Below are 72089 nucleotides of genomic sequence, written 5' to 3'. Positions count from 1 at the left end.
ATTGTTTTGGGCACTCGGATTGGGTCTACTTCTTTTGGTGATCCGATGCTCCCTCTGTCGCCTCCAAAAACAAAAGAAAACACAAGAACAAATATGGGCTACCTTTTTAGGATTGAGGCAAAACAAAAAAAAAGGGGGGGGAAATGCAGTGGCCTTTGAAAACAGTATGCTGAGAATAGATAGGGCTCAAGGACAGTATCTCCAATTGAACTTTTAATGAACTCCCGTAGGCGCCAAGAAGGCGGGCAGATAAGGAAGAGCATAGAAACAAAGAACTGAGTAGAAGGTTATATCTGGGAAAAGAAAGTTTGTTTTGCATTGCATTCTTTCTGCTGACGTGGGGTTTATGGAGTATAAATAAAGTGAGGCAGAGGCTCTGAGCGCGGCCGCCATGTTCTCTGTGTGTCTTTGTCTCTTGTGTGTTCTTTCATTCTCCACCACCCCCGGCACGGACCCCAACAGTTTAAAGTCTGTTTTATCAGAGACTAGGATTACAACCCCTGCTTTTTTTTTGTTTTCCATTTGCTTGATATATCTTCCTCCATCCCTTTGTATTGAGCCTATGTGTGTCTCTGCATGTGAGATGGGTCTCCTGAATACAGCAAACTGACGGATCTTGACTCTGTCAGGTAGGAGTTACCCGATTTTCCAGGTGTTGTGCGTCTCAATTTCCTTTGGCTACAAAAAGGAATTCCCTTCCCCTTTGTGCTTCCCAGGTGAGGCCATGCCTCGCCCTGCTTCAGCTCTCGGTGGTCGGGCTGCACCCACGGACCAGTGCCAACTGTCTAACATGCCCCAGTGAGATGAACCCTGTACCTCAGTTGAAAATGCAGAAATCACCCAGCTTCTGTGTCACTCACACTGGGAGCTGGAGGCTGGAGCTGTTTCTATTTGGCCATCTTGGGCACCGCCCCCCCACCCCCAGTATTTGGTTTTTTAATGGCTGCATAGTATTTCATGGGGCATATGTGCCACATTTTCTTTATCCAGTCTATCACTGATGGGCATTTGGGTTTGTTCCAATTCTTTGCCATTGTAAATAGTGCTGCAACAAACATATGTGTGGATGTGTCTTTAAAGTAGGATGATTTATAATCCTTTGGGTATATATCCAGTGATGGAATTGATGGGTCAAATGGTATTTCTGGTCCTAGACCCTTGAGAAATCACCACACTGTCTTCCACAATGCTTGAACTAATTACACTCCCACCAACAGTGTAAAGGCATTCCTGTTTCTCCACAGCCTCTTCAAGATCTGTTGTTTCCGTACTGTATTTATTTATTTATTTATTTTTGAGATAGAGTTTCGCTCTGTAGCCCAAGCTGAAGTGCAGTGGCATGATCTTGGCTCACTGCTACCTCTGCCTCCTGGGTCCTGGTTCAAGCAATTTTTCTGCCTCAGCCTACTGAGTAGCTGAGATTTCAGGAATGCACCACCATGCCCAGCTAATTTATTTGTATTTTTAATATAGATGGGGTTTCACCATGTTAGCCAAGCTGGTCTTGAACTCCTGACCTCATGATCCACCCACCTCCGTCTCCCAAAGTGCTGGGATTACAGACCTGAGCCACCACGCCCGACTGTTTCCTTACTTTTTGATGATCACCATTCTAACTGGTGTGAGATTGTATCTCATTGTGGTTTTGATTTGCATTTCTCTAATGACCAGTGACGATGAGCCTTTTTTATATGTTTTTTGGCCACATAAAAGTCTTCTTTTGAGAAGTGTATATTCATATCCTTTGCCCACTTTTTGATGGGGTGGTTTGTTTCTTATAAATATGTTTAAATTCCTTGTAGATTCTGGATATTAACCTTTGTCAGATGGATAGACTGCAAAACTTTTATCCCATTCTATAGGTTGCCTGTTCACTCTGCTGACAGTTTCTTTTGCTTTACATAATCTCTTTAGTTTAATAAGACACCATTGCCAGTCTTGGCTTTTGTTGCAATTGCTTTTTGTGTTTTAGTCACAATGCCTATGTCCTGAATGATATTGCCTAGGTTTTCTTCTAGGGTTTTTATAGTTTTAGGTTTTACATTTAAGTGTTTAATCTGTCTTGAGTTAATTTTTGTAAAAGTTGTAATGAAGGGATCTAGTTTCAGTTTTCTGCATATAGCTAGGCAGTTTTTACAGCACTGTTTATTAAATAAACATTGCTTTTTTTGTCAGCTTTGTTGAAGATCAGATGGTTGTAGATGTGTAGTGTTATTTCTGAGGCCTACGTTCTGTTCCATCGTTCTATATATCTGCTTTGGACCAGTACCATGCTGTTTTGGTTACTGTAGCCTTGTAGTATAGTTAGAAGTCAGGTATCATGATGCCTGCAGATTTGTTCTTTTTGCTTGTTTTTTGTCAAGTTTATTGAAGATCAGATGGCTGTAGATGTGTGGTGTTATTTCTGAGGCCTATGTTCTGTTCCATTAGTCTGTATATCTGCTTTGGACCAGTACCATGCTGTTTTGGTTACTGTAGCCTTGTAGTATGGTTTGAAGTCAGGTAGCGGGAAGCCTCCAGATTTGTTCTTTTTGCTTACGTTTGTCTTGGCAATACAGGCTCATTTTTGGTTCCATATGAAATTTAAGGTAGTTTTTTCTAATTCCACAAAGAAAGTCAATGATAGTTTCATGGGAATGGCATTAAATCTATAAATCACTTTGGGCAGTATGGCCATTGTCACAATATTGATGCTTTCTATACACCAGCATGAAATTTTTTCCATTTGTTTGTGTCCTCTCTTATTTCCTTAAGCAGTGGTTTGTAGTTCTCCTAGAGGAGGTCCTTCACCTCCCTTGTAAATTGTATTCCTAGGTGTTTTATTCTCTTTGTAGCAATTGTGAATGGGAGTTCACTCATGATTTGGCTCTCTGTTTGTCTATTATTAATGTACAGGAATGCTTGTGATTTTTGTGCATTGATTTTGTGTCCTGAGACTTTGCTAAAGTTGTTTATCAGCTAAAGGAGTTTTGGGGCTGCAATGATGGGGTTTTCTAAATATACAATCATGCCATCTGCAAACAGACAATTTGACTTCCTCTCTTCCTATTTGAATACCCCTTTTTTTTTTCTCTTGTCTGATTGCCCTGGCCAGAACTTCCAATACTATGTTGAATAGGAGTGGTGTGGGAGGGCATCCTTTTCTACTGCTGGGTTACAAAGGGAATGCTTCTAGCTTTTGCCCATTTAATATGATATTGGCTATATGTTTGTTATAAGTAGGCCTTATTATTTTGAGATATGTTCCATCAATGCCTAGTTCATTGAGAGATTTTAGCATGAAAAGGTGTTGAATTTTGTCAAAGACATTTTCTACATCTATTGAGATAATCCTGTAGTTTTTGTTATAGGTTCTGTTTATGTGATGGGTTACATTCATTGATTTGTGTATGTTGAACCAGCCTTGCATCCCAGGGATGAAGCTGACTTGATCATGGTGGATAACCTTTTTGGTATACTGTTGGATTCAGTTTGCCAGTATTTTATTGAGGAATCTTACATCAATGTTCATCAGGGATACTGGCCTAAAATATTTTTGTTGTTGTTGTGTCTCTTCCAGGTTTTAGTATCCAGATGATGCTGGCCTCGTAAAAGGGGTTAGGGTGGATTTCCTCTTTTCCTATTGTTTGGAATAATTTCAGAAGGAGTGATACCAGCTCCTCTTTGGTAGAATTTGGCTGTGAATTCGTCGGTCTCGAGCTTTTTTTTTTTTTTTTTTTTTTGGTTGGTAGGCTATTAACTACTGCCTATACTGCCTACATTTTAGAACTTGTTATTGGTCTCTTCAGGGATTCAACTTCTTCCTGGTCTAGTCTTGGGAGGGTGTATGTGTCCAGGAATTTATCCATTTCTCCTCGATTTTCTGGTTTATTTGTGTAGAGGTGTTTATAGTATTCTCTGATGCTAGGCTGTATTTCTGTGGGATCGGTGATGATATCCCTTTTATCATTTTTTATTGTGTCTCTTTGATTCTTCTCTTTTCTTTTTCATTAGTCTAACCAGTGGTCCATCTATTTTGTTAAGCTTTTTAAAAAACCCACTCCTGGATTCATTAATTTTTTGAAGGGTTTTTCCTGTCTCCATCTCCTGCAGTTCTGCTCTGATCTTAGTTATTTCTTGTCTTCCGCTAGCTTTTGAATTTGTTTGCTCTTGCTTTTCTACTTCTTTTAATGTGACTATAGGGTGTCAATTTTAGATCTTTCCAGTTTTCTGATGTGGCCACTTAGTGCTATAAATTTTCCTCTTAACATGACTTTAGCTGTGTTCCTGAGATTCTGGTACACTGTGTCTTTGTTCTCATTGGTTTCAAATAACTTTTTTATTTCTACTTTAATTTCATTATTTGCCCCATAGTCATTCAGGAGCAGATTGTTCAATTTTTTTGTAATTTTGTGGTTTTGGGTGAGTTTCTTAATCATGAGTTCTAATTTGATTGCATGTGGTCTGAGGGACTGTTTGTTATGATTTCCATTTTTTTTGCATTTGCTGAGGAGTGTTTTAATTTCAATTATGTGGTCAATTTTAAAATACATGCTACGTGGCACTGAGAAGAATGTGTATTCTGTTTACCTCGGGGTGGAGAGTTCTGTAGTTGTCTATTAGGTCCACTTGATCTGGAGCTGAGTTCAAGTCCTGAATATCGTTGTTAATTTTCTGTCTAATTGATGTGTCTAATATCGACAGTGGGATGTTAAAGTCTTCCACTGTTATTATATGGAAGTCTAACTCTGTTTGTAGGTCTGTAAGAACTTGTCTTACAAATCTGGGTGCACCTGTATTAAGTGCATATATATTTAGGATACTTAGCTTTTCTTGTTGAATTGATGGCTTTACCATTATATAATGTCCTTCTTTGTCTTTTTTGATCTTTGTTGGTTTAAAGTCTGTTTTATCAGAGACCATGATTGCAACCCCTGCTTTTGTTTTTTTGTTTGTTTTTTTTGTTTGTTTGTTTGCCATTTGTATGGTAAAATTCCTCCATCCTTTTATTTTGAGCCTATGTGTGTCTTTGCACGTGATATGTCTCCTGAATACAGCACACCAATGGGTCTTGACTATCTAATTTGGCAGTCCGTGTCTTTTAATTGGGGCATTTAGCCCATTTACAATTAAGGTTAATATTGGTATGTGTGAATTTCATCCTGTCATCATGATGCTAGCTGCTTATTTTGCACATTAGTTGAAGCAGTTTCTTCATAGTGTCATTGGTCTTTATATTTCAGTGTATTTTTGCAGTGGCAGGTTGGAAAGGATTTTATTTCTTCTTTGCTTATGAAGCTTAGTTTGACTGGATATGAAATTCTGGGTTGATTTCTTTTCTTTAAGAATGTTGAATTTTGGCTCCAGCTCTCTTCTGGCTTGTAGCGTTTCTGCAGAGAGATTCACTGTTAGTCTGATGGGCTTCCCTTTGTAGGTAACCTGACCTATCTCTCTGGCTGCCCTTAACATTGTTTCTTTCGTTTAAACCTTGGAGAATCTGACGATTATGTGTCTTGGAGTTGCTCTTCTCGAGAAGTATCTTAGTGGTTTTCTCTGTATTTCCTGAATTTGAATGTTGGCCTATCTTGCTATGTTGAGGAAGTTCTCCTGGATAATATCCTGAAGTGTGTTTCCAACTTGGTTCCATTCTACCCGTCACTTTCAGGCACATACATAAATTGTAGGTTTGGTCTTTTCTCATAGTTTCATATTTTTTGGAGGCTTGGTTTGTTTTTTATCTTTTTTTTTCTCTAATCTTGTCTTCATGCCTTACTTCAGTAAGTTGATCTTCAATCTCTGATATACTTTCTTCTGCTTGATGAATTTGGCTATTGATACTTGTGTATGCTTTATAAAGTTCTTGTGCTGTGTTTTGCAGCTCCATCAGGTCATTTGTGTTCCTCTCTAAACTGTTTTTTTTTTTTTTTTTTTTTTTTTTTTTTTTAGCTAGCAGTTACTGTAACATTTTATGAAGGCTCTCAGCTTGTGTTGAGTTAGGACATGCTCCTTTAGCTCAGAGGAGTTTGTTATTACCCACCTCTGAAGCCTACTTCTGTCAATTCATCAAACTCATTCTCTGTTCAGTTTTGTGTCCTTGTTGGAGAGGAGTTTTGATCATTTGGAGAAAAGTCATTGTGGTTTTTGGAATTCTCAGCATTTTTGCACTGGTCTTTCCTCATCTTCATGGATTTATCTACCTTTGATCATTGAGGCTGATGACCTTTAGAAGGGATGTTTATGTGGAAGTCCTTTTTGTTGATGTCGATGTTGATGTTGTTGCTTTCTGCTTGTTAGTTTTTCTTCTAACAGTCAGGCCCCTCTTCTGCAGGTCTGCTGCAGTTTGCTGGAGGTCCACTGTAGACCCTGTTTGCTTGGGTGTCATCAGTGGAGGCTGAAGGACAGCAAAGACTGTTGCCTGCTCCTTCCTCTGGAAGCTTTGTCCCAGAGGGGCACTGACCAGATGCAGCCAGAGCTCTCTTGTACAAGGTGTCTGTCGACCCCTGTTGGGGGGGGTCTCTCCCATTCAGGAGACACAGGGGTCCAGGACCCACTTGGGGGAGGAAGTCTGTCCCTTAGCAGAGCTTGAGTGCTATGCTGGGAGAATCTTGTCAGGATCAGATGCTCTCTTCAGAGCCAGCAGGCAGGAATGTTTAAGTCTGCCAAAGCTGCACTCACAGCTGCCCATTCCCCCAGGTGTTCTGTCCCAGGGAGATGGGAGTTTTATCTATAAGCCCCTGCCTGGGGCTCCTGTCTTTCTTTTAGAGATACCCTGCTCACTGAGGAGGACTCTAGAGAGGCAGTCTGGTCACAGCTACTTTGCCTTACTGTGGTGAATTCCACCTAATCCAAACCTACAGGCCTACTTAGCACTGTCAGGGGAAAACCACCTACTAAAGCCTCAGTAATGATGAACGTCCCTCATGCCACCAAGCTCAATCATCCCAAGTCAATTTCAAACTGCTGTGCTGGCAGTGAGAATTTCAAGCCAGTGGTTCTTAGCTTGCTGGGCTCCATGGGAGTGGGATCCACTGAGTGAGACTGTTTGGCTCCCTGGCTTCAGCCCCCTTTCCAGGGGAGTGAATGGTTCTGTCTAAAAGGGGTTCTAGGCACCACTGGGGTATAAAAATAAAATAAAATAAAAACCCTGCACTAGCTCAGTGTCTTCCCAAACAGTTGCCCAGTTTTGTGCTTGAAACCCAGGGCCCTGTTGGTGTAGGCACACAAGGGAATCTCCTGATCTGTAGATTTGCAAAAATCGTGGGAAAAGTGTTGTATCTGGGCAGGATAGCACAGTCCCTCATGGTTACCCTTGGCTGGGGGAGGGAGCTCCCTGGGTCCTTGCACTTCCTGGGTGAGGTGATGCCCCACCCTGCTTTTACTCACCCTCTGTGGGCTGCACCCACTGGCTAACCAGTCTCAGTGAGATGAACTGTGTACCTCATTTGGAAATGCTGAAATCCCCCCTCCTTCTGTGTTGGTCTTGTTGGGAGCTGCAGATTGGACCTATTCCTATTTGGCCATCTTGCCAGATCTGTTCTGTGTGTAAGAATTTATCCATTTCCTCTAGATTTTCAAATGTATTGACATATAGTTGCTCATAGTAGCCACTAATGATTTCTTAAATTGCCGTAGTGTAAGTTGTAATGTTTCCTTTTCATCTCTGATTACACTTATTTGGGTCTTCTTCATTAGTCAGAATAAATTCTATACATTTTATCTATTCAAAAAAACCAACTATTCATTCCTATTGATTTTTGTATTGTTTTATTTCTATTTCATTTATTTCTGCTCAATCTTTATTATTTCTTCTACTAATTTTTGTTTTGGTTTGTTCTTGCATTTTTAATTCTTTGAAATACATTGTTAAGTGATTTATTTGAAGTTTTTCTACTTTGATGTAGGCACTTATAGCAATAAGTATTCCTCTTTATACTGCTTTCACTGTATCTGATGCAGTGGTTTTGGTATGTTGTGTTTCCATTTTCATTTGTTTCAATAGTTTTAAATTTTTTCATCTTAATTTCTTTATGACCCATTCATCATTCAAGAGTATAGTTTAATTTCCATGTGTTTGCATAGTTTTCAAAATTCCTCTTGTGCTCGATTTCTAGTTTTATTTCATTGTGGTTAGAGAAAACGCTTGATATTATTTCATTTTTGAAATGGTTTAAGAGTTTTCTTGTGACCTAGTATATGGTCCATCCACAAGAATAATCCCCGTACCAAGAAGAAGAATGTGTATTCCGCAGCCATTGAAAAAAAAAAGTTCTATTTTTTCTATAGTGCAAATTAAGTCTGATATGTCTTTCAAATTTTCTTTCTGGAAGATCTGTCCAATGCTGAAAGTGAGACGTTGAGGTCTCCAGCTATTATTGTAGTGGTGTCTATCCCTCTCTTTAGCCTTAATAAGGTTTGCTTTATATACCTATGTGCTCTATTATTGAATGCATATATATTTCCAATTAGTTTTTTTTGCTGAATTGACCTGTTCATCATTATATAATGACCTTCTTTATCTCTTCTTACAATTTTTGTCTTGAAATAAATTTTGCCTGATAGAAATATACTTATACCTGCATTTCTTTTTGTTTCAATTGACATGAAATATCTTTTTCCATTCTTTTATTTTAAATCTATGTAAAGCTTTATAAGTAAAGTGTGTTTCTTTTTGTCAACAGATGATAGGGTCTTGTTTTTTATCCACTCATCCAGTCTATGTTTTTGGAGAGTTTAGTCAATTTACATTTAGTGTTATTATTGCTAGTAAGGGCTTACTTCTGCCATTTTTCATTTGTTTTCTGTTGTTTTGAAGCCTCCTCTTTCTTCTTTTGTTTTCTTTCTTCCTGTCTTTCTTTTAGTGAAGGTGATTTTATATGGTGGTATGATATACATTTTTACTATTTCTTTTCTTATGTATCAACTGTTTATTTTTCAATTTGAGGTTACCTTGAGGCTTACAAATATTGTCTTATAACCCATCATTTTAAATTGATAACAACCTACCAATTATTGTCTAAACACACACACACACACACACACACACACACAAATAAAACTAATGGAACTCTACACTTTAATATTATCCCCCCCATTTTTTAATTATTTGTTGTTTTCTTTTATATCTCATTGTATTCTCCATGGTGGAAAAATTGTACTTATTTTTTTGAATTGGTTCATTATTTAGTATTTCTACTTAAGGTAACAGTAGTTTACACACCACAATGACTGTGTTATACTATTGCTGGGGTTCACCTGGAACCAGATTCAGTTGAAGTGAGCCTGGTGTCTGGGGCTGCAGGGGCTGACCTGGAACATGGATTTATAGATGTGGTTCTGGAGCCTCAGCTAATACTTCTCTTAAAATTCTAATAATTAAATTGATTAGAAAAACTATATGAAAAGCCCATTTAAAGATCAGTGAATATATGGAAGGTTTTTCATGACAAAAATGGTTTTTCAGTTGAGAGGAAAAATAATGGACTATACAATAAATAAAATTAGAAACTTTGCTACCTATATGGAAAAATAAAACTAGATTTCTGTTTGATAGCACATATATAATTGAATCTTTTCTAGATTAGGAATCTGAGTATACAAGATTTTTAAATAAATGGCAAAACGTCAGAAAAATTATAATGTTGCATCAGGATAGTCTTTGATAAGAAGCAACACATCAGAAAAACAAAAGATAAGATTGAGAAATAATGTTATAATATTGGGTGCTGAAAAGAGAAGAATTAAGTTTTTAATAAATGCCAGAGTAGCTTGTATAGGAATGACCTGCCTGCAGATAAACATTATAAAATCTACACAAAATATATTCTTGAAATGACAGCAACTCCAATGGAACTGGAGGGCTACCAGCAAAGAAGTAAAGAGGATACAAATTTATGTTTAGAGAGACTTTTGCTTTTTGCTTGAGGACACATCCCAGCCCTTGTGGCCCAAAATACCTACAACTCCATTACAAAACTGCAATGATGGAACTTGTGGCTACCACGGTGGCTGAAAAGTGATATGGCAAAATCCCAGAAAATAAGAAACCACAATAAAGTCAAATATTAAATAAGCCTGTCATGGACTTCATAACTTAGGACCTGATAGCCAACTCTTTGAAGTATAAAATAATGCCCGATCTCTCAGTCTTCTGGGAGATAATGGGCCCAATTTTAGCTGTCACCTGACTCCAAACTGCAAGCTCTACTTATATCATAAAAATAGTATAAAACTAACAATTTTATTTTGAAAGCATGAATGTAATGGGTTGTATCCACTTTGCTATATACAAGTAAGTTTTCATTCTGTCTTCAGTATCTCAAGTGAATTGCCTGATATGTGTATCATAGCCTGGTTCAATGCTTATTTAATTTTAAAAAGTGTTCTTCTTTTCTACCTTTGTGAAGAGGTTTTCAGGTTGAGGGCAAGTTTTGTTTTAAATTATGTATTCCCCAAAATTTTAGTGATGAGAATGAGATTGGCAGTCATTGAATTTAGCAGAACAATTGAAAGTTTTGTGATTACATAAAAGTCAGGTAGAGCCTTAATTGTATATATTAAAAAATCTCCCTTCTATTTCCATACTTTTTAGAATACTAGCTGAATGAATCGACCCTTCCAAATTCAGTATTTTGCTATTGAAAAAGCATGGTAAAATAGCCTTTAAAATCTCATCAAGGTCATCACTAGTTTTGATCATGGAAAAGTACTGGAAGCCAGAAAGGTTACTTCCAGTTATTTCTGTTTAAGAACTAAAATAGCTCTGTCCTGGTTGGAATGAGTATACATGTGATAACCTAATCTTGCAATGGCCCAAGAATAGTTCTTTTGATTGGTATAAATTAACATATTTGTGGAGGTTCTTGGCAGGTTCTCATTTCAAGTAAATATTCAAGTAAATAAATTACTAGTATTTATGGGATTGCTACCATTCTAAGAGTGAAGTTAAAAATCATTTCGATAGCCAGAAAAAAGTTAAAGAAAATGGAAAGTATATATGAAAATTAAAGGCACCTTTAAAAAAAAAAAAAAAAAAACAAAAACAAACAAAAAAAAAAACCTTTGTACTTTTTTCTGCCGTTTCTTCTATGATGTCCCTGCATTAATCTGACTACTTTAAAAAATAGAGAGAGATGCTAATCTTTCAGATAGCTACTTCTCTTCATTAGTGCATTTCCTTGAAAAAAAAAAAATAAATGAGGGCACAAATTATTTCACTGGTAGTAAATTGTCTGCTCTGTTTGAGGACATGGTTTTGTGTGCTTTATGACCTAGCCAAGTCCACTTCATGTCTGAGCCCAGACTGCACCTCCAAGAGTCTGTTCTCATCCACACACCATACAGCTAGGAAAACAGACATAAAAAAAAAATAGACATGACCACAGAATAATTGATAATTTGAAGATCAGACTGTGTCTTCATATAAAGGCAGAATGATGGAGAGTATTTTTATTAGTCACTTGAAAAAAAGAAAAAGAAAAGCTATTAGACTGCTCACTAATACAGAAAAGGAGACCAAAGTGCCATATAACTCTATATTTTTTCTTTCTCTAGACAAAAAATAAATCAGTCCATTGTATTCAGATCACCAATAAAGCTTATGCCATTGAGAGGCCACCCACACCCATGAGGGGCAAATTAATTAAGAATACACAGGTGTGGCCAGGCACGGTGGCTCATATTTGTAATCCCCACACTTTAAGAGGCCGAAGTGGGTGGATCACTTGAGGTCAGAAGTTTTTTGTTTGTTTGTTTGTTTGTTTTGAGAGAGAGTCTCGCTCTGTCACCCAGGCTGGAGTGCAGTGGCGCAATCTCGGCTCACTGCAAGCTCCGCCTCCCGGGTTCACGCCATTCTCCTGCCTCAGCCTCCTGAGCAGCTGGGACTACAGGCGCCCGCCACCATGCCTGGCTAATTTTTTTGTATTTTTTAATAGATATGGGGTTTCACCCTGTTAGCTAGGATGGTCTTGATCTTCTGACCTCGTGATCTGTCTCGGCCTCCCAAAGTGCTGGGATTATAGGCGTGAGCCACCACGCCCAGCCCCAGAGGTCAGAAGTTTGAGATCAGCCTGGCCAACATGATAAAACCCAGTATCTACTAAAAATAAAATAAAATAAAAAATAGTGCGGCGTGGTGGCAGGTGCCTGTAATCCCAGCTACTTGGGAGGTTGACGCAGGGTTATCACCTGAACCCGGAAGGCAGAGGTTGCAGTGAGCCAAGATCATGTCACTGCACTCCACTACAGTCTGGGCAACAGAGTGAGACTCTGTCTCAAAAAAAAAAAAAGAAAAAAGAAAAAAAGGAAAAAAGAAAGAAAGAAAGAAAAGGAAAAGAATATACATGCTTTTCTCACTGGTTGGTATCAATTATCTAAAGACTTCATTTTCTGTGACCTGAAAGACTCATAGAAGTTTGCAGAAATACTGCACAGCATGTTTTCAGTTTACAGACCCAAGCATGGTTACTTACCCTGGTTGCTGCAGAAAATTTTGCAACCAGCAGACTTTCTAGCAACAAGCAGACAGTCTAAAAACAGGTCCCCTACATAAAAAGTCACTGTGACCAAGAGAGGCCTATTATCCACCACCACCTACAACTACGGAAGAATTAAGTGCACTAGCAGCCCACTAAAGGGGTTTCTTGGTGACTGTACTTGAAGGTTTTCTACAAAGGTAAGCTAGAAAATGTTATAGCATTGTACCGAGAAAAGAGTGAGTGTCTCCACTGATTTCTACAAGTGGTTTGTTGAGGCTTTTTGAAAAATCACTGGCATGGACACGGTGGAGGACCAAAATTGCACTCTAGTCTTAGCAAACTTAGTATTAGCTATCTTGACAACTATCCAAATTCAGATTGAGTAAAAAATGGCAGTATGACAAGGACAGACTATTACTCAGCAGCTACTCAGTTTGGGGACAATCTAGAGAAATATAAAGAAGAAATGCAAAGCTATTGTTTTAACCACTCAATTAGAACTTTTTACTAACAGAAGTAATTACTATATTTGTCAATTTATAAAGGGAGGAAAGAAAGAAAACTATATGTTTTTTTTTTTTTTTTAAAAGAACATTTTAGGAAAATCTATAGATAAAAATACCACAGGATGAAGAAATTTCAGGAATAAGAAAACTAGTAGAGCCTATAGAAGGATAAAACCCTCAGCTAAGAAAACTTTGCAATTGGCTCAAAACTGATAGATAAAAAAAAATCTTGGAAATAAAAACTGGTGAACCATATGTCTCAATAACTTTTCCTTATGTTAATATATCTTTTCTGGATAGACACTTGTGGTACTTACTCTGCAATTTCCATGGAAATGTAGGTTAATATATCTTTTTTGGATAGACACTGTTGGTACTTACTGTGCAATTTCCATGGAAATGTCTTGTTTTCCATCTGGCAACAGATAGATAGACATTGCTAGTATTTCAGGTCAACATTATACTTGTTCCATTTTCTCTATGGTTCCCACAAAGATAAGTATATTGCTTAGGGTAGTATAAATATTTTAACAATATTAATACTTCTGGTTCATGAACACACAGTAACTTTTCATCTATTTGTGTCATCTTCAATTTTTTTCACAAAGTTTTATAGTTTTATGTGTACAAGTCTTTCACCTCCTTGGTTAAAGTTATTCCAAGGTATTTTATGCTATTGTAAATAAGATTGTTTCATTAAATTATTTCTTATGTATAGAAATGCTACTAATTTTTGTATGTTAACTGTGTTGCTTATAACTTTACTTAATTTGTTTATTAGCTCTAACAATGTTTTAGTGGAGTCTTTAGGATTTTCCAACTACAGGATCATGTCATCTGCAAACAATGATAATTTGATTTCATTTCAAACTTGGATGAATTTTATTTTATTCTCTTGCTTGATTACTCTGGCTTGGATTTCTGGTATTACATTGGATAAAAGAGGTGAGAAGAATCATCTTTACCTGGTACTAAATCTGAGAATAAAAACTTTCAGATATTTCTTATTATCATGATAGAAAGGATGTTAAATTTTGTCAAATGCTTTTATGCAGAGACATCACCAAAATGGTAGAGTAGAAGCTAGCAGGCTTCTCTCCCCACTACCAGAAAATCAAAACCAAATATGCAGTGCCAAGCTTACCAACAGCAAAATTCCACAACTCAAATATGAGGATGAAATAGATGTTGTGGTCAAGTAGAAGTGAAAAAACTTCATACAGATAGTAAGATAATTGAACCTTTTATAGCTGTGATGCCCATCTTACATTCTGCCAGACACCAAGCATGCAGAAAATTTTTCCATGACTCAGTTACTATACTAGAAAAAGTGAAATTGATGTTGACAACGACCCTCTGTGCAATCTTGGGATCCCAAGATTTATTTCTGCCTCAATCCACAGAAAACATTGCAAGTACCTGAATGGAGAAAAAGTCCTGAAAATAGCCAGAGAAAAATGGTAGAGGCAGGATCTGCTCTGTTTCTAAGCCAAAAGAGAGGTCAAATCAGAATGGCTGTTCAGCAGCACCATACTGTAAGATGTGCATTCCACATGTCCCCTGGGTGCAAACCTCTAACCAGCCATCCCACACTGCTGTCATATGCCCTTTGGAGCCTTCCCCATCTGCGACCAGTAGCTGGGCCATTTACTAGAGCCCAGACAAACTTGGACATAAGGGGTCATCTAGTGCCAAATAGGAGGCAATGACCTAGCAAAAAAAGTATATTCAATGGTTATATTGCAAGGAAATATCAAAGTAAACATTTACAATAAAAATTTAAACAAGCCAGGGAGAGAAGCGAAGTAACTAATCCTTCAATGTGAAGATGCAGACATATGTACAAAAGAAACAATAGCAATCAGGGAACCATGGCCTCCCCAAAGAGACAACACAAGGAGCCAGTGACCAATTGTAGTGAAATGGCAATAGGAAAGTTCCCTGATTAAGAATTTAAAACAGCTGTTTTCACCTGTTTGGCATTGTCGTCACTACCTGGGTGATGTTAACATCTGTATCCCAAGCCTCAGCATCATGCAATATACTCATGTCACAAAACTGCACATGTACCCTCTGAATGCACAAAGTTGAATTTTAAAAAAACACACAAAATAAAAAATAAAAGTTTTAAGAAAACTCAGCATTATATACAATGCAAAAAAGCAACTCAGAAATTTATTAGAGAAATGCAACAAAGATATTAAAATATTTTGTTAAAACTCAAACAGAAATCCTAGAACTGAGAAATTAGTTTGCTGATGTGAAAAACTTAATAGAGGCTCTCAACAGCAGAATGGGTCAAAGAGAGAAAATAATCAGTTAGCTGAAAGACAGACTATTTGAAAATACACAGTCAGACTTCTCAAAAGAAGACATATATGCCAGCAACAGACACAGGAAAAAATGCTCATCATCACTGGTCATCAGAGAAATGCAAATCAAAACTACAATGTGACACCATCTCACATCATTTAGAATGGTAATCATTAAAAAGTTAGGAAACAACAGATGCTTTAGAGGATGTGGAGAAATAGGACACTTTTACACTGTTGGTAGGAGGGCAAATTAGGTCAACCATTGTGGAATACAGTGTGGCAATTCCTCAAGGATCTAGAACTAGAAATAGCATTTGACCCAGTGATCCCATTACTGGGTATATACCCAAAGGATTATAAATCATGCTACTATAAAGACACATGCAAACGTATGTTTATTGTGGCACTATTCACAATAGCAAAAACTTGGAACCAACCCAAATGTCCATCAATGATAGACTGGATTAACAAATTGTGGAACATATACACCATGGACTATTACACAGCCATAAAAAAGGATAAGTTCATGTCCTTTGCAGGGACATGGATGAAGCTGCAAACCATCATTCTGAGCAAATTATCACAAGGACAGAAAACCAAAAACCACATGTTCTCACTAATAGGTGGGAATTGAACAATGAGAACACTTGGACATGGGGCGGGGAACATCACACACAGGGGCCTGTCATGGGGTGGGGGACAAGGGGAGGGATAGCATTAGTAGAAACACCTAATGTAAATGATGAGTTAATGGGTGCAGCAAACCAACATGGCACATGTATGCCTATGTAACAAACCTGCATGTTGTGCACATGTACCCTAGAACTTAAAGTATAATAATTGTAAAAAAGAAAACAAAAAATACACAGTCAGAAAAGAAAAAAGAAAATAAATAAAAAATGCCTACAAGATACATAAAATTACCTCAAAATAGAAAATCTAAGAATTATTGATGTTCAATAGGGAACTGAGCAAGAGCAAGGAGTAGAAACCTCATTCAAAGAAATAAAACAAACAAACAAACAAAAAAGAAAACAGAAAACTTAAAAACTTGAGGAAGATATAAATGTCCACATACAGGAAGTCTGAGAACAGCACAGAGATTCAACCCAAATACAACTACAGCAACATAATAATCAGACTCTCAAAGGTAAAGGACAAAGAGAGGATTCTAAAAGGAGCAAGAGAAAAGAAGCAAATAACATACAAAAAACTCCAATTCATCTGGAGCTCATTTTCATCTGGATTTTATTTTTAGTGAAAATCATATAGGACTGGAGGGAGTGGGATGACATATTCAAGTATCTAAAAGAAAAAAACTACCAACCAAGTAGTTTTTCTTTACCCAGCAAAACTATTCTGCAAACATGAAGGAGAAATAAAGTATTTTCCAGACAAGCAAAAGCTGACAGAATTTATCACCACCAGAACCAACTTACAAAACATGGCAAAGGGAATTCTTCAATCTGAAAGAAAATAAAAACAGTAACATGCAAAATGAAAACATTTAAAGGTATAAAACCCACTAGTAAAAGTAAATACACAGCAAAATAAGAATAGCACTGCCATTGTGGTTTGCAATCCAATAGCAACCTAAACCTGGGAGATGGAAATTGCAGTGAGCTGAGATCACACTACTGCACTCCAGCCTGGGTGACACAGCGAGATTCTGTCTCAAAAAAAAAAAAAAAAAAAAAAAAAAAAAAAAATTAAGACAAAAAAAGAATTTTGAAGGCAATAAAAGTGAAAGGCCACATACACATAGGCTGAAATAGAGAGATGGAAAAAGATATTCCATGAAAATGGTAACCAAAAGATAGCTGAGATGGTTATATTTATATCAGATAAAATAAACTTTAAGTCAAAAACTGTTGCAAGAGACAAAGAAGGTAACTATATAATGACAAATAAGTCAATTTGTTTAGAAGATATAACAATAGTATGTATGTATGCACCAAATATAAGAACACCTAAATATATAAAGCAAATAATGAATGCAAAGGGAGAAATAGACAGCAATATAATAACAGAAAGAGACTTCAATATCCCCACTCTCAAAAATAGACAGATCATGCAGACAGAAAATCAATATGTAACATTGGGCTTGAACTATACTTTAGACCACATAGACCCAACATACATATAAAGATCATTCCATTCGATAGTTGCAGAATATACATTCTCAAATGACTTAGAACATGCTCCAGGATAGATCATATATTAGGCCACAACACAGTTTAAGATTCATAGAATAGTTTTTTTGTTCATTTGTTAGTCTTTTTGGTTGAGATGGAGTCTTGCTCTGTCACCCAGGCTGGAGTGCAATGCTATGATCCCGGCTCACTAGAACCTCCACCTCCCAGGTTCAAGCTATACTCCTACCTCAGCATTCCAAGTAGCTGGGATTATAGGTGCCTGCCACCATACCTGACTAATTTTTGTATGTTTAGAAGAGACAGGGTTTCACTATATTGGCCAGGCTGGTGTTGAACTCCTGACCTCAAGTGATCCACTTGCCTCCCAAAGTACTGGGATTACAGGCATGAGTCACCATATCCAGCCGTCAAAAACCAAATGTGTGATTTTTTTTTGATAAAAATAATTAAAATGAGGGGTTTTTTTCAACAAAGAAGAGAAATAACAATAACAGGTTATATCCTGGTTACAAGCTAATTACCACACCCTATACAATGTGGTTGTGCTCAACATGTAGTCAATGATAATATGAATAATGAACATTTGAAATTTTAAAATCCCATATTACTTGTCAATGTTGTAAATTCATAAATGTTGAAATAAATACTTACAAATAAGTATATTTTAGAGACTTTAGTTTGACAGTGCCTATATATTAACCCCAAGGTTACATACAAATAGTACAGCAAATGAATTAATATTACTGCTAATTTCCCTTTAATTTCTCTATAATATGGCTGTCTGGTGTTGCATTAGTGAACATACTTCCCACAACTATATGGGTGCCCCAGAGACTATGATAAATCGCTTCACATTATCCAAGATCATCAACAGATAATCTTAAATGTTAGTAGCTTTCATCTGTCTTAAAAAAAAGAGTGTTGTTTATACATGGTCCAAAAAATGCCAAACCCAATATCACTCAGCTTGAAGTGCGGAGCAAATTTTTTAGCACTATTGATAAGCTTTTCCAAGAGCCTTTCTCTTTCAATTTCTACTTCTTCATGTCAAACTATCATATCATTCTTGGTTTTGTGGTGTTATAGTCAGAATTATTAGTTTGCTATTAGCCACTTCTGGAAATAATGATTCAAAATCTCTTCACAGCAATTCTGGACAAGCTTGGATTGCACACTCTACTCTGGCGTTTTCAAAGTGAAAGACTGGTTTGGATCATGTGGGAAAGTCAAGGTTGGACATGCCTCATTACACCCTTCCAGCATTAACATTAACACAAGCCTTTAGTCTGATTAAAAACACTTACAGTCTATTCTCCATAAAGCCTGCTACTTGGAGGCTTCATCTACATGACAAAACCTAGGTCTCCACAACCCCTTATCATAATCAGACATTCCTTTCTACTGATAATAACTCTTTCAACCAATTGTCAATCAGAATAAGTTTAAATCTACTTATGGTCTACCTATGGGCCTGTAATCTCAGCTACTCCGGAGGCTGAGGCAGGAGAATCACTTCAACCTGTGAGACGGAGGTTGCAATTAGCTGAGATCATGCCACTGCACTCAAACCTGGGTGACAGAGAAAGACTACATTAAAAAAAATCTAATCGAAGAAAGAAAAACAACTTGAGTATCTAAACCAGAAGGACTTGAGAACATTGGACCATGGCGGACCAGACTGCTGCTCAGACTGCAGCTCCAGACAGAGCAGCATGCGGAGACTCACATTATGAATTTGAGCAAGAACAATCCAGCAATCCTGACAGGACTCACAGACCCTCTGAAGGAAGTAGACTGCTCCTGCGAGACCCAGGAGGCGCACCAAATACTGTGAGTGCTCCACCTGCAGAAGTGGGAAACTTCTCTCCGAAACACACACACCCACTGGAGAAACTGAAGGTCCGTTTGTGGGAGACGTTTCTGACCTTACCTGGAGCTGAGTCAATTCAGAGAGCCAAGTGAAACTCAGGGATAGAGGGAGCAGTGGAAAGGCCCTGGGAGCTAGCTGGGTCACCAAGCAGGCCATTTCTGCCTGGCACCACAGAGATCCATCGAGAGGGTAGCCAGAGAAGCAGGGAGTAAACTCCACAGAGAGAAGGAAGTATCCAGCCGAAATTTGTAACTTGAACAAAGCAAGAAGCCTCCTGGCCAGAACTCGGGGGAGGGCACAAATCCAGTGTGCTGATTACACCCGTAGGAGAAGAACCAAGCTCTTTTTTTTGTTTGTTTTTGCAGTTGGTAAGTGAGTACTCTGCGGCAAGTTTTCAAAGCCTGTCTTGCCTACCACCTAGAAACAGACTCAGGAGCTGTTAGGGGTTCACGATGAAAATGAGTCTGGTCCTTAAGTTTGCATGGGGGCTGGATGAGGCCTGTGACTGCCATCTTTCCACTTCGCTGACAACCTGCAGGACTCTGCAGAGGCAGCCATAATCTTCCCAGGTACACAAATCCAGACCTTGGAATCTCATCCACATCTCCCACAGCAGTTGTGGCAAGACCTGACCAAAGAGTCTGAGCTCAGACATGCTTATCCCTGTCCCCACCTCATGGTCTTTCCCTACCCACCCTGGTAGTAGTAGACAAAGGGAATATAAATCTTAAAAGTTCTAGGGCCCTGCCTGACACCGGTCCCTCTTCATACCACTACAGCTCATGCTTTCTGAAAAGCACCACCTCCCGGCAGGAAGCAAATCAGCACATAATAGAGCATTAAACCACCAAAGCTAAGAATGCTAAGAATGCTCAGGAAGTCCACTGCATCCACCCACCACCTCCACAGGAAAGGGCACTACTATGTTAATATGACTAGTTGACCAGCATTGGATCCAAACCAAGAAGAAATCCCTGATTTATCTGAAAAAATAATTCAGGAGGTTAGTCATTAGGCTAATAAGGGAGGCACCAGAGAAACGCAAAGCCCAATGAAAGAAAATCCAAGAAACAATACAAGAAGTGAAAAAAGAAATATTAAAAAAAAGATAGCTTAAATTAAAAAACAATAAAAAATTCAGGAAAGTTTGGACACACTTTTAAAAATACAAAATGCTCTGGAAACTCTCTGCAATAGAATTGAACAAGTAGAAGAAATAAATTCAGATCTCAAAGACAAGGTCTTCGAATTAACCCAATCCAACAAAGACAAAGAAAAAAGAATAAGAAAATATGTACAAAGCTTCTAAGAAGTCTGGGAGTGTGTTAAATGACCAAACCTAATAATAATTGGTGTTCCCGAGGAAGAAGAGAATTCTAAAAACTTGGTAAACATAGTTGGGGAAATAATAGAGGAAAACTTCACTGGTGTTGCTAGAGGCCTAGACATCCAAATATAAGAAGCACAAAGAACACCTGAAAATTTCAGAACAAAAAGATCATTGACTAGGCACATTGTCATCAGGTTATCCAAAATTAAGACAAAGGAAAAAATCTTAAGAGCTGTGAGACAGAAGCACCAGGTAACCTGTAAAGAAAAACTAACAGCAGATTTATCAGTAGAAACTCTACAAGCTAGAAGGGATTGGAGACCTATCTTCAGCCTCCTCTAACAAAACAATTATAAGCCAAGAATTTTGTATTCAGTGAAACTAAGCATCATATATGAAGGAAAGATACAGTCTTTTTCAGACAAACAAATGCTGAGAGAATTCACCATTACCAAGCCACCACTATTGGGTATCTACTGCAAGGAAAATAAGTCATTATTCGAAAAAGATACCTGCACACTCATGTGTATAGCAGCATAATATACAATTGCAAAATTGTGGAACCAATCCAAATGTCCATCAGTCAATGAGTGGTTAAGGAAACTGTGAGATATACACATATATATATATATATATACACACACACACACATATATGAGATAGGATACTACTCAGCCAGAAACATGAATGAATTAACAGTATTTGCAGTGACCTGGATGAGATTGGAGACTATTATTCCAACTGAAGTAACTCAGGAGTGGAGAACCAAACATCACATATTCTCACTGGTATATGGGAGCTAAGCTCTGAGGACGCAAAGGCATAAGAATGATATAAGAATGATATAATGGGCTTTGAGGGCTTGGGGGAAAGAGTGGGAGGGGAGTGAGGGATAAAAGACTACAAACAAATGTGGTGTATTGTATATTGCTCAGGTGATGGGTGCACCAAAATCTCACGAATCACCACTAAAGAACTTACTCATGTAACCTATCACCACCTGTACCACAATAACTTAAGAAAAAAAATTAAAATTTTAAAAATATATAAAAATTAATTAATTAATCTATCTATGACCTGGAAGCCCCCACTTCCAGTCATCTCACTCTTCCAGATTGAATAAATGTAAATTTTACATGTACTGACTGATGCATTATGTGTTTCTAAAATGTATAAAAGCAAGCTGTACTCTGACCACTTGGGGCATATGTCGTCAAGACCTCCTGAGGCTGTGTAATGGGTGTGTCTTTAATCTTGTCAAAATAAGCTTTATAAATTCATTGAGACTTGTCTCCAATACTTTAGGTTTTCAGAACTCATACCACAGAAATATAAAGGATTAAAAGAAACTACTATGAACAATTATAACCAACAAATTTGATAACCAAAAAGAAATGGATAAATTTTCAAAAACATACAAACTGTCAAAACTAAATCATGAGGAATAGATCATCTGAACAGACTAATATCAGGATAAGAGATTGAATCGATGAATAAAAATTTCTCAACAAGAAAAAAAGGCAAAATATGGCTTAACTGGTGAATTCTATCAAACATTTAAAGAATTAATAACAATCCTAAAACTTTTTCCAAAACACTGAAGAGAAGGAAATACTTCTAGACTCATTCGATGAGTCCAGCATTACCCTGATAATGTTCCTGGAACCAAGCTGGATCCAGCTGTGTTTTCTCGAGGCCCAGTAACGAGAAGCAGACAAACTAGGAAAGAAGGGAATTTATTGCTATTACTGGATGTAGGGAGAAGGCTGCAGATAATTTCACCAGACCAACTCAAAATGTTAAAGTTTTCTTAGTGCTTATATAGGTTGGGGTTATGTGTCTACGTGCAGTATAGCATTCGCCTAAGTCTATTGATAATTAATTTTGTTTCAACTAGAAGGTCAGAGGCAAAAAAAAAAAAAAAAAAAAAAAAATGCTTGCTAAGACTGATTAAAGGGCCCTAGTACCTTCAAGTCCTGTTTACTGTGGTACTGGAGTGATTATTTCTGTTTTATCTCCTTTACAGCTTGGTCGGGAGACATGCCTTAGACTCGCCAATGAATCTATTCAAACAGCTGCCTCTATTACCTTGACTCATCTCAGATTTCTTTGACCTGAGACAGGTCCTGGCACTAGGAATGTAAGACTGTCTGTCTCTATTATTTTGGCTTGCTCCAGGTTAGGGAGAAGTCCATGAAAGGCTCCTGCTGACCATATGTTTCATTTCTAGCTTTGATGTCTGAGCCCTGATTTCCCCAGGTTTAACTATTTGCTCAATGTTAAGACAGCTTTGTGGAAATCTGTCTGTATAACTAAAGTGTTATGCAGTCCAGTCTGTGTGATCATCAGGGAGAATTAGTCTACCACAGTACCAAAGCCAGACAATGATACCACAAGAAAAGAAACTATAGTCCCAATATCCCTGATGAACATAGATGCAAACATCCTCAATGAAATACTAGCAAACCAAACTGAACATCACATTAAGAGGGTCATACATCATGATCAAGTAGGATTTATCCCTGTGATGCTAGGGAGGTTAAAAATACACAAATCAATACATGTGACATACCACATTAACAGAATGAAGGATAAAAATCATATAATCATCTCAATTGATGCAGAAAAAGCATTTGAAAAAATTCAACAAACTTTCATTTTAAAGAGCGCTCAAAAAATGATGTACAAAAAAAGTACCTAAACACAATAAAGGTCATATATGAAAAGGGAAGAGCAAGATGGTGGAATAGAAAGCACCACTGATTGACTCCCCAACCCTACCCCACAAGGACACCAAGTTAAAAACTATCTACACAGAAAAAAATACCTTCATAACAACAAGAAATTATGTGAGCACTCATAGCACCTGGTTTTAACCTCATGTTGCTAAAATTTGCACTGAAGAGATTTAAAAAAACAGTCCTGAATCTCTGACGCCACCCCTCCCCAACCCTGGGGAGCAGCAGCATGGTGCGGAAAGTGTCTCAGGGTGCTGGGGAAGGAGAACACAGCAATTGCGAGGCACTGAACTCAGTGCTTTCCTATTAGAGAAGGAAAAACAGAACAAACTCAGCTTATGCCCGCCCACAGAGGGAGCATTTAAATCAGCCCTAGTCAGAAGGGAATTGCTAATCCCAGGATCCAAAGTTGAATGCTTGCAAACCAAGGGCTACAGTGCTCTGTATCTCCAAGTAAACTTGAAAGGCAGTCTAGGCCATAAGAACTACAATTATTAGGTGAGTCCTATTGCAGAACTAGACCCAGAGACAGTGGACTGGGGGTGGGGTGGGGGACATGACATACTGAGACTCCAGCTGGGGCAGCCAAGGGAATCCTGGCATCATTCCTCCCCTAAACCCAGACTCCATAGCTTGTGGCTCCAAAATAGACCCTTTCCTTCCACTTGAGGAGAGGAGAAGGAATAGTAAGAAGGACTGTGTCTTATGTCTAGGATATCAGCCCAGCCACAGCAGAATAGGGCACCAGTCAGAGTCATGAGGATCCCATTCCAGGTCCAAGTTCCCAGATGACATTTCAAGACACATCCAGGGCCAAAAGGAAACCTGTTGCCTTGAAGTAAAGGATGAAGTCCTGGCAGTAATCATCATATGCTAGCTAAAGAGCCCTTGAGTCCTGAATAACCAGCCACAATACCCTGGTACTATATCATGGGCTTGCGTGAGCCTCTGAGACTTGCTGGCTCCAGGTAAGATTCAGCACATAACCATCACAAGTGGGTAGAGCACCAAGTAAGCTCCTGGGGACACCAATTTCAGGATTTGACTCTTGGATGGCATTTCTGGATCTGCCCTGGGCCAGAGGGGAGTCCACTGCCCTGAGATTTGACTCCTAAACTAGGTAGCATTCACAACAAACTGCCTTGAAAGACCTTGGACCTTAAAGGATCATTCTCAGTAGTCCAGCAGTACTCTTCGTGATCTGTGAAGGCAATGGCTACAGGATGAGGCTTCTCTGCCTTTGGACAGGGAACAGTGGAAAGGACTGCATCATGTGAATTGAGTGCCAGCTCAGTCACAACACAATAGAATGCCATGCAGAATTCTAAAATTTTTGACTGTGGTTTCTGACTCCCAAATAGCATTTCTGAACCCACCTGGTAATTGAGGGATCTCAATGCCCTGAATGAAGGACACACGTCTGGCTGGCATTGCCAGCTGCTGTTTCTAGAGCCCCAAGGACTTGAGCGAACATAGGCAGTAGCCAGAGAGTGGTGACAGCAGGCCTTGAGGTGACCCAGCACTGTGCTGGCTTTAGGTCTGACCCAGTGCAGTCATAGCGGTAATGGCAATAATATCACTCCACCCCCAGCTTTAGGGGGCTCAGAAAAGAGAGACTCTGTATATTTTGGAGAAAGTAAAAGAAAGGAGTAAAAGTCTCTGCCTAGAAACCCAGAGAATTATCCTGGATCTTATCCAAGACCATCAAGGCAGTACATATATGAGTTTGCAAGATCTACGGCATTACAGGGCTTGGGGTGCCCCCTAAAGCATATACAGCTTAGATGATAACAACCAGTTTATCTGAAATATCTGAAAAGTCTTCCTAAGAAGAATGACTACAAATAAGCATAGACAGTGAAGACTACAATAAATACCTAACCCTTCCATGTCCAGACACCAAAGAACATCTACTAGTATCAACACCATTCAGGAAAACATGACCCCACCAAATAAACTAAATAAGGCACAAAGGATCAATGCTGAAGAAACAAAGATATCTGACCTTTCAGAAAGATAACTCAGTTATATTGAGGAAACTGAAAGAAATTCAAGATAACACAGGGGACAAATTCAGAATTCTATCAAATACATTTAACAAATATGTTAAAGTAATTTAAAAGAATCAAGCAGAAATTCTGGAGATTTACAATGCAATTGGCATACTGAAGAATGCACTAGAGTTCTTTAACAGCAAAATTGATCAAGCAGAATTAGGGAGCTTGAAGACAGGCTATTTGAAAATACACAGAAGACACAAACAAAAAAAGAATAAGGAACAATGAAGCAGGCCTACAGGATTTAGAAAATATCCTCAAAAGGGCAAATCTAAAAGTTATTGGCCTTAAAGAGGGCATAGAGAAAGAGATGGGGGTAGATAAGTAATAGTAGAGAACTTCTCAAACCTAGAAATAGACATCAATATTCAAAGTACAAGACGATAATAGGACACCAAGCAGATTTAACCTAAAGGAGACTATGTCAAGACATAATTGAACTCTGAAAGATCAAAGATAAAGAAAGGATTCTAAAAGCAATATGAGAACAGAAACAAATAATATACAATGCAGCAGACTTTTTAGTGGAAACTTTACGGTCTAAAGGAGAGTGGCATAATATATTTACAGTGCTGAAAGGAAAAAACTTTTACCCTAGAAGAGTATATCCAGTGAAAATATTCTTCAAACATGGAGGAATAAATACTTCCCCAGGCAAACAAAAGCTGAAGGATTTCATCAATACCAGGCCTGTCCTAGAAGAAATGCTAAAGGGAGTACTTCAATCAGAAAGAAAAAAAAAACATTAATGAGCAATAAACAATCACCTGAACATATAAAATTCACAAGTAATAGTAAGTACACACAAAAACACAGAATATTATAACATTGTAAATATGGTGTATAAGCTACTTTTATCATAACTAGAAAAACTAAACAATGAACTAATCAAAAATAATAACTAAAACAGCTTTTCAAGACACAGTAAAGACAATAACAAATATAAACAACAAAAAGTTAAAAAATAGGGGGATGAAGTTAAGGCACAGTGTTTTCTTTTTATTTGTCTATACAAATAGTGTTAAGTTGTTATCAGGTTAAAATAATGGGTTGCAAGATAGTATTTGCAAGCCTCATGGTAACTTCAAACCAGAAAACAAAATGGATATACAAAAAGTAAAAAGCAAAAAGCAAAAACTAAATTATATTATCAGATAAAATATTATTCCCTAGAGGAAGACAGAAAGGAAAGAGAAAGAGAGAGAGAGAGAGAGAGAGAGAGAGAGAGAGAGAGAGAGAGAGAGAGAGAGAAGGAAGGAAGGAAGGAAGGAAGGAAGGAAGGAAGGAAGGAAGGAAGGAAGGAAGGAAGGAAGGAAGGAAGGAAGGAAGGAAAGAAGACCATACAACAATTAGAAAACAAGTAACAAAATAGCCAGAATAAGTTTTTACTAATCAAAAATACATTGAATGAAAATGGACAAAACTCTCCAATTAAAAAACATAGAATAACTAGATAGATAAAACAACAAAACCCATTGATATGTGGCCTACAAGAAACACACTTCACCTATAAACATATGCATAGACTGAAAAAAAGGATAAAAAAAATTTCACACCAATGGAGAAAAAAAAAGAAAGCAAGAGTCGCTAAGCTTATATCAGACAAAATGGATTTCAAGACAAAAACTATGAGACGAGACAAAGAGGGTCACTATATAATGATAAACTGGTCAATTCAGCAAGAGGATATAACAATTTTCAACATATATGCACCCCACACTGGAGAACAAATATATATAAAGGAAAAATTTTTAGAGCTCAAGAGGGAGATAGGTCTCAATACAATCATAGCTAGAAACTTCAGCACCTCATTGTTAGCAATGGACTATCTTTCAGACAAAAAAATCAACAAAGAAACATCAGACTTAATCTGCACTATAGACCAAATGGATCTAATAGAAATTTACAGAATATTTCATTCAACAACTATGCATAAACATTCTTTTCCTCAGCTCACAGATCATTCTCTAGATAGACCACATGTTAGGTCATAAAACACATATTAAATCTTTCAAAAATGAGATAATATCAAGCATCTTCTCTGACTACAGTGGAATAATACTAGAAATTAATAATAAGAATTTTGGAAAATATACAAATGGAGACTCAGGATCATCAGGGTGTACAGGAGGCAGGACTAGATTACAGCTTCAACTCAGACAAACAGAGCAGCATGCAGAGGCTTGCACTGTGAATTTTAGCTCCAGAACAACTACAGAAATGAATCAGGTATCTTGAGTGGACCCATAGACCCTCTGAAGGAAGCAGACTGCTCCTGCAGGACCCGGGAGACACTCCCAATACTGTGAGTGCCCAAACTGTGGAAGTAGGAAAGGGAGATCCTCCACCTCTGAACACAAACCTTCATTGGGGAAGTTGAAGGTCTACTTTGTGAGAAAATATTTCGACCTTAGCTGGAGGTGAGTCAATTTAGAGAGCTGAGCAAAATACAGGGGTAGAGGAAGCAGCACAAAAGGCCCTGGGAGCCTGCTGAGTCCCCAAGTAGGCCACTCCTGCCTCACATCACAGGAATCCTTTGGGAAGGCAGCCAGAGATGTAGGAAAAACACCACAGGGAGAAGGAAGTCTCCAGCTAAACTTTGTAACAATTTGAACCAGTCAAGAAGCCTCCTGGTCAAAACTCAGGGAGGGCACAAATCTGGCATGCAGACTCCACAGGCAGGAGAAGAAATAAAGCCCTTTTCTTTTAGAGCTGGGAGATGGGTAGCCTGAGGCAAGTTCTCAGTCCTGCTTGCCCACTCCCTGGAAACAGACTTGGTGCTGTTATGGGGGGCATGGTGGAAGTGAGACTGGCCCTTCAAATTGTCTGGGAGTTGGGTGAGGTCTGTGACTGCCAGCTCTCCCCCACTTTCCTGACAACCTGAAGGACTCAGCAGGGACAGCCATAATCTTTCTAGGTACATCAATCCATTGACCTGAGAACCTCACCCACATAACCCACAGCAGCCGCAGCAAGACCCACCCAAAGAGAGTCTGAGCTCAGACAGGTCTAGCTCTGCCCCTACCTGATGGTCCTTTTCTACCAACCCTGGTAGCTGAAGACAAAGGCTGTATACTCTTGGGAGTTCTAGGGCCCCACCCACCACCACTACCACTCCATACTATCACAGCTGATGCTCTCTGGAAAACACCACCTCCTGGCATGAGGCCAACCAGCACAAAAATAGAGCATTGAACCACCAAAGCTAAGAACCCGCACGGAGTCCATTTCAAGACCCCCGCCAACCACCACCTCCACTGGAACAGGTGCTGGTATCCACAGCTGAGAGACCCATAGACAGTTCATATCACAGGACTGTGCAAACAACCCCCAGTACCAGCCTGGAGCCTGGTAGACTTGCTGGGTAGCTAGATCTAGAAGAGATAACAATCACTATAGCTCAGCTCTCTGGAAGCCACATGCATAGGAAAAGGGGAAGACTACTACATCAAGGGAACACCCCGTGGGTCTAGGATTGAACAACAACTTTCAACCCTAGACCTTCCCTCTGACAGAGCCTACCCAAATAAGAGGAAACCAGAAAACCAACTCTGGTAATATGACAAAAAAGAAAAGGCCCTTTAACACCCTCAAAAAATTACACTAGATCACCAGCAATGGATCCGAACCTAGAAGAAATTCATTATTTACCAGAAAAAGAATTCAGGAGGTTAGCTATTAAGCTAATCAAGGAGGCACCAGAGAAAGACAAAGCCCAGTGCAAGAAAATCCCAAAAAATGATACAAGAAGTGAAGGGAGAAATAAGAAAATAGACAGCATAAATAAAAAACAATCAAAACTTCTCAGAAAATTGGGCAAACCTATAGAAATGGGAAATACTCTGAAAAGTCTCAGCAATAGAATTGAACAAGTAGAAGAAAGAAATTCAGAACTCAAAGACAAGGTCTTTGAATTAAACCAATCCAACAAAGACAAAGATAAAATAACTTTAAAGAAATGAAAAAAGTCTCTAAGAAGTCTGAGAATATGTTAAATGACCAAACCTAAGAACAATTGGTGTTCCTGAGCAATAAGAGAATTCTAAAAGATTGGAAAACATATTGGGGGAATAATTGAGGAAAATGTCCCTGGCTTTGCTAGAGACCTAGACACCCAAATACAAGAAGCATAAAGAACAAGCACAAAGAAATTCATCACAAAATGTCATTGCCTAGGCACATTGTCATCAGGCTTTCTAAAGTTAAGAAGAAAAAATAAACTTAAAAGCCATTAGAGAAAAGCACTAGGTAACCTATAAAGAAAAACATATCAGATTAACAGAAGAATTCACAAAAGAAACCCTACAAGTTAGAAGGGATTAAGGCCCTATTTCAGCCTCCTCAAACAAAACAATTATCAGCCAAAAATTTTGTATCCAGCAAAACTAAGCATCCTATATGAAGGAAAGATACAGTCTTTTGCAGACAAACAAATGCTGAGAGAATTCACCACCACCAAGCCACCACTACAAGAACAGCTAAAAGGAGCTCTAAATCTTGAAACAAATCCTGAAAACACATCAAAACAGAACCTCTATAAAGTATAAATCACACAGGACCTATAAAACAAAATACAAGTTAAAAAGCAAAAACAAATAACAAAGGTACACAGGCAAAAAACAGCATGATGAATGGAATGGTACTTCAAATCCCAATACTAACATTGAATGTAAATGGCCTAAATGCTCCACTTAAAAGATACAGAATTTCAGAAGAAATAAGAATTCACCAACCAACTATTTGCTGTCTTCAAATGACTCACATAACACATAAGGACTCACATGAACTTAAAAGTAAAGGAGTTGAAAGAGGCATTTCATGCAAATGGACACCAAAAGTAATCAGGGGTAGCTATTCTTACAGCAGACAAAACAAAGCTTAAAGCAACAGCAGTTGAAAGAGACAAAGGACATTATATAATGGTAAAAGGCCTTGTCCAACAAGAGAATATCACAATCCTAAACATATATGTACCTAACACTGAAGCTCCCAAATTTATAAAACAATTACTAATAGACCTAAGAAATGAGATAGACAGCAACACAATAACAGTGGGGAATTAATACTCCACTGACAGCACTACACAGGACATTAAGACAGAAGGTCAACAAAGAAACAATGGATTTAAACTATACTTTTGAATAAATGGACTTAACAGATATATACAGAACATCCCATCCATCCTCAGAATACACATTTTGTTCAACAGCACATGGAAATTTCTCCAAGGTAAACCATATGATAGGCCACAAAATGAGCCTGAATAAATTTAAGAAAATTGAAGTTATACAAAGCACTCTCTCAGACCACAGTGGAATAAAACTGGAAATCCACTGTAAAATGAATCTTCAAAACCATGAAAATGCATGGAAATTAAATAACCTGCTACTGAATGAGCATTAGGTCAAAAACAAAATTAAAATACAAATTAAAAAATTATTCAAACTGAATGCCAATAGTGACACAACCTTTGAAAACCTGTAGGATACAGCAAAAGTGGTACTAATAAAAAAGTTAATAGCCCTAAATGTCTACATCAAAAAGACTAAAAGAGTAGACACTTACAATCTGAGGTCACACCTCAAGGAACTAGAGAAACAAGAACAAATCAAGCCCAAAGCCAGCAGAAGTTTGGAAACAACCAAGATCAGAGTAGAACTAAATGAAATTAAAATAAAACAAAAGAAAATACAAAAGATAATTTGCTTTTAAAAAGCTGGTTCTTTGAAAAGATAAAATAAAGTTGATAAACCGTTAGCAAGATTACCCAGGAAAAGAAGAGAGAAAATCCAATAACCTCAATAAGAAATAAAATGAGAGATATTACAACTGACACCACAAAAATAAAAAAGATCATTCAAGGTTACTCTGAACACTTTTATGCACATAAACTAGAAAACCTAGAAGACATAGATAAATTCCTGGAAAAATATAACCCTCCTAGCTTAAATCAGGACGAATCAGATACCCTGAAGACACCAATAACAAGCAGTGAGATTAAAATGGTAATTTAAAAAATAGAAACAAAAAAAATGTCCAGGACCAGATGGATTCACAACAGAATTCTATCAGACATTCAAAGAAGAAATGGTACCAATTCTATTGACACTATTCGACAATATAGAGAAAGAAGGAACCCTCCCTAATTCATTCTATGAAGTCAGCTTCACCTTCATACCAAAACCAGGAAAGGACATAAGCAAAAAGGAAAACTGCAGACCAATATCCCAGATGAACATAAATGCTACAATCCTTAAAAATATATATATCTAACCAAATCCAACAACATATCAAAAAGATAATCCACCATGATCAAGTAGGTTTCACATCAGGGATGCGGGGATGGTTTAACATATCCAGGTCAATAAATGTGACACACCACATAAACATAATTAAAAATAAAAATCAAATAGCCATCCCAATAGATGCAGAAACAGCATTCAACAAAATTTAGCATCCCTTTATGATTAAAACTCTCAGCAAAATTGGCATACAAGAAACATACCTCAATGAAATAAAAGCCATCTATGACAAACCCAAAGCCAACATAATACTGAATGAGGAAAGAGTTGAAAGCATTTCCTCTGAGAACAGGAACAAGACAAGTACACCCATTCTCACCACTCCTCTTCTACAGAGTACTGGAAGTCCTAGCCAGAGCAATCAGAAAAGAGAAAACAATAAAGGGCATCCAAATCAGTATAGAGGAAACCAAATTGTCACTGTTTGCTGATGATATGATTGTATACCTAGAAAACCCTAAAGACTTTTTCAGAAAGCTCCTAGAACTGATAAAATAATTCAGCAAAGTTTCCAGATACAAGATTAATGTACACAAATTGTTAGCTCTTCCATACACCAACAGCAACTAAACTGAGAATGAAATAAAGAACTCAACCCCTTTTACAATAGCTGCCAAAAATAAAAATAAAATACTTAGGAATATACCTAACCAAGGAGTCAAAAGACCTCTATAAGAAAATCTACAAAACACTGCTGAAAGAAATTGTATACGACACAAACAAATGGAAACACATCCCATGCTCATGGACAGGTAGAAACAATTTTCTGAAAATGACCATACTGCCAAAAGCAATCTACAAATTCAATGCGATCCCCATCAAAATACCACCATCATTCTTCACAGAATTAGAAAAAACAATTCTAAAATTCATATAAACCAAAAAAAAAAAAAAAAAAAAATCCACATAGACAAAGCAAGGCTAAGCAAAAAGAACAAATCTATAGGCATGACACTACCTGATTTCAAACTATACTATAAGGCCATAGTCACAAAAACAGCAGGATACTGGTATAAAAATAGGCACATAGACCAGTGGAACAGAATAGACAACATAGAAATGAACCCAAATACTTATATCCAACTGATCTTCAAACAAACAAACATATGAAGTGGGGAAAGGACACCATTTTCAACAAATACTCCTGGGATGACTGGCCAGCCACATGTAGGAGAATAAAACTGGATCCTTATCTCTCACCATATACAAAAATCAACTCAAGATGGATTAAGGACTTAAATCTAAAACCCGAAACTATAAAAATTATAGAAGATAACATTGGAAAAACCCTTCTGGACATTGGCTTAGCCAAGGATTTCATGACCAAGAACCCAAAAGCAAATGTAATAAAAACAAGGATAAAGAGGTGGGACTTAAAACAAAGAGCTTTTGTACGAAAAAAAGAACAGTCAGAACAGTAAACAGAAAACCCACAGAGTGGGAGAAAATCTTTGCAATCTATACATCTGACAGAAAACTAATGTCCAGAATCTACAACAAAGTTAAGTCAGCAAGATATAAACAAATGATTTCATCAAAAAGTGGGCTAAGGACATGAATAGATAATTCTCAAAAGAATATACACAAATGACCAACAAACATGAAAAAATACTCAACACCACTAATGATCAGAAAAATGCAAATCAAAACCACAATGCGATACCACTTTACTCCTGCAAAAAATGGTCATAATCAAAAAATTAAAAAACAGTAGATGTTGGCATGGATGCAGTGATCAGGGAACACTTCTACACTGCTGGTGGGAATATAAACTGGTACAACCACTATGGAAAACAGTGTTGAGATTCCTCAAAGAACTAAAAGTAGAATATTTGATCCAGCAATCCCACTACTGGGTATCTAGTCAGAGGAAAATAAGTCATTATATGAAAAAGATACTTGCACACACGTTTATAGCAGCACAATTCACAATTGCAAAATTGTGGAACTAACCCAGATGCCCATCAGTCAATGAGTAGATAAAAAAGCTGTGATATATATATCATATATATATATCTCATATATACATATCATATATATATGATATATGTATATATATCATGGAATAACTAATCAGCCATAAAGAGGAATCAATTAATGGCATTTGCAGCAACCTAGATAAGATTGTAGACTATTATTCTAAGTGAAGTAACCCAGGAATGGAAAACCAAACATCGTATGTTCTCACTGAAATGTGAGAGCTAACATATGAGGATGCAAGGCATAAGAATGATACAATGGATTTTGGGGACTCAGTGGGGAAGGATGGGAAGAGTGAGAAATAAAAGACAGCAAATGTGATGCAGTGTATACTGCTCGGGTGATGGGTGCACCAAAATCTCACAAATCACCATTAAAGAACTTACTCATGTAACAAAAAACAACCATACCCCAATACCTATGCAAGAATAAAACAGAAATAAATAAAAAGAAAATACACAAATACATGGAAATTAATCAATATGCTTCTGAATGACCAGTGGGTAAATGAAGAAATTAAGAAGAAAATTAAAAAATATATTGAAACAAATGATAATGGGAACACAGCATACCAAAACGTATAGAATACAACAAAGCAGTACTCAGAGTGAAGTTTATAGCTATAAGTGGCTACATAATAAGGAGTAAAAATTTCAAAAAAAAAACCATTTATGCATCATGAACTGGAAAAGCAAGAGCAAACCAAACCTAATAAAATTAGTAGAAGAAAAGAAATAATAAAGATCAGATAAGAAAGTAATGAAATTGAAATTTAAAAATACAAAGATCAATGAAACAAAAGTTGGTTTTGTAAAAAGTTAAACAAAATTGACAAACCTTTAGCCTGAGTAAGAAAAAAAGAGAGAAGTCAAAATTTTTTAAAAATGTATTACAACTGATACTGCAGAAAGTCAAAGGATTAAGAAAAAAATCTCTCAAGAAAAAAGCCCAAGACCCAATGTCTTCATTGCTGAATTCTACCAACCCTTAAAGAAGAACTAATACTAATCCAACTCAAATTATTCTAAAAAATAGAGGAGGGAATACTTCCAAATTTCTTCTATGAGGCCAGTATTACACTGATACCAAGAACATACCAACAAAAGAAAACTGCAAGCCAATACCCCTGAATAATTGATATGGTTTAGCTGTATCCCGACCCAAATCTTGTCTTAAATTGTAGGTCCCATAATTCCCACAAGTTGTGGGAGGGACCTGGTAGGAGGTAACTGAATCATGGGAGTAGGTCTTTCCCATGCTGTTCTTATGATACTGAATAAGTCTCACAAGATCTGATGGTTTTATGAAAAGAAGTTCTCCTGCACATACTCTCTTTTGCCTGTCACAATGCAAGTCGTGACTTTGCTTTTCCTTTGCCTTTCACCATGACTGTGAGGCCTCCCCAGCCATGTGGAACTATGAGTTAATTAAACCTCTTTCATTTATAAATTACCCAGTTTCAAGTATGTCTTTATTAGCAGTGTGAGAACAGACTAATACAACAATATTAACGCAAAAATATTCAACAAAATACTAGCAAACTAAGTTCCACAATATATTAGCAGGGTTATTCATTATGATCAAGTGGGATTTAATTCTGGGATGCAAGAATGTTTCAACAATTGCAAGTCAATCAACATGATACATCATATGAAGACAATGAAGGATAAAAGCCATATAATCATTTCAATTGATGCTTACAAAGCATTTGATAAAATTAAACATCCATCATTTTTTAAACCCTCAAAATACTGAGTATAGGAAAAAACATACCCCAACATAATAAAATTTATATACAACAGATCCACAGTAAGTATCATACTGAATGGGGAAAAACTAAAAGTCTTTCCTTTAAAATCTGGAACACAAGGATGCCCACTGTCATTACTGTTATTCAATATAGTACTGTAAGTCCTAGCTAGACTAATCAGACAAGAGAAAGATATGAAGAGCATCCAAATTGGAAAGGAAGAAGTCAAATTATTCTTGTTTGCTGATGATATAATCTTATATTTGGAAAAACCTATAGACATCACCAAAAAACTATTAGAACTGATAAACAAATTCAGTACACTTATAGGATACAAAAGCAATGTACAAATCAGTAGCATTTCTATTTGCCAATAGTGAACAATGTAAAAAATAAATTAAAAAATAATCTCATATACAATAGCTACACATAAAATTAAATACCTAGAAATTAAAGAATTTAAAATCTTTATAATGAAAACTAAAAAACACTGATAAAGAAAATTGAAGAGGACATTAAAAAATAGAAAGGAATTTTATGTTTATAAATCAGAAAAAAATCAATATTGTTAAAATGTCCATACTACTCAAAGGAATCTATAGATTCAATGCAATCCCCAACAAAATACCAATTACATTCCTCACAGAAATGGAAAAATCAGACCTACAATTTATATGGAACCACAAAACACCTAGAATAGCCAAAGCTATCCTAAGCAAAAATGACAAGACTGGAGGAATCACATTACCTGACTTCAAATTATACTACAGAGCTACAGTAACAAAAACAGCATGGCACTGGAATAAAAAGGAGTCAGACAGACCAATGGAACAGAATAGAGAACCTATAAATGAATCCATATATCTAGAGTGAACTTTTTTTTTTTTTTTTGAGACAGAGTCTTGCTCTGTTGCCCAGGCTGGAGTGCAATGGTGTAATCTTGGCTCACTGCAACCTCCATCTCCTGGGTTCAACTGATTCTCCTGCCTCAGCCTCCCAAGTAGCTGGGATTACAGGTGTGTACCACCATGCCCAGCTATTTTGTATTTTTAGTAGAGACAGGTTTTCACCATGTTGGCCAAGCTGGTCTCAAACTCCTGACCTCAAGAGATCCACCTGCCTCAGTCTCCCAAAGTGCTGGGATTATAGGTGTGAGCCACCTGACTTATTTTTATAAAGGAGCCAAGAACATACACGAGGAAAAAGACAGTCTTAGATTAATGACGCCGACAAAACTGGATATTGATATGCAAAAGAATGAAACTAGACCTGTATCTTTCACCATATACAAAAATCAAATTAAAATGCATTAAAGACATCTAAGACCTCAAACTATGAAACTACTACAAGAAAAATTTGGAGGAAATCTCCAGGACATTGATCTGGGCAAAGATTTTCTGAGTAATACCCCACAAGCACAGGTAATCAAAGCAAACATGGACAAATGAGACTACATCAAGTTAAAAAACTTCTGCACAACAAAAAATACAATCAACAACCCACAGAATGGGAGAAGGTATTTGCAAACTACCCCTCTGACAAGGGATTAATAAGCAGACTATATAGGGGGCTCAAGCAATTCAAAAGAAAAAAATATATAATGATCCAATCAAAAAGTGAGGAAAAAATCTGAATAGACATTGATCAAAAGAAGACATAGAAGTGACAAGCATATGAAAAGGTACCCAACATCACCGATCATAAGGTAAATGCAAATAAAAAGTACAGTAAGATACCATCTCACCCCAGTTAAAATGTCTTACATCCAACAGACAGGCAGTAACAACTGCTGGTGAAAATGTGGAGAAAAGGAAGCCCTTGTACACTGCTGATTAAAATGTAAATTAGTACAACCACTATGAACAGTTTGGTGGTTCCTCGAAAAACTAAAAATAGAGTTACCATATGATCCAGCAATCCCACTGCTGCCAAAATATCAAAAATATTTTGGGATATTTTTGATATCCCAAAAATCAGTATATCAAATCAGTATATCAAAAAGATATCTGCACTCCTATGTTTGTTGCAGCACTGTTTACAATAGGTAACATTTGGAAGCAACCTAAGTGTCCACCAACAAATGAATGGATACAGGAAATGTGCTAAATACACACAATAAAGTCTGCAATAAAAAAGAATGAGATTCTATCATTTGCAACAACATAGATGGAACTGGAGATCATTATTTTAAGTGAAATAAGTAAGGCACAGAAAGACAAACATTGAATGTTCTCACTTATTTGTGGGATCTAAAAGTCCAATACATTGAACTCATGGACATGGAGAGTAGAAGGATGGTTACCAGAGGCTGGGAAGGGTAGTGGGAGGTTGAGTGGGGGAGGAGGTGGGGAGAGTTAATGCGTCCAATAAAATAGAAAGAATAAATAAGATCTACTATATGACTGTACAAGAGGGTGATTATAGTTATAATAACTTAATTATATATTTGTAAATAAATAAAATAATATAATCCAATTGTTTGTAATTCAAATGATAAATGCTTGAGGTGATGGATATCCTATTTCCTACTATGATGTGCTTATTTCACATTGCATGCTTTTATCAAAACATCTCATGTCCCCCAAAACTATATACACCATGTACCCACAAAAATGTTAAAAAATAATTTAAATTTTTAAAAAGGTTTTATATGACAAGCCTATAGCTAACATCATACTTAATTGTAAAAAGCTGAAAGTTTTATCTCTGAGAAAGAGAAGAAGAAAAATGCCCACTCTTTCCACTTCTATTTAAAAGCACTGGAAGCCCCAGGAGCAAATAGAAAATAAAAAGAAATAAACAGTATCCAAATAGGAAAGGAGTAACATTATCTATTTAAAGATAGCACTGTCTTATATATAGAAGGCCCTAAGTACTCCACCAAAAAATTATTGGAATGAATGAATGAATTGAGTAAAGTTGTAAGACACAAAAGCAACATAAAAAATTACAAGCATTTTTATAAACTAAAAATGAACTATCTGAAGAAGTAATCCAGAAAACTGTCCCATTTACAATGGCTGTAAAAAATAAAATGTCTAATAATAAATTTAACCAAGGAGGTAAAAGATCTCTACACCCAAAACTATAAGACATTGATGAAAGAAACTGAAGACTCAAACAAATAGAAAGATACACCATGTCCATGGATTGGAAGAATTAACATTGTTAAAATGTCCATATTACTCAAAGTGGTCTACAGATTCAACATAATCCCTGTCAAAACTCCAATGAAATTTTCACAGAAATAGCAAAAGAAATTTTAAAATTCACATGGAACCACAAAAGATCTGAATAGCCAAAGCAATCTTGAGCAAAAATTTAAAAACTGTTTCTAATTATATTACAAAGCAACAGAAATCAAAACAGCATGGTACTGATATAAAAACAGATACATAGATCAATGGAAGAAAAGAGAAAGATCAGAAATAAACCCAATAGTTTATGGTAATTTGATCTAAAAAACAGCCAAGAAAACACAAGGTGGATATGACAGTCTCTTCAATAAATACTGTTGGCAAAAGTGGATATCCACATGCTGACGAATGACATTAGATCCTTATTCACCTCATATACAAAAATCAACTCAAAATAGATCAAAGATTCAAATGTAAGATTTGAAAGCATAAAATTACCAAAAGAAAATAAGGCCAAAGCTTTATGACATTTGTCTTGGCAATAATTTTTTTTAATGACACCAAAAGCACAGGGAACAAAAGGAAAAATACACAAGAGGTACTTCATCAGTCTAATGTTTCTCCATAGCAAAGAAAAAAATGAAATCAATGGAAGCTTAGGTAATGAGAAAAAATATTTGCAAGTCATATATCTGATTAGAGGTTAATATCCAAAAATATAAGAAATTCATACAACTCAATAGCAAAAAAAAAAAAAGAAAAAAAAGAAAAAAAATTGTCAAAGAACCTGAATAGAAATTTTTTCAAAGAAATGCAAATGGCCAACAGGTATATGAAAAAATGTCCAACATCACTAATCACCAGACAAATGCAAATGAAAACCACAATTAAATATCACTGCACACCTGTTAGAATGGCTATTATTAACAAGTCAAAAGATAAGTGTTGGTGAGGACGAGAAGAAAAGGAACCCCTTGTATGCTGTTGTTGAGAATGTATTATAAATTGGTAAAGTCATTATGAAATATAGTATGGAGGTTTCCCAAAATCTTAAAAATAAAACAACCATATTATAAGGCAGTCTCACTTTCTGAGTATATATACAAAGAAAATAAAATCACTTCTCAAAGAGATACTGCACCTCCAGTGCTCACTGGAGCATTATTCACAATAGCCTAGAAAACAAATTACATATTTATTGATGGGTAAATGAATAAAGAAAATATGGTGTATATATGTACACACACCATATATATATATACACACACACCATATATATATGATAAAATAATATTCAGCCTTAAAAATGAAGAAAATTCTGTTATTTGTTACAACACATATAAACCTGGAGGGCATTATGCAAAGTGAAATAAGCCAGGTAGAGATAGACAATTACAGCATGATCTCACTTATATGTAAACTCTGAAACAGTTCAACTTATAGAAGCAGAGAGTAGAAGGGTGATGGCCAGTGGCTGGAGTGAAGGAAATGAAGAGATAGTTTTCAAAGGGTACGGACCTTCAATTGTAAGATGAATGAGTGAGTTCTGGACTCCTGATGTACAAAATGGTGACTATAGTTAATAAAGTATTGTATACTTGAAATTTAAGAGAGTTGATCTTTAATATTCTCACCAGAAAAAACTAAGTGGTAATAATGGGAGGTGATAGGTATGTTAATTAGCTTGATTGTGGTAATCCATTCATAACATATTGTATATACGTATCAAAACATGTTTTACAACTTAAATATATACAATTTCATTTCACAATTATACCTCAGTAAAGCTGGCTTAAAAAAAGAAGTGTGCAATTAGAAATTCATTGGGTAACAGAGTAACAATGGGAACCTGTTTCTAGAATTTGATCAATGAATTAGCTGAAATCAATCATATGCATGGGAGATAAGAATAACTACCTACTGTAACAGTGACTGGGTAGGTAATCATCAAAACATTTTTCTCCTCATTTTCCTGGGCACGTGCCTAGAATAAATTTCCCCCTCTCCTCTTCAGTCTTCTTGCAGGGGACTGAGTTATATTTGAAAGAATGTGAGTAGAAGATACAGATCAGTTCTAGGACTGGCCAATAAAAATCTCCCATGTAAAATCCTCCACAGGCAATTAGACAAGAGAAATAAAAAGAAGGTATCCAAATAGGAAAAGAAAAAGTAAAATTACTTCTCTTCACCGATGATACGATTTTATACCTAGAAAACAATAAAGACTCTGCCCAAAACCTCCCAGAACTGATAAATTACTTCAGTAAAGTTTCAGGATACAAAATCAATGTACAAAAACCAGTAGCATTTCTATATACCAATAACATTCAAGCTGAGAGCCAAATCAATAATGCAATCCCATTTGCAAAAGCCACAAAATATAAAATTCCTAGGAATACACCTATCTAAGAAAGGAAAAGATCTCTACAAGGAGGAGACTACAAAACACTGCTGAAAGAAAGAATAGATGACACAAAGAAGAAAACATTACATGCTCATGGATTAGAAGAATCAATGTTGTTTAAATGGCTATACTACACAAAGCAATCCACAGATTCAACACTATCAAAACAGCAACATCATTTTTCACAAAAATAGAAAAAAATTCCAAATGAAGCCAAAAAAGAGCCTGAATAGTGAAAGCAGTCCTAAGCAAAAATAAAAAAGCTGTAGGCATCACATGACACAACTTCTAACCATACTACAAGGCAACAGTAACCAAAATAGCATGGTAATGGTACAAAAACAGACACATAGACCAATGAAACAGAATAAGAGAACCCAGAAATAAAGCTGCACACCTACAACTAACTGATCTTCAATAAGTTGATAAAAACAAGAAATGGGGAAAGAAGTTTCTAGTCAATAAATGGTGCTGGAATAGCTGGCTAGCCTTATGCAGAAGAATGAAACAACCCCTTCCTTTTACCATACACAAAAATTAACCGTGTTGGATAAAACATTTAAATTTAAGACCTCTTACTATAAAGATCCTAAAAGAAAATCTAGGAAATTCCCTTCTAGATATCAGCTTTGGTAAAGAATTTATGACTAAGTTCTCAAAAGCAATTGCAACAAAAACAAAAATTAACAATTGGGACCTAATTAAAGAGTTTCTGCACACCAAAAGAAACTATTAACAAAGTAAACAGGCAACCTACAGGATGGAAGAAAATATTCACAAGCTGCATCTGACAAAGGTGTAATATCCAGAATCTATAAGGAAATTAAACAATTGAACAAGCGAGAAACCAGTAACTTCATGAAAAAGTGGGCAAAGGCACAAACAGACACTTCTCAGAAAAAGACATACAAGTAGCCAACAAATATATTTTTAAAAGCTCATCATTAATCATCAGAAAAATGAAAATCACAATGAGATACCACCTCGCACCAGTCAGAATGGCTGTGAAGAAGTAAAAAAATAACAGATGTTGGTAAGACTGTGGATAAAAGGGAATATGTATACACTGCTGGTGGGAACGTAAATTAGTTCAGTCATTGTGGAAAGCAGCTTAGAGGCTTCTCAAAGAATTTAGAATTACCATTCAACACAGCAATTCCATTAATGGGTATGTACCAAAGGAAAATAAATTGTTCTAGGCCAGGTTTGGTGGCTCACACCTGTAATCCCAGCACTTTGGGAGGCCAAGGTGGGTGGATCACTTGAGGCCAGGAATTTGAGATCAGCCTGGCCAACATGGTGAAACCCAATCTCTACTGAAAATACAAAAATTAGCCGGGCGTGGTGGTGCATGCCTGTAATCTCAACTACTCAGGAGGTTGAAGCATGTGAATCACTTGAACCTGTGAGGTGAAGATGGCAGTGATCCAAGATCATGCCACTGCACTCCAGCCTGGGCAACAGAGTAAGACTCTTGTCTCAAAAAAAAATTATTCTATCAAAGAGCCACATGCATTCATGTTCATAGCAGCACTATTCACAATAGCAAAGATGTAAAATCAACCTATATGCCCATCAATGGTGGTGGGGATAAGGAAAATGTGGCACATATACACCATGAAATACTACACAGCCATAAAAAAGAATGAAATCATGTCCTTTGCAGCAATGTGGTCTCACTTGTAAGCAGGAGCTAAACATAAAGATGAGAACAGACACTGGGGACTACTAGAGGGGGAGAGTAAAAGAGGAGGTTATGTGCTGAGAAACTACCTATTGGGTACTATGTTCACTATTCAGGTGATGGGACTATCTATACTCCAAACTTGAGCATCATGCAATATACCCAGGTAACAAACCTGCACATGTGTCCCCTGAATCCAAAATTTAAAACATTTCAAAAACTAGCCAGTTATATAGTCAAGTGGCAGCAGTGTAATTCAGGAAACCAACAACATATTGACAGTTGTAATATTTTCACAATTCTAGAGATAGAAACATTTAGGCAAGGCAAAATGACCATTTACATAACATACATACATGTCTTTATTTTTGAACAATCAGTTACGATGCTATTTATCTGAATGACGAATTTGTGAAAACAATAATGATGTAGCAAAGTTGGGTAATGAGAATTGTCCACACTGAGTGCAGGCTATAAAAAAGGTGTATTCTCTGTAGAAAATTTAAAAACAGAAAAACCAACAAAAACCTTGTCTGCTTAAATTTTCATCATGCTCTGGCAATTTTAAACAATGTTAATGATAAAATATTTTTCCCCAGAAAAATATTTTCCTGGTCCAAGTTCTATACAATTGATGAAGTTACTGTTGAGTTTTATTAATATGTATATATAAGCTTCAAATTAGCACATTCTCTTTAATAAGAATCCTATTGTCCATAAAGGTAAATTTAGAGAACTTCCAGTTATATCAATACCACCCGACACACACAAACTCAGCTATGGGAGTTCCTGTGGAGAGTAAGTTAAAAATGGTTTACAATCATTCAAGCTCACTTTGTATGCAGGTTATGCCTTCAGTCCTCTGGTACAACATATCCCTGTGTTTATAGTTTCAAAATAAACAAAGACAGTTCAGTCAATGTCTCTACTTTTGGGGTAGTGCTCAGCATGTCTTTATTAATTTCCTATTATTGATGTAACAAATTGTCACAAATTCTGTGACTTAAAACTTAAATATGGCTGCAGTTTTCCCTTCTGCAAGTGTAAAAGTTAGTCTTTGCCTTTTCCCTGCCTCCAAAAGATGTCTTATTGGAATGCTACCACATTCTGAATAAATAGTTGTTTGCACACTTATGGTAAGCCCAAATAACATCTTTCAAATAATTCAGAACAAGGGCTCAAATCTCGAATTTCCTGCTCTCTAACTACAATGCTACAATCCCCCTTCCTCTACTTTCCAATAATCTGTTCCTTACTTCTTTCTGAGCCCTCATCAGCAGCATCCTTAAAGTCCTTATTTCTACTGCAAGTCTGTTTAAGACAATTGGGGCTTTCTCTATCATGCTCCTCAAAATTCTTCCAGCCTCGATTCAGTACCTGATTTCAAAGCTCCCTTTCACATTTTAGGCATTTGTTACAGCAACACTCCACTCCAAGTACCAAAGTCTGTGGTCGTTTTCTATTGCTCTGTAAAAAAATTGCCATGTAATTAGTGGCTTAAGACAGCACCCATTTATTATCTCACAGTCCTATGGGTCAGGAGTCCAGGTACAGTTTAACTGAGTCCTCTGTTCAGGATTTCACAGGGCTGAAGTCATGGTATCAATTTCATCTGAGGCTTGAGGTCTTCTACAAGCTCACTGGTTGTTGGCAGAATTCAATTACTTGCAACTTAAGAGTGAAATCCTGTTTTCTTGTTGTCAGACAGGGAACAATCTCAGGTCCTAGAGAGCCACTCTCACGTCCTTACCACAAAGTACCCTCCTCTCACAACATGGCTGTTTGCTTCTTCAAGGCCAACATGAGAACATCTGCTGTGGCCACTTGTCTAAGAGCTCACCTGATTAGGCAAGATCCACTCAGGATAATCTCCTCTTTGATTAACTCAAAATAAAATGATTAGTAACTTAATCACAGGAATAAAATTTCTTCAAATTCACAAGTCATGCCCACACTGAAACAGATGGGAATTATAAAGAACATGTATGCCAAGCGGTGGTTACCTTAAGTCCATCTTAACAATTGCCTACCACACCAGAGCACCATTCTGCCCACTCCTTCACCTCTAACTTTGGATACTGCCTTGAATTCCTGGCCCCTTACAGTGCAGCTGCAGTATTCTGTGTATTTCCCTCCCTTTCCCCAGATTTCATCACCCAGTCTTTGGACAGATGCCTCTTGCTTTAAAGCACTCTGACTTTCAACTGCATGTTTCTTATTCTCTAAAACCAATCAGAGAGAAGTCAATAGGCACATTTTCTTACTGGTGAGCTACCTGGAAAAGGCCATCAGGGGCACAGCTGTATGTGACCAATAATCTTTATTCTTCCTCAGCCTCAAGCAATGTATATGTATGCACTTTTGTGAATATTTAGTAACATATGAACTAGAAAAAGTTAATACAGTAAAAGTTCTTAATAACAAAGTCTGTCTAGTATGAAGTATTTAACATTGTCCTACCCCTTTTAAAAAAGACATTTTCATAAAATGAAGACTCTAACAAATGTTTTAAATATTTTTAAGAATTTGCCAAAGACAATTAATGGAGAAACCTATTTGCTTTGTGCACAATTGTTGCTGCTAGATATATGCATCTACAGTTCAGCTCTTGCCTAGGGCATAACTTGTCAATTAGTTTTCATTTTTATTTTTTCCCTGTGTTCACTGGAATAAAAAGGCCTCATTTTTCCCTTCTCTGCTTGGTAAATCCTTTCTTGCATCATGATGCTGTGGTTAGCCTTGTATTTACTGTATGTACTATAAATATTGTGGTTTCTTCTAACCAGTTTCAACAATCAAGCTCAGTGTGTCTATGAGGTAATGAATAAACTTTTATATACATGTGGAGATAACTGAAGCATGTACTCTTAAAAGCCATTAGATGGTGGCTGGCAAGATGGCTGAATAAGAACAGCTCCGGTCCGTAGCTCTAAGCGAGATCAACACAGAAGGCAGCTGATTTCTGCATTTCCAACTGAGGTACCCAGCTCAACTCATTGGGACTGGTTAGACATTGGGTGCAGCCCGTGGAGGGCAAACCGAAGCAGGGCGGGGCATTGCCTCACCTGGGAAGGGAAAGGGGTGGGGAACTCCCTCCCCTAGCCAAGGGAAGCCATGAGGGACTGTGCCCTGAGGAATGGTACACTCAGGCCAAGATACTATGCTTTTCACATGGTCTTCGCAACCTGGAGACCAGGAGAGTCCCTCCAGTGCCTACACTACCAGGGACCTGGGTTTCAAGCACAAAACTGGAATACTTTTTGGGCACACAAGCAGCTGCCGTAGGAGTATTTTTTCAAACACCAGTGGCGCCTGGAACACCAGTGAGATAAAACCGTTCACTCCCCTGGAAAGGGGACTGAAGCCAGGCAGCCAAGTGGTCTAGCTCAGCAGATCCCACCCCCACAGAGCCTAGAAAGCTAAGATCCACTGGCTTGATTTCTCACCACCAGCACAGCAGTCTGAAGTCGACTTGGGACTCTCAAGCTTGGTGGGGGGAAGGACATCTGCCATTACTGAGGCTTCAATAGGTGGTTTTCCCTTCACAGGGTAAACAAAGCCTCCGGTAAATTTGAACTGGGTGGAGCCCACTGAAGTTGAGCAAAGTCACTGTAACCAGACTGCCTCTCTAGATTCCTCCTCTCGGGGCAGGGCATCTCTGAAAGAAAGACAGCAGCCCCAGTAAGGCGCTTATAGATAAAACTCCCATCTCCTTGGGACAGAGCACCTGAGGGAAGGAGCAACTGTGGGTGCAGCTTCAGCAGACTTAAAAGTTCCTGCCTGACAGTTCCGGAGAGCAGTGGATCTCCCAGCACAGCGCTCAGGCTCTGCTAAGAAACAGACTACCTCCTCAAGTGGGTCCCTTATCCCTTTGCGTCCTGACTGGGAAGACACTTCCCAGCAGGGGTTGATGGACACTTCATACAGGAGCGCCCCGGCTGGCATCTGGCGGGTGCCCTCTGGGATGAAGCTTCCAGAAGAAGGAAGAGGCAGCAATCTATGCTGTTCTGCAGCCTCTGCTGGTGATATCCAGGCAGATAAGAGTCTGGAGTGGACTTCCAGCAAACTACAGCAGACCTGCAGGAGAGAGGGCTGACTGTTAGAAGAAAACTAAAAAACAGAAAGGAATAGCATCAACATCAACAAAAAGGACGTCTAGACAGAAACCTCATCCAAAGCTCACCAACATCAAACAGCAAAGATAGATAAATGCACAAAGAGGAGAAAAAACCAGCACAAAAGGCTGAAAATTCCAAAAACCAGAATGCCTCTTCTCCTTCAAAGGATCACAACTCCTCCCCAGCAAGGGAACAAAACTAGATGGAGAATGAGTTTGACAAACTGAAAGAAGTAGGCTTTAGAGGGTGGGTAATAATAAACTCCTCTGAGCTAAAGAAGCATGTTCTAACCCAATGCAAGGAAGCTAAGAATCTTGAAAAAAAGTTTAGAGGAATTGCTAACTAGAATAACCAGTTTAGGGAAGAACATAAATGACCTGATGGAGCTAAAAAACACAGCACGAGAACTTCGTGAAGCATACACAAGGATCAACAGTCAAATAGATCAAGCAAAAGAAAGGCTATCAGAGATTGAAGATCAATTTAAAGTGTGAAGACAAGATGAGAGAAAAAAGAATGAAAAGAAGTAAACAAAGACTCCAAGATATATGGGATTATGTGAAAAGACCAAACCTATGATTGATTGGTGTACCTGAAAGTGATGGGAAAAATGGCACCAAGTTGGAAAACACTTTTCAGGATATTATCCAGGAGAACTTTCCCAAACGAGCAAGAGAGGCCAACAATCAAATTCAGGAAATACAGAGAACACCACTAAGATACTCCTCGAGAAGAGCAACTCCAAGACACATAATCGTCAGGTTCACCAAGGTTGAAATGAAGGAAAAAATGTTAAGGGCAGCCAGAGAGAAAGGTCAGGTTACCCACGAAGGGAAACCCATCAGATTAACACTGGATCTCTCTGCAGAAACGCTACAAGCCAGAAGAGAGGCAGTACTCAACATTCTTAAAAGAATTTTCAACCCAGAATTTCATATCCGGCCAAACTAAGCTTCATAAGTGAAAAAGAAAAAATCCTTTACAGACATGCAAGTGCTGAGAGATTTTGTCACCACCAGGCGTGCCTTACAAGAGCTCCTGAAGGAAGCACTAAACATGGAAAGGATCAACCGGTACTACTCACTGCAAAAACATACGAAATTGTAAAGGCCATCGACACTATGAAGAAACTGCATCAACTAACGGGCAAAATAACCAGCCAGCATCATAAAGACAGAATCAATTTCACACATTAAAAATATGAACCTTAAATGTAAACTGGCTAAATGCCCCAATTAAAAGACACAGACTGGCAAATTGGATAGAGTCAAGACCCATCAGTGTGCGTAATTCAGGAGACCCATCTCACGTGCAAGGACACACATAGGCTCAAAATAAAGGGATGAAGAAATATTTACAAAGCAAATGGAAAGCAAAGATAAGCAGGGGTTCCAATGCTAGTCTCTGATAAAACGGATTTTAAACCAACAAAGACCAAAAGACACAAAGAAGGGTATTACATAATGGTAAAGGGATCAATGCAACAAAAAGAGCTAGCTATCCTAAATAGATATGCACCCAATAAGGAGCACTCAGTTTCACAAAGCAAATTCACAGAGACCTACAAAGACTTAGACTCCCACAGAATAATACTGGTAGACTTTAACACCCCACTGTCAATATTAGAAAGATAAATGAGACAGAAAATTAACAAGAATATTCAGGGTTTGAACTCAGTTCTGGAACAAGCAGACCTAATAGACATCTGCAGAACTCTGCACCCCAAATCAACAGAAAATATATTCTTCTCAGAACCACATCACACTTATGCTAAAATTGGCCACATAATTGGAAGTAAAAGCTCCTCAGCAAATGCAAAAGAATGAAAATCATAACAAACAGTCTCTCAGACCACAGTGCAATCAAATTGGAAGGTAGGATTAAGAAACTCGCTCAAAACCACACAACTACATGGAAACTGAACAACTTGCTCTTGAATGCCTACTGGGAAAATAACAAAAAGAAGGCAGAAATAAAGATGTTCTTTGAAACCAATGGGAAAAAAGACACAACTATACCAGAATCTCTAGGACACAGCCAAAACAGTATTTAGAGGGAAATTTATAGCACTAAATGCCCACAAGAGAAAGCAGGATAGATAGATCTAAACTCGACACCCTAACATCACAATTAAAAGAACTAGAGAAGATAAAACAAATTCAAAAGATAACTAAAGACAAGAAATAACTAAGATCAGAGCAGAACTGAAGGTGACAGAGAAACAAAAAACCCTTCAAACAATCAATGAATCCAGGAGCTGGTTTTTTGAAAAGATCAACAAAATAGACTGCTAGCCATACTAATAAAGAAGAAAAGAGAGAGAATCAAATAGACGCAATAAAAAATGATAAAGGGGATATCACCACTGATCCCACAGGAATACAAACTACTATCAGCGAATACTAAAAAGACCTCTATGCAAATAAACTAGAAAACCTAGAAGAAATGGATAAATTCCTGGACACATACACCCTCCCAAGTCTAAACCAGGAAGAAGTCGAATCCCTGAATAGACCAATAGCAAGGTCTGAAATTGAGGCAGTAATCAATGGCCTAGAAACCAAAAAAAGTCCAGGACCAGACAGATTCACAGCCAGATTCTACCAGAGGTACCAAGAAGAACTGGTACCATTCCTTCTGAAACTATTCCAGACAACAGAAAAAGAGGGACTCCTCCCTAACTCATTTTATGAGGCCAACATCATCCTGATACCAAAGCCTGGCAGAGACACAACAAAAAAAGACAATTTTAGGCCAATATCCCTGAGGAACATCGATGGGAAAATCCTCAATAAAATACTGGCAAACCGAATACAGCAGCACATCAAAAAGCTTATCCACCACGATCAAGTCGGCTTCATCCCGGGGTTGCAAGGCTGGTTCAATGTATGCAAATCAATAAACGTAATCCATCACATAAACAGAACCAATGACAAAAAACACATGATTATCTCATTAGATCCAGAAATGACCTTCCATAAAATTCAACACTCCTTCATGCTAAAAACTCTCAATAAACTAGGTATTGATGGAAATGGAACATATCTCAAAATAATAAGAGCTATTTATGATAATCCAACAGCCAATATCATACTGAATGGATGAAAGCTGGAGGCATCCCCTTTGGAAATCGGCGCAAGACCAGAATGCCCTCTCTCACCACTCCTATTCAACGTAGTATTGGAAGCTCTGGTCAGGGCAATCAGCCAAGAGAAAGAAATAAAGCATTTTCAAATAGGAAGACAGGAAGTCAAATTGTCTCTGTCTGCAGATGACATGATTGTATATTTAGAAAACCCGAACATCTCAGCCCAAAATCTCCTTAAGCTGATAAGCAACTTCAGCAAAGTCTCAGGATACAAAATCTATGTGCAAAAATCACCAATAAACCAAAAATAGACAAACAGACAAATCATGAGTGAACTACCATTCACAATTGCTACAAAGAGAATAAAATACCTAGGAATACAACTTACAAGGGATGTGAAGGACCTCTTCAAGGAGAACAACAAACCACTGCTCTAGAAAATAAGAGAGGACACAAACAGATGGAAAAACATTCCATGCTCATGGAGAGAAAAAAATCAATATAGTGAAAATGGCCATACTGCTCAAAGTAATTTCTTGATTTAATGCTATCCCCATCAAGCTACCATCCACTTTCTTCACAGAATACCCGTCTCTACTAAACATACAAAAAATTAGCTGGGTGTGGTGGCACGTGCCTGTAGTCCCAGCTACTTGGGAGGCTAAGGCAGGAGAATCACTTGAACCCAGGAGGCCAAGGTTGTAGTGAGCTGAGATCGCGCCACTGCACTCCAGCCTGGAAGTCAGAGTGAGACTCTGTCTCAAAAAAAAAAAAAAAAAAAAAAAAAAGCGTAGCCACTCTGGTTTTCCTCTTTTTTTTTTTTTTTTTTGCTAGCTTTCAGGCAACATTCTGGCTACCAAAAGAAAAGCAAATACTGAAGCATGTCCAGTCTCTTGCTCTTCTAATTCTTCTAATATGAACTGGGCTGCATTCACTAGTCTGACAGGTTCAGGTTGCAGATATTTATCAAATCTTTAGTCATATATAGCAAAGAAATCAGGGAGTTATAGTCACTCAGAGATTAAGAGTCAATTCTTACATAAGGACTTCTAATCCCAACACCGGGTATAACTTAACAAGTTTAGAGAACTTTACTACAGGAAACAGTGAGATGCAGTAAGAAACAGGAGTAAATTATTATATATAAGACATGGTGATGAGATTATATATTTGAAAAAAATTTCAAGTGTCAAATACCTTTTTAAAATCAGTCACAGATATAGATAATAAGAACCAAAAGAAATTTATTTACAAATTTCTTACTTGACCAGTGGTGTCATCCAAGCAACAGTATACCAGGAAAAATCAATTAACACCCCACTAATAGTCTTTAGAACAGTTCATACAAGGGAATGACCAGATCAGTTCCTGACTGTTAGACTAGAAAGATGTCCTCCTGAGTATCCTTCAATTGTACATGAATTTACATTTTACCAAAGGGGTCTATGCAAGTAGCACCGTGGCACTTGTAGACTCAATTAAGTCAAAGCTTCTAGAGTGCTGTTCCCTGTATACCTTACATAGCTTTTTCACCACTTTTGTTGATTTCTTTGTCAGCTTCTTTCTCTTTTTCTCCTCCTTTGTCAGTTTTGTCTTCTCTGTTGATTCCTTCCTTTTTTTCTTCTCCACTATCAGCTCCTTTCTCTCCTCTATTCTTGGTGTTCTCTTCTTCTCCATTGTCAGCTCCTTTTTCTCCTCCATTGTTGACTCCTTTCTCTCCTTCTTTGTCCTGAACACTGATATAAACAGCTTTGTTATAGCCTTCCCGGTTCCGAGCAATTTCAATGGCAAAGAATTGTATCCTGGGGGCTGAAAAATGAACAGAATTGATTATCATCCTACTCTCAGTTTATTCCCTAAATCTCTTTTTTTTGAGACAGGGTCTCACTCTGATGACCAGGGCTGGACTGCAGTGGCACAATCACAGCTTACTGCAGCCTCAATTTCCCTGGTTCAAGCAATCCTCCTGCCTCAGTCTCCTGAATAGCTGGAACTACAAACACTCACCACTACAACTACACCTGGCTAATTTTTTAAATGTTTTTGTAGAGATGGGATCTCCCTATGTTGCCCAGGCTGGTCTCAAAATCCTCAGCTCAAGTGATCCGCCCATGTCAGCCTCCCAAAGTGCTGGGATTACAAGGCATGAGACACTGTGCCTGGCCTGCTCCCTAAATATGCTGGAAATCGGACAAAATTGAAATAACATGCAAACCATTCGAGTATAGTCATAAACTTCAGAGACCTTTAATTCCAATCTCATATTAATGAGATTGAAAATACTTAACTATCTTCAAGTTACGTAAAAAATAGCAACAAGATCTTTAAAGATGAAACAAGATAAGGTGACCTAACTATACGTGTCACTGATTCATCAGTAAAACCAGACTGTTCAGTCTCCTTATAGAGAAACAATTCCAGAGGGAAGAAACTCACCAAAGATGGTGTTTTCCTCAGTATAGCCCTGAGAACAATCTAGTCGCAGCAAAGTACCATAGTTGAAGTCTTCAACAATCCCATTAAACTTCAAGCAGAATGGCCTCCACTTCTATAAAGGCAAATACAATGCTTTAGCTGACAAATGCAAGAGGTTGATGTACTAAGGCCAGGAGAGGGACTTCCATTTCCCCAGTAAGGAAAATAATCACAGTGAGACTAGGAATGAGGTGATTGTTGGTTTCACAGTGAAACTAGCAATGCGTTTTTGTGCTACCTACTGTGTCTTTAGACTGGTATTTCCCAAGATGAACAATATTTTACTTGAAAAATACATAAATCCTTTGCTGCAGAATTAAAATATGATTTCTTAAGTAAATTGTTTTGTTTTGAAGTTACTGGTCAGTTCAGCCCAAAATGGTCATCTATCCCCACTAAAACACAAATGATTTTAATAAAGAAGTCCATTCAGTAGTGACAATTTTCCAAAGACAAAGATCACTAACTGCCTGCTAGAAGTTAAAAGTGTAGATTCTTGGCTGGGTGCGGTGGCTCGCGCCTATAATCCCAGCACTTTGAAAGGCCGAGGCAGGCAGATCGCTTGAGCTCAGGAGTTTAAGACCAGCCTGGTCAACAAGGTGAAACCCCGCCTCTACCAAAAAATACAAAATATTAGCTGGGCATGGTAGCATATACCTGCAGTCCCACCTACTAGGGAAGCTGAAGCAGGAGGACTGCTTGAGCCTGAGAGGTGGAGGTTGTAGTGAGCTGAGATGGCCTGGGCAACAGAGTGAGACCCTATATCAAAAAAAAAAAAAAATAAAAATAAAAAAAAAAAAAAAAAAAAACTTTAGATTCTTCATTAGCCAAGGGTTTACTCTCAAGGAAAAATTTTTTTTCCTAACTGTAAAAGTGTTAGTATCCTATCAAAGTATAGGATAATCACATAAGCAATGAAAAACAAAAGTTTTCCAGTTATCCATGGCCTGTAATCACATGAACTTAAATCCAGAGAATCAAACACCTTCCTATACCCTATTTGCCACTCCCCATCCAAGTCTTCTGGCTATACGACTTAAATAAACTGATCCATCCTCCTCTGAAAGGGCTGATGGGTGGAGATTTAAAATATCTAAGACAAAAAGGAGAAAAAAATAGACTCAACAACATGAAAAGTCCATAAACTGGAAAAACATTCATTTCCTAACTTAGTTGATTAAAACTAGAAAAGTAGTTCTGGTTCTTGACATATTTTTCTTAAACAAAAAAAGAGCTTAAATGTAAAAAAACATATTCACAATCAAAAATTGTTGGTTAAATGCTAAGTAATATTTAAGAAAGAGAATTTTTACCTCTTTGGCTGATTCTGACTTGAGTTCTTCTGGGTCCAATACATCTATCCTAAGGGTCTCAAAATTTTTCCGGAACTCAGAGTAAATTTGGTCATCTACTTTGGTGAGTTTCAGGAACTGTGGGTCAACTGATGAAATCAGCTGCCAAACAGTAAGACAACATACAGATGCTAGTTTGTAATTTACTATACTTCTATCTTCCCCATTCCCGCCAGAAAACCTTTATGATTCTCAGGGCAGAAGATCTCTTCAAGAAGTGTCGACAGCCTACATCCTGGATGAAATCATGACAGTTTAAGGCCATAACATATTATTACAATCCCTTCCACCAATTTGGCAGTTGGCTTATTTAACCATAGTACTGCCTGGCTATTGCCCTCCATGGATTGCTCGTTCATTCAACAAACATTTATTAAGTGCCTACTATGTATGGGCCAGACGCCCTCTTGTCAGTTAGCATTACAACACTGGGTAAAGCAGCAGAACTCATTGTAGAAACAAATTTGCCTTCACTCCTCTGTTGTCTGTGGGTAAGAACTTACATTAATAAAAACTATCTCCAAAACACAACTGTTTAACTTGCTGAGAATAGTGATAAGCAGAGCATCATATGCTATAATTACATGTTTAATTCTGTTTAATGATGAAGACAGACAACTCACCTTGTAATAGACTTCAGCATGTTGCATTGCTCTCATGGCCCAAGCCATCTCAATATCAGGCTGCAAAGGAGTGAAGAATGCCAGGTCATAAATCTCCCCATCCTACTACTGAATAACAAATTAAGGAAGTATGTGGATGTCTAGTTAATGCTCAAGAGGGCTACCAAACTTGATGTTACTGTCAAATGATAAAAACTGGAGTAATAAATTTGGACAATAATTCTTTTGTCCGTATGACAACCAAAAGAAGCTACCTACACAGTGTAATGAACACAGTGAGCCACTGCCTATCTCTTCCCAGCTGCTAGTGAAAGCTGGGAGACTAAATAAAGCAGTAGACAAATCACCTTCTCGGGATTGAGTTAAATCATTGTAAAACTGAAATAATACACCCATCAATTCCACTGAGTTGTTGGGTGAACAAAGAATCAAGATGAAAATTACTTTTCATTTTTAAGATTGAAGCATGTCGTAATCATTTTTGTTTGCCAGCCAATTCCCCATACTGTAACACCTAGAAATGAATTAGCACATGAAACAGATCAAGGTTACAGTAAGTCTTACCAAGCACCCACCTGTTCCACTGGAATCTCCCATTCCAACGAGACCGAGCTATTTCACTGACTCCAGAAAAAAGCCATTTGCATTTGTTATCTCCATGCCTTAGACCATGCACTTTTCCTACCTGCCAGTCCATGTCCTTTGTCCACCTACACTTGGAGGATACAGTTAAAGCTCCATTTCCTCAGTCAAGTCTTCTACTTCCTTGACCCCTTAGGGATTTCTCCTTCAGCTAAATTATTTGGATCTTATGGCCTGACCCACTCATTATATGTATCACATTCTTATTTGGGTGTTTTTACTATTCTCACATCCCCTTGTCTTGTTTTGGAAAATACGTCATATACTTTCTCAGTAATTTTCTAAACCAGACACACATAAGCCAGTCCAACTTTGCTGCACAATGGAATCCCTCAGAGACCCTTTAAAAATACTGATTCTTGGCTCTCATTCCCCAGACATTCTGATTTAGATGGTATGAACAGCAATCTAGGCAGCGGGATGTTTAAAAGCTCCCCAGTAATTCTAAAGCGTGGCCAACTTGGGGAACCACTTTCACAGGCGTTAGTCCTGCGTTTGCGTACTAAGATTAAAACGAATTGAACGCAGGTGCGGTTTCTGGTGTAAGCGGAGAGGGTCTGCGGTAGATTATCAGGACATGAAGTTGTAACTTAGCGGCAGGTCCTGCAGAGATCCCAGGCTAGCTGAGTGGGTGGGAGCTGTGGGTGAGTCATACTCACATCGTTGCCATACGACTCTGCTGGGAGAGAAAGCGCATGTGCCACAGACACCAACTCCCCGGAAACCTAGAAAGGGGGAAAAAGAGTTCAAGGCTCCACCCAAGGCCGGGCACGGTGGCTCGTGTCTGTAATCCCAGCACTTTGGGAGGCTGGAGGCGGGCGGATCGCCTGAGCCCAGGAGTTTAAGACCAGCCTGGGTGACATGGCGAAACCCCGTCTCTACAAAAAATACAAAAAAAATTTAGCTGGGCGTGGTGGCACGGGCCCGTAGTCCCAGCTCCTCGGGAGGCTGAGGTGGGCGGAAGACCTGAATCCCGGAGGTCGAGGCTGCAGTGAGCCGTGATCCCACCACTGCGCTCCAGCCTGGGCGACTGAGTGACACCCTGTCTCAAAAAAGAAAAAAAAAAAGGCTCCACCTGGCTCGACCTCCCCACTCACCCGACCCCAGAGCAGCGTCTCACCTGTTCATCAGTTCCACTGGTGGCCGCCATGTTGCAAACCAGAAAGCGTGGCTCCTTCCGCAGCTGATTGGAAAGCTGAGCCGGATCAGAGTCTTTCTCAACTGGCGGCTCCACTGTGCACTCTCCCTCCCCGCGAGGAAGTTGCTGGCCCCGCCTTACCCTCCCCGCGCAGGCGCAGAGGTGGAGTACTGGTGCGTAGGCTGGACTGCTTGAGAGATCTGAGGTGATTGACTGATCAGTAATTTCGGTGGTGATCACGGGAAAAGGCTGAGTTAAAATAGTGCCCCTTTCGTGTCTTCACTGTGCCGTGTGCTCAGCCAAAATTCAAATTCACTCTCCATTCAAGTGCGCATATACGCACATGCGCATACACATACACCCCAGTACCCACAACCAGGGAGTGATTCACGAAAAGGCATGGTGCTAGGGGGCGGAGTGCAGGGATGAAGAATTTAGTACCTGCCTTGGAAGAACTAGATATAGTGAGGGACCGGACACAGTAGTGCTCACAGCATAGCATCGGATGTTGTGGGAGCATGAATGGGGGATACCTAAGCCAAATTATGAAGGGAGCTTAGCCAAGCAGACAGGGAAAGACAGTCCAGGCAGAGGGAAGAGCACAAACAAAGCCATTAATGGCACCTTGCTGGGAATTACAAAAACAGTATAGCTGAATCCAGAGTGGAGTCATCGAGGGAGCACAGGGCCTTTGGTATGCTGAATGTTAGGGAGTAGAGAGTTTACCCTTAGAGCAACACTAAGCTACTGAAGATTTTTAAGTAGGCCAGCTTCATGGTCAGACTTAACTTTTCTGATCTCTGTAACACAACATGGAAGATTAATTTGAGGAAGACGAAATTGGAGACAGAGACACCAGCTTGAAGGCAGTGGGTGATGAAAATCTAAACTAAAGCAGTGACAGTTGAGATGAATTTTGAGAATTAATGGGGCTTATAATCAATAGAACTTTTTGACTAATTTCATGTAGAGCATAAAGGAGAATTAGGATTCTACTATGACTCCCAGATTTCAGAATAGGATTTGGGGATAAATATCGTTGAGCAAGGGAACACAGAGGAGAGATGATGAGTTTAATTTGAGAAGTTAAGTTTAGAAGAGCCTATGGGGCATTCAGATAGAATTGACCAGGCAGAGGGAGATCTGATCGGAGATAAATTTGATAGTTGGTACTTCAGGTTTAGTTGAGCTTTCATAAGAAATCTATAAAGAACTGTAAAGACACAAAAAGCAGCAGGTCAAGCATTTATGAAGGAAAAAAGGCAGAAAAAAAAAAAAAAAGACTTAAAAAAAAGTTGTCAGTTGTCTGTCAAAGAACAAGGCGAAGCCTCACAGAAACCAAAGGATGTAAGAGCTTCTAGAAATAAGTGGTGAGCAGAACCCAGTACTCTCAGTTGAGTATACTAAGCATAAACATATAGGGAGGTTGACAACCTTAGCAAGAGCAGGTTTAGTAGAATGGTCATTGACAACCTGAACAAGGGCAGAAGTCAGATGGTAGTGGGTTGAAGAGGGAGTGGGAGATAAAAAAGAGATGTTAGTGATCATGGAAAGTTCTTCCAAAACAGGTGCAGCTAGAAAGAAACATGAGGTCTAGGGACTTTTTTAAAAAATCGGGGTAAAGACCAGATAATATAAAAATTTACCATTTTAATCATTTTTAAGTGTACACTTAGGTAGTGTTAAGTATATTTACATTGTTGTGTGACAGATCTCCAGAACTTTTTCATTTTGCAAAATTGAAACTCCGTATGCATTAAAGAACGATTCTCCACTTTCCTCTCCTTTTGGCCCCGGGTAGCCACCATTCTATTTTCTATGAATTTAATTACGTTAGACACTGCATATAACTGGAGTCATACCGTATTTTTCTTTTGGGGACTGAATAATGTCCTCAAGTTTCATCCACTTTGTAGCATATGACAGGATTTCCTACATTTTTAAAGCTGAATAATATTCCATTAAGGCCGGGTGCGGTGACTCATGCCTGTAATCCTAACACTTTGGGAGGCTGAGGCAGGCGGCTCACTTGAGATCAGGAGTTTGAAACCAGCCTGGCTAACACAGTGAAAGCCCATCTGTACTAAAAACACACAAAAAAATTAGCCAGACATGGTGGCGGGTGCCTGTAATCCCAGCTACTTGGGAGGCTGAGACAGGATAATTGCTTGAACCTGGGAGGCAGAGGTTGTAGTGAGCCGAGATCACACCACTGCACTCCAGCCTGGGTGACAGAGTGAGACTGTCTCACAAAAAAAAAAAAAAAAAAAAAAAGATTGTATGTAAATACCACATCTTGTTTATCCATTTATTCATTGATAAACACTTGGGTTACTTTCACCTTTTGGCTATTGTGCATAATGCTGCTATGAACATGAGTGTACAAATATCACTGTGAGACCTTGCTTTCGGTTTTGTTTTTTGTTTTTTGTTTTTTTTGGTTTTTTTTTTTTGGATATTTACCCAGAATTAGGATCACTGGATCATATAATTAATCATATGGTTAATGGGTCTTATTTTTAATGTTTTAGGGAACCCAGGCACTTTAAAAATTATTTTCAGTTTAGAGAAACTTAAGAGTACTGAGTAACTGACCTTATGCAAAATACTTTCCTGGAGGATAAGCTAGGTCTATCTCCAAAGAAACTTCATGAATGAAGAGAGATAGCAAAAGTAGGAAATAGTGCTAAAATAAAAATACATGCATATGTGTCTTTACAATAGAATGATTTATAATCCTTTGCGTATATACCCAGTAATGGGATTGCTGGGTCAAATGGTATTTCTAGTTCTAGATCCTTGACAAATCACCACGCTGTCTTCCAGAATGATTGAACTAATTTACACTCCAACTAACAGTGGAAAAGCATTCCTATTTCTCCACATCCTCTCTAGCATCTGTTGTTTCCTGACATTTTAATGATCGCCATTCTAACTGACATGAGATGGTATCTCATCGTGGTTTTGATTTGCATTTCTTTAATGACCAGTGATGATCAACTTTTTTTCATATGTTTGTTGGCTGCATAAATGTCTTCTTTTGAGAAGTGTCTGTTCATATCCTTTGCCCACTTTTTGACGAAGTTGGTTTTTTTGTTTGTTTGTTTGTAAATTTGTTTAAGTTCTTTGTAGATTCTGGATATGAGCCTTTTGTCAGATGGGTAGATCACAAAAAATTTTCTCCATTCTGTATGTTGCCTGTCCACTCTGATGATAGTTTCTTTTGCTGTGCAGAAGCTCTTTAATTTAATTAGATCTCATTTGTTAATTTTGGCTTTTGTTACCATTGTTTTTGGTGTTTTAGTCATGAAGTCTTTGCCCATACCTATCTCCTAAATGGTATTGCCTAGGTTTTCTTCTAGGGTTTTTATGGTTTTAGGTCTTACGTTTAAGTCTTTAAATCATTTGAGTTAATTTTTGTATAATGTGTAAGGAAGGGATCCAGTTTCGGCTTTCTGCATATGGCTAGCCAGTTTTCCCAACACCATTTATTAAATAGGGAATCCTTTCCCCATTGCTTGTTTTGTCAAAGATCTGATGGTTGTATATGTGTGGAGTTATTTCTGAGGCCTCTGTTATGTTCCAGTGGTCTATATATCTGTTTTGGTAGCAGTACCATGCTGTTTTGGTTAATGCAGCCTTATAGTATAGTATGAAGTTAGGTAGTGTGATGCCTCCAGCTTTGTTGTTTTTTCTTAGGATTGTCTTGGCTATACGGGTTCTTTTTTGGTTCCATATGAAATTGAAAGTAGTTTTTTTCCAATTCTGTGAGGACAGTCTATGGTAGCTTGATGGGCATAGCATTGAATCTATGAATTACTTTGGGCAGTATGGCCATTTTGATGATATTGATTCTTCCTAGCCATGAGCATGGAATATTTTTACATTTGTTTGTGTCCTGTCTGATTACCTTGAGCAGTGGTTTTTAGTTATCCTTATAGAGGTGCTTCACATCCATTGTAAGTTGTTTTCCCAGGTATTTTATTCTCATTGTAGCAATTGTGAATTGGAGTTTACTCATGATTTGGCTCTCCGTTGATCTGTTATATTGGTGTATAGGAATGCTTGTGATTTTTGTACATGGATTTTGTATCCTGACACTTTGCTGAAGTTGTTTATCAGCTTAAGGAGATTTTGGACTGAGATGGTGGGGTTTTCTAAATATACATTCATGTCCTCTGCAAACAGGGACAATTTGACTTCCTCTTTTCCTAATTGAATACCCTTTATTTCTTTCTCTTGCCTGATTGCCCTGGCCAGAACTTCCAATACTATGTTAAATAGAAGTGGTGAGAGAGGGCATCCTTATCTTGTGCCGGTTTTCAACAGGAATGCTTCCAGTTTTTGCCCATTCAGTATGACATTGGCTGTGGGTTTGTCATAAATAGCTCTTATTATTTTGAGATATCTTCCATTAATACCTAGTTTATTGAGAGTTTTTAGCATGAAGGGCTGTTGAATTTTATGGAAGGTATTTTCTGCATCTATTGAGATAATCATGTGGTTTTTGTCTTTGGTTCTGTTTATGTGATGGATTACGTTTATTGATTTGTTTATGTTGAACCAGCCTTGCAATCCTGGGATGAAGCTGACTTGACTGTGTTGGATAAGCTTTTTGATGTGCTGCTGGATTTGGTTTCCCAGTACTTTATTGAGGATTTTTGCATCGATGTTCATCAGGGATATTGGCCTGAAATTTTCTTTTTTTGTTGTGTCTCTGCCAGGTTTTGGTATTGGGATGATGCTGGCCTCATAAAATGAGTTAGGGAGGAGTCCCTCCTTTTCTATTGTTTGGAATAGTTTCAGAAGGAATGGTACCAGCTCTTCTTTGTACCTCTGGTAGAATCTGGCTGTGAATGTGTCTGGTCCTGGACATTTTATGGTTGGTAGGTTATTAATTGCCACCTCAATTTCAGACCTTGTTATTGGTCTCTTAAGGGTTTCGACTTCTTCCTGGTTTAGTCATGGGAGGGTGTATGCTTTGAGGAACGTAGCCATTTCTTCTGGATTTTCTAGTTTATTTGCATAGCAGTGTTTATAATATTCTCTGATAGTAGTTTGTATTTCTGTGGGATCAGCAGTGATATCCCCTTTATCAGTTTTTATTGCATCTATTTGATTCTTCTCTTTTTTTTTTTTCCTGTATTAGTCTGGCTAGTGGTCTATATTTTTTATCTTTTCAAAAATCCAGCTCCTGGATTCATTGATTTTTTTTGAAGGGTTTTTCGTGTCTCTATCTCCTTCAGTTCTCTGATCTTAGTTATTTCTTAACTTCTGCTAGCTTTTGAATTTATTTGCTCCTACTTCTCTAGTTGTTTTAAATGTGATGTTAGGGTGTTGGTTTTAGATCTTTCCTGTTTGCTTTTATGGGCATTTAGTGCTATAAATTTCCCTCTAAACACTGTTTTAACTGTGTCCCAGAGATTCTGGTACGTTGTGTCTTTGTTCTCATTGTTTTTAATGAACATCTTTACTTCTGCCTTCATTTTGCTATTTACCCAGTAGTCATTCAGGAGCAGGTTATTCAGTTTCCATGTAGTTATGTGGTTTTGAGTGAGTGTCTTAATCCTACCTTCTAATTTAATTGCACTGTGGTCTGAGAGACTGTTTGTTATGATTTATGTTCTTTTGCATTTGCTGAGGGGTGTTTTACTTCCATTTATATGGTCAGTATTAGAATAAGTGCAATGTGGTACTGAGAAGAATGTATATTCTGTTGATTTGGGGTGGAAAGTTCTGCAGATATATATTAGGTCTGCCTGGTCCAGAGCTGAGTGAAGTCCTGGATATTCTTGTTAATATTCTGTCTCATTGATCTTTCTAATATTGGCACTGAGGTGTTAAAGTCTACCACTATTATTGTGTGGGAATCTAAGTCTCTTTGTAGGTCTCTATGAACTTGCTTTATGAATCTGGGTGCTCCTGTATTTGGGTGCATATATATTTAGGATAGTTAGCTCTTTTTGTTTCATTGATCCCTCTACCATTATGTGATGCCCATCTTTGTCTTTTTTGATCATTGTTGGTTTAAAGTCTGTTTTATCAGACTAGGATTGCAACCCCTGCTTTCTTTTTTGCTCTCCATTTGCTTTGTAAATATTCCTCCATCCCTTTCTTTTGAGCCTATGTGTGTCTTTGCACGTGAGATGCATCTGAATACAGCACACTGATAGGTCTTGACTCTTTATCCAATTTGCCAGTCTGTGTCTTTCAATTGGGGCAGTTAGCCCATTTACACTTAAGGTTAATATTGTTATGTGTAAGTTTGATCCTGTCATTGTGATCCTAGCTGGTTATTTTGCCCATTAGTTGATTCAGTTTCTTCATAGTGTCGATGGTCGTTACAATTTGGTACATTTTTGTAGTGACTGGTACTGGTTGATCCTTTCCATGTTTAGTGCTTCCTTCAGGAGCTCTTGTAAGGCAGGCCAGGTGGTGACAAAATCTCTCAGCATTTGCTTGTCTGTAAAGGATTTTATTTCTCCTTCACTTATGAAGCTTAGTTTGGCTGGATATGAAATTCTAGGTTGCAAATTCTTTTCTTTAAGAATGTTGAATATTGGCCCCCACTCTCTTCTGGCTTGCAGGGTTTCTGCCAAGAGATCCACTGTTAGTCTGATGGGATTCCCTTTGTGGATAGCCCAACCTTTCTTTCTGACTGCCCTTAATATTTTATTCCTTCATTTCAGCCTTGGTGAACCTGACGATTATGTGTCTTGGGGTTGCTCTTCTTGAAGAGTATCTTTGTGGTGTTCTCTGTATTTCCTGAATTTGATTGTTGGCCTGCCTTGTTAGGTTGGGGAAGTTCTCCTGGATAATATCCTGAGGAGTGTTTTCCAACTTGGTTTCATTCTTCCTGTCACTTTCAGGTACACTTATCAAACACAGATTTGGTCTTTTCACATAGTCCCATGTTTCTTGGGGGCTTTGTTTGTTTCTTTTCCCTCTTCTTTCTCTAATCTTGTCTTCTCACTTTATTTCTTTGAGTTGATCTTCAATCTCTGATATCTTTCCTTCCACTTGATCCATTCAGCTGTTGATTCTTGTGTATGCTTCACAAAGTTCTTGTGCTGTGTTTTTCAGCTCCATCAGGTCATTTATTTTCTTCTCTAAACTGGTTATTTTAGTTAGCAATTCATCTAACATTTTTTAAGGTTCTTAGCTTCCTTGCATTGGGTTACAACATGCTCCTTTAGCTTGGAGGAGTTTGTTATTACCCACCTTCTGAAGCCTACTTCTGTTAATTTATCAAACTCATTCTCCATCCAGTTTTGTTCCCTTGCTGGAGAGGAGTTGTGATCCTTTGGAGGAGAAGAGGCATTCTGGTTTTTGGAATTTTCAGCCTTTTTGTGCTGATTTCTCCCCATCTTCGTGGATTTATCTACCTTTGGTCTTTGAAGTCAGTGACCTTAGGCTGGGGTCTCTGAATTGACGTCCTTTTTGTTGACTATGACACTATTACTTTCTCTTTGTTAGTTTTCCTTCTAACAGTCAGGCCCCTCTGCTGCAGGTCTGCTGGAGTTTGCTGGGGGTCCACATCAGACCCTTTTTGCCTGGTTATCACCAGCAGAGGCTGCAGAACAGCAAAGATTGCTGTCCGTTCCTTCCTCTGTAAGCTTCTTCCTAGAGGGGCATCTGCCAGATGCCAGCCAGAGCTCTCCTGTTTGAGGTGTCTGTCGGCCCTTACTGGGAGGTGCCTCCCAGTAAGGATACATGGGGGTCAGGGACCCACTTGAGGAGATAGTCTGTCCCTTATCAGAGCTCGAACGCTGTGCTGGGAGATCCGCTGCTGTCTTCAGAGCTGCCATGTAGGAACGTTTAAGTCTGCTGAAGCTGTGCCCCCAACCACCCCTTCCCCCAGGTGCTCTGTCTCAGGGAGGTGGGTGTTTTATCTATAAGTCCCTGAATGGGGCTGCTGCCTTGTTTTCAGAGATGCGCCCTCCAGAGAGGAGGGAATCTGGAGAGGCAGTCTGGCTGCAGTGGCCTTGCTGAGTGAGGTGTGCTGGGCTCCTCCCAGATGGAACTTCTAGGAGGCTTTGTTTACACTGTGAGGGTGAAACCACCTACTCAAGCCTCAGCAATGGCAGACACCCTTCACCCCACCAAGCTGGAGCATCCCAGGTCGAGCTCAGACTGCTGTGGTAGCAGCGAGAATTTCAAGCCAGTGGATCTTAGCTTGCTGGGTTCTGTGGGGTTGAGACCCACCAAGCCAGACCACTTGGCTCCCTGGCTTCAGTCTCCTTTCCAGGGGAGTGAACAGTTCTGTCTTGCAGGCATTCCAGGCACCACTGGGGTTTGAAAAACTCCTGCGGCTAGCTCAGTGTCTGCCCAAATGGCTGCCCAGTTTTGTGCTGGAAACCCAGGGCCATGGTGGCATGGGCACCAGAGTGAATCTCCTGGTCTGTGGGTGGTGAAGACTGTAGGAAAAGCACAGTATCTGGGCGGAAGTGCACAGTACAGTCCCTAATGGCTTCCCTTGGCTAGGAGAGGGAGTTCCCAGACCCCTTGCACTTCCCTGGTGAGGTGACACCCCACTCTGCTTCGGCTCACCCTCCTTGGGCTGCACCCAGTGTTCAATCAGTCCCAGTGAGATGAACCAGGTACCTTAGTTGGAAATGCAAAAATCACCCACCTTCTGCATTGATCTCACTGGGAGCTGCAGACTGGAGCTGTTCCTACTCAGCCATCTTGCCAGCCAGGGCTCCTGTTTTCCTTATTTCTTACATACACTATATACCCCATTAAATTTGTCATTCAATCCCCAATATTTGTTGATTGCCTACTCAGAGCTATGCCCATATGTGTCGAAGACCTAGACATGTAGTGATGAAAAATGTACAGTACCCTCTCATAATGCACTCATCCTAGTGAGATATATTGTTATACTAAAACTGACCATTACAAAAAAAAAAAAAGACAGTAGTAATTATAATGATAGCGATTCCAAGGAATAGCACAGTGGCTGACACATATTAGAGGAGTGCCATGACTTTTTGTGGCATGAATGGATTAATGACAATACATTCAAAGCATTACTGGAAGACAAAGACATGAAACCTACCCTGTAAGCATTCTGGAACACGCTTGACTCCTGAAGTGAATACATCTTAAGGTTAAGGTTAAAAGCTCCTGATACGTTAAGTTCCCATGAAAACCTTAGCAGGTATCACTTTTGACTGAATATCTTCCATAGGTAAGGGTACAGAAATAACTATTGTTAACTGCTGACTATGGATCACATGAGACTCAGACTGTCCCATACCAGTCTGTGTTAGTATATGAGTATGTGTGTGCACATATGCATGAATGCACTTAAGAAAAAGAGTGTAATCCCAGCAGTTTGGGAGGCCAAGACGGGTGGGTCACTTGAGCTCAGGAGTTCGAGACCAGCCTGGGCAACATGGCAAAACTCCATCTCTACTAACAATACAAAAAATTAGCTGGGTGTGGTGGTTCCAGATACTTGGGAGGCTGAGGTGGGAGGATCACCTGAGTCCGGGAGGTGGAGGTTGCAGTGAACCGAGATCATGCCACTGCACTTCAGCCTGGGTAACAGAGTGAGACCCAATCTCAAAAAAAAAAAAAAAAAAAAAAAAGAAAGAAAGAAAGAAAAAGAAAAAGAAAAAAGAAATAGAAAAGAAAGAAAAGAAAAAGAGTGACACCTCTCCAACTATACCAGGGGCAGTACAAATGATCTGGAATCAGGATAGATTTAAATTCACTTCCTCCTTGGAAGTTACCAACCTGACTCTCATACTCAGTCTTAGGGCCATGATGGTTTGTGGTTAAAGTTATGTCATCTTTTATTTCAGAGGCAACTGAGTTTTATTATCTATGTGGCCTTAGGCAAGTCTCTTAAATGCAGAGTCTTGGCTTCCTCACTTTGAAAGTGAAGATTACAGACACACTTGACTTATGTGCTTATTTTAATGATGGAATTATATAAGACATGAATGTATGGGCTCTTAGCACAGGGACTAGAATATACCAAATGCTCAGTAAATTATAGATCACTCAGAATGCCATGGACTTTCCAGACATAGGTCAGGTTTAAGCTCTAATATTATTTTCTGCAAAGGTTATTTTGTTCCACATCTGTGAAGGGAGATACCTGGGTTGAGCATGGGGGAGAAATAGGCATATGTTAGCCTAGTACTTGTGGGTCTAGCTGCAACTCCTTGATACTGTGGTGAGTTGGGACTATCACATTGGATGCGCATTGACCCCAGACATGCCCATCTCTTTGCAGTGCATCATAGGCTTTCCCCAAGGGACGTTCTGAAAGCCCCACTCAGAAAGCACAACACCAGGATGTTATAGACAAGACTTTGAATTTTAGAGGCAGGCAGCTCTGGATTTTAAAGAGGAAAATGAACTGAGCCCATGTTTTTTCTCTCTATAGTCACTGTTTTCTCCTTCCCTTCATTGGCTTTATTTACTCTGTCTCAATGCTCCCTTTCTTCCTTCTTTCTTGTTTTACTTTCTTGTAGTCACAGAGCAATTTTTCATAGAAACATAAAACATTTTGAAATACTATTAACACTTGGTAATTCAAGCCCCATCTTTAAATTTTCTCAGCTAGAAATGCAGAAAAGTTTCTGCCTCAGTTGTGCTTTTTTTCGAACTAATCAGAACAATTTGGTCATTTAGGAATTGGACTAATTTTTCACTCAGAATTGTCTGAAACTTTTCTCACACCCATAATTCAGATCTCCTTTGTCATTCCATTCCATTCTCAGGTAAAGATATGGCACTGTATGTCAGAATATAACATCAAGCCTTCCTCTGTCTAAGCCTGGTGATAACATTGGTGGCCATCACACCCTGGCTGGGGCTACTAAGTATATTGCTGCAGAGCTCACTAGGTGAGCAGCCAGAGGAGAGAGAGGAATGAGAGTAGTGATGAGCTTTTCCTGATGACTTGGTATTTACTCTGTTCTGATTCAGACACATCTACAGGATAATTCAGGGCTCTGGACCAAGGAATAACCAGACTTCTCTAAGAATGGCTCCTTCGTGCTGGTGGCACAAGAGTAACCTTTGTTTTGACCACAGGCCCACCAGTTGCACTGACCAACTGCTTTGAGATGGAGTTATTTAGGCTGTGCCAAGTGACTTGCACTGTTTCTGAACTCATAAATATAACTTGTAGCCCTCACTGGATTCATATTTGATCCCATGGGAGCTGGGCAAAGGAGACACACCTGAGAAGGCAATGTAGTCCTCTCTTCAAAAATCATCACTTTCCTCAAACAGCCACAGTATTATGTAGTGGGCCAAGCTGAGCTTCCTGGATATTACTTCCTAAGGATGTCATTTTCTAGTACCCTTTTTAGTTCCCAAATCAAAGAGTTATCTGACAGAAAAGAAATAGTATCTCACCATGATTAAAATTTTTATTACCTGATTAACTTTGATATTAAGTATCTTTTTCTGTGAAAGATGGGTGAGTGAAAGAAAGCAGGAAAGTCATTTATGATAGTAACCACACATACCCAACAATACCTGAAATGTAGCAAGTGACACCATTTAATATCATCATAGTAGCATGCATACAACATTATTTTACTCCGATAGAAAATAGTCAATTGGGAAGTAAATTAAAGAACTAAGAGTCATTATATATTGGTTGTAGAATTATGGCAACCTTTTCATTTATTGTGAAAACCTTCCCCTACTTTCCAAGTTTTCTCAAGATTTCAAGTGCATATGATGGGTTAAATATAACAACAAAATCTGGAATAAAGGGCTGGCATTACTGGTGAGAAAAGATTGAGTAAGCTGGCTCCAGAAGCATTGCCTGAGGGCATTCACTGAGGTAAAAGGAAGCAAGAGAAGCTTTCTGGGCCTTATCACTGAAATGCAGGTAATTATTCATGATCTTTAATCTATCTTTACCCCAAGGCTACCTGGTGCACCTGTACACTGATGAAATCCTATAATGTGTATACCAGAAGCCTGCATTGCTAAGGGGTTACTTATTGGAAAGTTTTTACTTGACAAGGGCGGTTTTTAAGTGGTTCTATAAATGAGCCCAATAGGCAGGATTTTTCTTTCCTTTTATTTTTTCTTTCTTTATTTTTTTATTTTACTTTAAGTTCTGGGATACATGTACAGAACATGCAGGTTTGTGATATAGGTATACATGTGCCATGGTGGTTTGCTGCACCCATCAACCCCTCGTCTAGGTTTTAAGCCCCGCATGCATTAGGTATTTGTCCTAATGCTCTCCCTTCCCTTGTCCCTCACCCCCCGACAGGCCCTGGTGTGTGATATTCCACTCGCTGTGTCCATGTGTTCTCATTGTTCATTTTAAATAGTATTTAAAAATGTTTTATGTTTCTATGAAAAACTGCTCTGTGACTACAAGAAAGTAAAACAAGAAAGAAAGAAGAAAGGGAGCATTGAGACAGAGTAAACAAAGCCAATGAAGGGAAGGAGAAAACAGTGACTATAGACAGAAAAACCATGGGCTCAGTTCATGAGTGAGAACATATGGTATTTGGTTTTCTGTTCCTGTGTTAGTTTGCTGAGAATGATGGCTTCCAGCTTCATCCATGTCCCTGCAAAGGACATGAACTCATTCTTTTTTATGGCTGCATAGTATTCCATGGTGTGTATATGCCACATTTTCTTTATCCAGTCTATTGTTGATGGGCATTTGGGTTTGTTCCAAGTCTTTGCTATTGTGAACAGTGCTGCAGTAAACACATGTGTGCATGTGTCTTTATAGTAGAATGATTTATAATCCTTTTGGGTATATACCCAGTAGTGGGATGGCTGTGTCAAATGGTATTTCTGGTTCTAGATCCTTGAGGAATCGCCACATTGTCTTCCACAATGGTTAAACTAATTTACACTCCCACCAACAGTGGAAAAGCATTCCTATTTCTCCAACGCCTCACCAGCATCTGTTGTTTCTTGACTTTTTAATGATCATCATTCTAACTGGCATGAGATGGTATCTCATCGTGGTTTGATTTGCATTTCTCTAATGACCAGTGGTGATGAGCTTTTTTCCATATGTTTGTTGGCTGCATAAATGTCTTCTTTTGAGAAGTGTCTGTTCATATAATTTGCCCAGTTTTTGATGGGTTTGTTTGTTTTTTTCTTTTAAATTTGTTTAAGTTCCTTGTAGATTCTGGATATTAGACCTTTGTCAGATGGATGGATTGCAGAAATTTTCTCCCATTGTGTAGGTTGCCTGTGCACTCCGATGATAGTTTCTTTGGCTGTGAAGAAGTTGTTTGGTTTAATTATATTCCATTTGTCAATTTTGGCTTTTGTTGCAATTGCATTTGGCATTTTAGTCATAAAGTCTTTGTCCTGGCCTGTATCGTGAATGGTATTGCCTAGGTCTGTTTCTAGGGTTTTTACGGTTTTAGGTTTCACATTTAAGTGTTTAATCCATCTTGAGTTTATTTTTGTATAAAGTATAAGGAAGGGGTCCAGTTTCTGTTTTCTGCATATGGCTAGCCAGTTTTCCTAGCACCATTTATTAAATAGGGAATCATTTCCCCATAGCATGTTTTTGTCAGGTTTGTCGAAGATCAGATAATTGTAGATGTGTGATATCAATAGGTTGGATTTTTCAAGATAGCGATGTCTTAGAAGTGTCACAGTGCCGCTGAAAGTCTAGCCATTGGTACATTTGATACTGCATTTCTAAAACCCAGATAAGGTTGCTGGAGATATTACAAACAGGGAGTAGACAGCCAAAACAGTTTAGTCAGGAGAAAGGAACCGTGAATGTGACTGGGGTAAGGTATCTGAGCTACAACCGGCAGCAAATTCATACGGGTCTGCAGCAATCTCATTTCTCGCCTCCTCAAAAGAAAGAATTCCACTGAGAGGCAGAAGGCAGAAGGCAGAAAAAGAGACCAAGGCAAGTTTCAGAGCAGGAGTGGAAATTTTTTTAAAAAGCGTTTAGAACATAAAAGAAAGTACACTTGGAAGAGGCCCAAGCAGGCAAATGAACGTCAAGTGTGGTGTTTAACCTTGATCCTAGAACTTTATAGACTGGCTCATTTCCCATGATTCTTCCCTTAGGGTAGGCTGCCCCATGCACAGTACCCTCCTTACCCTTGGGAGGCGAGCATGCACAGTGGGTTTAGGAAGTTATACGGATTCCCGCCTGAGGCTTTCTTCACCTTTCTGGTGAAGTGTCAATAGGAAGGTCATACTCTGTCATTTTGTCTTTTAATTCACATGCTTGAGCTCACTCCCACAATACCTGATTTTATTGGAAGCCCTTTTTGTTTCTCCCTGGCATTCAGTTAACCACGTTAATGTTAACAGCTGTAGATCAGCAGGAGATTATCTCTCCCTGACTCCAGGTGCCAAATTACCATTTTTAGACAGACAATGTGATAATTGTTGAACCATCACCCAATCACGTGACATTCCTGGTGGATGCTGGGGAGAAAGCACTCTCCTGTCCCTCTCATGCGTGTCTAACTACATATAACATGAAAGTGTGTTGGAATCAGATGCAAAGACAAAAGCAGAGATGAATGGCAACAAGTAGGTGGTTTAACAGATTTTTTTTCTAGCAGGCAATATAAATATGCTAAGATGAAAGGTTCTCATTAATACAGGACATGTAAGATGAAAATAAACAAAGATAATCATTTTTGTGAAAAGACCCAGTAGATAATCTCACAGCTTCTTTTTCTGGCAGAAAATATGGATGTGCTAGGATTGAAGGTACTTGTCATCACCAATCTAATGGGCTCAACTGGGACAAGTGATTGCATTTTTTTCTCAGATAGTGGGCTACATAACAAGAATTTAGCATTAAACAGACAGGTGTGCCAGTGTTGCTGCTAGTGGAAAGTGCACCAATATACACGCTACTTCAGGATAAGATTGGCAGACATGCTTTGGTCCACCATTGGCATGCAAAAGGGACGAACAAACGTAGAGAATCATCATATCTTGCCACCAAGAACAAGATTTAAGGAAAGATCTGTGGCCGTGGTCATGTATGATGTAGCTCAATCACCCCAGAAACAGAAGATGTTATGAAAAGTGTAAGCTGATTCCAGTTTGGCTCCGGCAGAGTGAGGGCAGAAGAGAGGACAGCATGTTGGAAGGGAATCCAGAGAGTTAACCAGAGATTAAATCCTGTTGGATCTTACCAGACAAGGACTGGGCTTTTACTCTGACTGAGATCAGAAGCCATTGCTGGGCTGGGACCGGAGGAGACACACGGCTCACAAAACACGTCTATACAGAGAATTCAAACTTCTGAACAACATATTGGATGAAGGAATCAAGTCCAAATTAAAATGAGGAAGTCTAATCAGATGACGAACTTGAAAACAAAGAGCATGCCATTGAGCACTAGTTGGCCACAGATGTGGATTTAAGTTTTCTAGCTGCCAAAATGTAAAGAAGGAAACATGATCTGCTGCAGGACTCAATAGTATCCCTGAGATCGTATCTGACAAACTGCTCAGAAGGGACACCTGTGCTTTTCCCTGAGATGACTGTCTCCCATCGTCAGATGTCAGATTCTGGATCTATTTTGACAAGAGAGCTCAAAGGATTTCTTCACAGATGGAAATGAGGGGTGAGTAAAACGGTGGTGTGAAGGATCACCCTCAAGTCTATAGCATGAACAATTGGAAGGATAAGAGTGGCCTTAACTGTGAGGGATGGGGTGAGGGGGGATGCTGCAGTGGGAGGAGGTTTCTAGGGGAAGATGGGAGAGTTCGATTTTTGACTTGTTAATTTGGGTTGACTCTTAGGCAATTTTCTCAGCGAATTAGAAAGGAAGGTCAGAAGCCAAATGTGAGGAGTGGGGAGGCAGTGTTGGAGGCTTGCCGAGAGAAAATAAGTTGTGAAATGGAAGGGTGAACGGAGTAGTAACTGGAAGATTTGGACTACAAACCTGGCAGAAAGATGTTTTGGTTTAAATAGATAGAGACACTGAGTGTTTCCAGATCAGACAATGTTCATTCTTTATGA

The 72089-nt window shown here is 38.4% G+C and overlaps 1 protein-coding gene and 1 long non-coding RNA gene across 3 annotated transcripts; both read right to left on the bottom strand.

Moving 5' to 3' along the window:
* Positions 1-42954: 42954 nt before the first annotated feature.
* LOC141409454 (uncharacterized) lies at positions 42955-50693 on the bottom strand. Its single transcript, XR_012430287.1, has 2 exons — positions 50276-50693; positions 42955-46758 (listed from the first exon to the last, which is right to left on the bottom strand). It is a non-coding gene; the product is annotated as an uncharacterized lncRNA (long non-coding RNA).
* A 414-nt stretch (positions 50694-51107) lies between these two features.
* On the bottom strand, positions 51108-56251 carry PBDC1 (polysaccharide biosynthesis domain containing 1). 2 transcript variants are annotated; one of them, XM_005593987.3, is made up of 6 exons: positions 56100-56251; positions 55639-55704; positions 54338-54397; positions 53676-53816; positions 52324-52435; positions 51108-51696 (listed from the first exon to the last, which is right to left on the bottom strand). In XM_005593987.3, the coding sequence occupies exons 1-6, from the start codon at positions 56127-56129 to the stop codon at positions 51404-51406; spliced, it is 702 nt and encodes a 233-aa protein (XP_005594044.1). In that variant the 5' UTR covers positions 56130-56251; the 3' UTR covers positions 51108-51403. The 2 variants fall into 2 exon arrangements, with proteins under 2 accessions (XP_005594044.1, XP_005594045.1); XM_005593988.3 differs by lacking the exon at positions 52324-52435.
* Between the last annotated feature and the right edge of the window lie 15838 nt (positions 56252-72089).

The sequence above is a fragment of the Macaca fascicularis genome, chromosome X, assembly GCF_037993035.2.
Source record: "Macaca fascicularis isolate 582-1 chromosome X, T2T-MFA8v1.1".
Taxonomy (NCBI): Eukaryota; Metazoa; Chordata; class Mammalia; order Primates; family Cercopithecidae; genus Macaca; species Macaca fascicularis.
The sequence above is the reverse complement of the archived record's forward strand: the minus strand, read 5'-3'. Positions and strand labels throughout refer to the sequence as shown.

Excerpts from the sequence above, each read along its gene's own strand:
- PBDC1 (XM_005593987.3), bottom strand. The coding sequence starts at position 56,129 with ATGGCGGCCACCAGTGGAACTGATGAACAG. Across the intron at positions 55,705-56,099 it reads CCAGTGGAACTGATGAACAG|GTTTCCGGGGAGTTGGTGTC; the intron begins GTGAGACGCTGC and ends CCCCCTTTCTAG. Across the intron at positions 52,436-53,675 it reads AGTCAGAATCAGCCAAAGAG|AAGTGGAGGCCATTCTGCTT; the intron begins GTAAAAATTCTC and ends TTGCCTTTATAG.